General features: G+C 51.4%; 4 protein-coding genes across 6 annotated transcripts in view; 1 reads left to right on the top strand and 3 right to left on the bottom strand.

The window, feature by feature from the left end:
- The window catches only part of LOC113921570 (keratin, type II microfibrillar, component 7C), a 6,171-nt gene extending 2,383 nt beyond the window's left edge, over positions 1–3,788 (bottom strand). The window contains exons 1-5 of the mRNA XM_027592393.1: positions 3,405–3,788; positions 1,588–1,796; positions 839–899; positions 613–708; positions 1–16 (exon numbers count right to left, since the gene is read on the bottom strand). The exon at positions 1–16 is cut by the window's left edge and continues 149 nt beyond it. Of these exons, the coding sequence (XP_027448194.1) occupies positions 1–16; positions 613–708; positions 839–899; positions 1,588–1,796; positions 3,405–3,788 (766 nt within the window). The remainder of the gene's footprint in view (positions 17–612; positions 709–838; positions 900–1,587; positions 1,797–3,404) is intronic.
- A 13,900-nt stretch (positions 3,789–17,688) lies between these two features.
- On the top strand, positions 17,689–27,817 carry LOC113922343 (keratin, type II cuticular Hb5-like). The gene is made up of 7 exons (XM_035729240.1): positions 17,689–18,111; positions 20,790–20,998; positions 22,394–22,454; positions 23,051–23,146; positions 23,824–23,988; positions 24,228–24,353; positions 27,593–27,817. Exons 1-7 carry the CDS (start codon positions 17,689–17,691, stop codon positions 27,815–27,817), a joined length of 1,305 nt encoding a protein of 434 aa, XP_035585133.1.
- A 9,621-nt stretch (positions 27,818–37,438) lies between these two features.
- On the bottom strand, positions 37,439–44,142 carry LOC113921569 (keratin, type II cuticular Hb5). Of its 3 annotated transcripts, none has more exons than XM_027592391.1 (9): positions 43,723–44,142; positions 41,542–41,750; positions 40,889–40,949; positions 40,658–40,753; positions 39,828–39,992; positions 39,441–39,566; positions 38,828–39,048; positions 38,047–38,082; positions 37,439–37,625 (listed from the first exon to the last, which is right to left on the bottom strand). In XM_027592391.1, the coding sequence occupies exons 1-9, from the start codon at positions 44,140–44,142 to the stop codon at positions 37,439–37,441; spliced, it is 1,521 nt and encodes a 506-aa protein (XP_027448192.1). The 3 variants fall into 3 exon arrangements, with proteins under 3 accessions (XP_027448192.1, XP_027448191.1, XP_027448193.1); XM_027592390.1 differs by having other exon boundaries at positions 37,439–37,632; positions 38,051–38,082; XM_027592392.1 differs by lacking the exons at positions 40,889–40,949; positions 41,542–41,750; positions 43,723–44,142 and adding an exon at positions 40,950–41,003 and having other exon boundaries at positions 37,439–37,632; positions 38,051–38,082.
- A 15,264-nt stretch (positions 44,143–59,406) lies between these two features.
- On the bottom strand, positions 59,407–66,622 carry KRT84 (keratin 84). The gene is made up of 9 exons (XM_027592376.2): positions 66,092–66,622; positions 64,667–64,875; positions 64,003–64,063; positions 63,382–63,477; positions 62,298–62,462; positions 62,002–62,127; positions 61,664–61,884; positions 61,181–61,212; positions 59,407–59,750 (listed from the first exon to the last, which is right to left on the bottom strand). The coding sequence occupies exons 1-9, from the start codon at positions 66,620–66,622 to the stop codon at positions 59,407–59,409; spliced, it is 1,785 nt and encodes a 594-aa protein (XP_027448177.1).
- Between the last annotated feature and the right edge of the window lie 2,042 nt (positions 66,623–68,664).

The raw sequence follows: 68,664 nt of genomic DNA, 5'->3' as shown, positions 1-68,664 counted from the left end.
TGAGAACTCGGATCTCCTGTGGGGGTGGGAGTAGGGGAAGAAGAAACAGCACATTAACTGGGCTTTTCCTCACGTGCAGATGCTGATGCCTATAATCTCTGTAGCCTATTTGGAGCCGAAGTCTCATGTGTGGAGCAGATAATTCTCTGATGAAATTGTATGACCTTATGTACAGATAAGATTAATTCCTTTTACAGGGAGACACAACCACTTTTCAAATGCTTGCTTCTGGGATATTTAGGCCCAGGGGAGCCTAGGCTGCGTCCCCCTACCAGTATGCTGTGGGTGCTTCCCAGGGGCCCAGACTCTGCATCAGGCCCGGTTCACATTCTCCTGGCCCGACCCCAGGAAGGAAGTCTATTGGCTGCCAGAGAAAGCGGTTTGAGGCTGTGTGATGCTTTGTGTGGGCTTTGCTTTGCTTTCCCAAGGCACAGCTGTCCTGGGGATTGTGCTCTCTTTCCCCTTTTGGTTCTCTGCTCCTCTGCCTCCCTTCTTCTCTCTCCTTGCTCCCCTGTAACCCTCCAGCCTCAAGCCCGGGTCCCCATGTCAGCAGGCTTCCGGGGGCCTGGGCAGGGGGTTGGGGATGCCCACCATGGCTGAGAGCCCCCTCACCTCCTCATACAGGCGCCGCAGGAAGTCGATCTCCTCGGTCAGGGCCTCGGCGTTGGCCTCTAGGTCTGACTTGCGGAGGTAGGCGCAGTCCACCTCCTGTGTGGGGTTCAAGGGGCTGTGAGGCCAGCTGTCCTCAGGGCACTGTGAGGGCTTGGCTGCAGTGTGGCGGGGCAGTGAGGATGGGGTGGCCAGGGACACGGGGTGGGGCTGGGCCTCGGGCACTCACCTTCTTTAGAGCCACAAACTCGTTCTCTGCTGTGGCCCGAAGTGCGACTTCTTCTTCATACCTGAAGTGGGCAGGAAGGACAAGACCCTGCCTGAGCAGCTCTCCACTTGGCCCCGAAGCATGTATGCAAATGAGCTTGATCCCTAGACCCTCTCCCTGCTCGTCCCCTTGCCTCCAAAAGAAGTGGGGCAGGACCAAATCAGGCTGCCTGTCCAGGCCTGCTGAGATACCCTGGAGAGCTGAAGTACCCACTCTTACATCACTCCTGAGCTTCTCAGTGGGGATGGGAAGGCAGGATCTGGAAGTTTGGCATGTGCATGCGTGTGTGTGTGTGTGCATGTGCGGAGGGTGGGGGAATGAGAGGTGCCTGTTTTTCTCACCCAGGTCTGCATTTTCCTTTCTTCTGACCCCTGCCCCTTGCCCCTGACTTTGCTATAGGTAGTGGGTTCCCCTCTCTGTCATTCCCCTCCTGGGCTCAGCCAACAGGAGTCAAGCCTGCCACTTCCCCTTGCTCCGTGGGCAGGCCAGCTCAGAGCCAGAGGCAGGGAGTATGGTGGCCTGGGAAGTTCATGGTTGAGAGTGTTATTGAAAGAAGCTGGCCACCTGGGGGGCTGTGGGCCTTGAGGAAGGTAAGAGAGTGCAGGTTCTTCCCCATCCTCAGGCAGAGTCCCAGCCACAGACCCAGACATGCCCCTGTGCTGGGAGCTTCCTTCAAGCCCTTTCCTGAGCCAGTGCCTTCTAGCACTCACTTCTTCTTGTAGCCCTCCATCACTTCCTGCACGTGGTTGAGCTCCGAGGCCAGCCTCCCGCTGTCGGCCTCCACGCACTCGGCCTCCCGCCTCAGCGTCTCGATGTAGCCCTCGAACAGGGGCTCCAGGTTGCTCTCGCAGCACTTGCGGTTCTGGTAGAACTGCCACTTGGTCTCCAGCAGCTTGTTCTGCTGCTCCAGGAAGCGCACCTGCCGCCCAGAGGCAGAGCCTGAGAATCTCTTATAGGATCAGGGGCAAGAGGTGGGGGGAAGGTGGGGGCATCCCTGCACCAGGACCTGCAGGTCCCCAACTCTCAGACCCAGAGTCCTCCCTGGCAGGTGTTCTGTCAAAACCACACCAGGGCTTAATCGGGTCATCTGGAAGTCCTTCCCGAGAGCTCATTACAGTCTTGTCTAGGCAATTATCTGGTGCCACAGAAAGGGCTAAACTACGCTGAGTCCAGATTCTGCTGCTGCTTGTTAATAACACGTCCCTGGGCACAGTGTGTCACCCCCTTGCGAAGTGGGAGGTTAGTGCTCGTCTCACTAAGAGGGTTTAATGAGCCCTGGCATGAAAGGGCGCCCGTGTGCTGGACAGCTACTGTACCAAGTCAGGTGTGATTGTCAGCGTGCAGATGAGTGGGCCGACCTTTTTAGAAAGGCAGACTGCAAAAGGTGAAAAATGAAGTCTGTGCCAATTAATAAACCTTACAACAACAAAGCAATTAGAATAATAGTCACCTTTTGTGCAGGCATGCTCTATGCTCCAGCCCTTTCATTTTATGGATGTGGAATTGAAGGCCCAGGGATGTTACCTGACTGCCTGAGAGCTCACAGTGGCAGAGCAAAGACTCAAACTCTGACCTTCTGCTCCACAGGGGCTCTTCTCTCGCTGTAATAATGATAGACTAGTGGGCCCCGGGAAAATTGCATGTCCATCTCCCTGCCACAAGGCTGGCCCATTCAGATCCCTATGTCTAGAAACTTTGCCTCAACCCTGGTAAATCCTTTCCTAGACTATCCTTGGTGTTTCATGTTGTTAAGAGTTCCAGACTTTTTTGGTCCTTCCTCGTGAATATCTCTCTAGTGTAACTTCTTTCAAGGTTGGCTCTGGAGAAAGAGAGAACCCTTGCCAGCCCCCGAACCGCTTCCTAGTTGAAGTCTTCTCCCTGCTCCCCTCGTGCCACTGCCACTGAATTCAGTGGGGAAATGGCTGCAGACTTGAACTGGACCCTGGCAAGGGCAGATGGCTTACACTGTGTCTAGAGCATATGCTGCCTGCCTCCTCGCAAGGCCCAGAGAGTGGGGACTGTAGACATTGTTCATCCCTGGATCCCGAGCCCCAGACTTGGACCAAGTGCTCTGGCCTCTGCTCAGAAGCCAAGGAACCATCTGGCAGAGACACAGCTCTTTGTGATCTATGGCATTCCAGGCAGTCTTCCAGTATTACACCCACAGGCCTGCCCTTTACACAGAGAGCACCACCTTCACATGTCAACAGCTATTTGACTTCAAATGCATTGACTACCCACACGGCAGCCCTGTGCTCATGAAGGGATGTTAGCTCTCAGCACCAAAGTTTCTGCCTCTACTTCCTGCTTAATGGGCTTTCAGTTTGTCTTCCCCATCAGATTGGCAGCTCCTGATTGTATTCTTGTCTTTCTGTCTGTGGTCCTAGAGGTATGAATGCTTCTCCTTTTGGACTGGACTGGGCGCTTCTGTGGGCAAGTAAATGCCGGCCTCTGACTCCCTCCTCTGAGCCCAGCCTGAGTCCTAAGCATGGAAGGATTCAGGAAGGGTGTGATCAAGGACACCCACCTTGTCGATGAAGGCAGCGAACCTGCTGTTGAGGCACTTGATCTGCTCCTTCTCCTCGTGCTTCACGCACTGCACATTGGGGTCGATCTCCAGGTTGAGGGGCGTGAGGAGGCTCTCATTGACCGACACGGTGGTGATGCAGGGCGGGCTGGGCCCGCACACGCCGCCGGAGCGGTAGCCGAAGCTGCGGCCGCAGGAGCCGGCGCGGAAGCCGCCGCAAACGCTGTGGCTGCCAAAGCCCCCGGTGAGGCCGCGGTAGCAGGAGACGCCGCGGTAGGGGGCGGCCGTGATGCAGCAGCGGCCGGGCCGGGGCCCGCAGGCCGACATGCAGCTGAAGTTCCTGGGGCCGAATCCACAGCCCATGGAGCTGAAGCCACAGGTCATGTTGGAGGTAGGAAGGTGTCTGGACAGTGGTGAAGCTGGCTGAGGACGGAGTCCGAGGCTTGTGCTCCCTGGGCTGTGGCAGGCCCTTTTATGCAGCAGGGGCGGCCGGCATTAAAAGGCGCAGCAGAGTGACAACAGATGCATTTTATTGGCTTGGCATCATCCAGGCCTCTTAAGAGCCAACCCAGCTTGCCTCTTCAGGGTAGCTGTGTCAACAATCCGCAGCCACAGGCCTGTTTCATCTTCAAAGCTATTAACAAGCTTCCTTATTGCCTCTCCTCCTCCCATCGCTGCTGGAAGCCGAGAAAGGGAAGGGGTCCTGGAAGCATCAGTGGCCTCCACGTTCCAACTGATGCGAATATGGATGTAGCGACCTGGGGTGGAGCCTGCTCTCGGAATCCTTTTCTGGAAGGGGCATCACCGAGCTATGAACCCCGGACCCGTGGCCTGGCCTCAGGGTGGATGTCTAGCTGGTCCCAACCAGCGGGCTGTGTCCCAAAAAAACCTGTTGTTCTAGGAGGCTTGTCTGCCTTCCTCTGTCTCTCTAAAGCATGCCCCTTTCCCCACTGTCAGTGTCAGCTTCTCCTGGCCTGTTCCTACCCAGAGCCTAGTCAGGGATGCCAGTGGGGGTAGAGATTTGGGAGGGAGCCTAGTCTCTTTGGGTATTCCTAGGAAGACTAGCCACGGGATGCTCGATGGGGCAGGGGAGAAACTGAGTCAGAGAGTTCACGAGAGAACCAGGGCTATTCTGCAGAGTTCTGGGCCTCATTGCTGGGAGACTGGGGGGGGGGGGGCAGGATCGGGAGTGTGGAATAACCCAGGGCTACAGAGATGAATCAGGGAACACTACTTGGAGGTGGGTTGAAGCAGGACTGGGGTGGGGTGGGGGTAGGGTTGGGAGGAGGTGAGAAAGGAGTCTGGCTCTGATTTGGAGGCTAGACTGTGTAATCATGCCTTCTCTCATTCATTCAGAAAATTCTTACCATGTGCCAACTGTGCACGGCTGGGTTCTGGGAATCCAGCCGAGACCTGAGGTGTTTGGAGGTAGGAGAGGGTGGCATGCACGTAGGGGCACCAACATTTGGCCAGTGGGCAAGGGGGAGAAGCCACAGGTGGAGAGAAGGTCTCAAGATGCCTAGGCTGAGTCGGGATCTGATATGGGGATGTGCGGGTCCCTTAGTTTCCCAGCAGGGAAGCTGAATGAAGAATACTGGTGTGTACGCACCCACCAGGAAGGGTGAAAGGTGCTGGAGATGAGGGGAGGGAGGTCACCGGTGTTTGAAATGACATCGCTTCCTCCCCTCTGAGGATCCATGCTGTGAGAACAGGTGGGGAGCTCGTGTGGTTGTCCTGACAGCCAAGTTCCCATGATTTTCCCCCCATCCCTTTGGGTTAGGACCAGTGATGGCTTTGTGGGGTGGACAATGGGACCTAGTCAGGAGGTGTCTTGAACCCGTGGATCTAAGCCAGTAAACCCTTCCAAGAGCAAGTCTCTTGACTGCCTTTGTACTTAAGGATGACTCCTTCGACGGACCTGTTTACTAACCAGCCACAAGCAGATGCTGACCCAATCTGGGCTAAAAATAGCCCTCCATACACCCTCCCGGGGCTTCACCTTTTGCCCTCTTTACTCCTCTCAGGGTGAGTGAGCCACTTACATCCCAGGGTGAGGGAGGGTCTGTCCTTTCTGCGAGGGCAGGGGATACTTTCAGCCCCTCCACTTGGGCCCTATGAATAAATTTTCACAGATTCTTATGTGTGGAGTGGGAACTCTGTGGGTATGGGCTGTGGGATAGGGACTTCCGGGGTGGGAGACACCCAAGAACGCAAGGCCGGGGGGTGAGGGAGGGGCTAATTCCTGCTGAGTGGCTGGTGGGATTTTGGAGCACTTCTGCGGGAGGCATGGCTGAGTGTTTGCTGGGTCACACATCTGCCAGACATCCAAGAAAGCACCAGTTCTTTCTCTCCTTTTGTCTCAGCTGGGACTGCTGAGCACCTGGAAGGTTCTCAATGCGTGTCCAAGGATTTTGTGGGATTTGTTTCTTGGTAAAATGCTGAGGGATGCAAGGTGGTGAATCTTCCAGGAAAGATTTCTGTTACCCTGCTGGTCATTGCACCTCTGTCCTCTGACCCTGCTCATCTGTCACAACCCAGTGGGCTCAGTATCGAGTTGCATGCTTCACTGAGGGTCTCTGTGTAGACATAGCCACTTCCCTGGGTTGGGGGCACCATGAGCATGCCCAGGGCCCCATCCTGATTGGGAGATGATGGTAGTGTGGACTCTAGAGATAGAAAGGTGTGGCTTGAAACCCGGCTCTGACACTGACTAGCTTTGTCACCCCGGGCAAGTCCTGTTTCCTCAGTCTCCTTACCTGTACAATATGCATGGCCATCCATGCCCTGCTGGGCTGTTGGGAGGATTCAGTGGGTGCCTAGAGGGGCAGGTGCCACCCTCACCTTCACCCCATACTAACAAGGTGACTGGTCTTGGATCCTCAGGGCCTTGCAAAGCGACGGTGTGCACGGGCTGGGCAGCGCCATTCTTGGTAAGCAGAAAACAGCTCAGCAGCTTTACAAGGCAATCATGGCCACATCAGAAAGCATTAATTAGAGCACCTATTTGTAAGTGGCTGAGAACAAAGAGAATGGCAAACTGGGTGAGCCCTTGAAAACTGACTTAGACAGGAAGCTGACAAAGGGACTGCAGCCCAATAGGCTGCTTCCTTCCACCTGGGCTCCAGGCTGGATTGGTTTCCACCCCAACCGTGGGCTATAAAGGCTCTGGTCGAGCCCCGGGCTGGTTCGGTCGTCTAGGCCTATGCCCTGAGCCTGCCTTTCACACAGCTGCTCTGGGTCGGCCTAGGGACTGCCTCGTCCCTGTTGCCTGGAGTGACTGCTTGCCCTATGGTTCTGGTCCTTAGCTTTTTGCCTGCCTCCCTGGGTTTGCAAGTGCCACTTGGCCTTATTCGTAATGGTGGTTTTCTGGTGGGCACCTGCCTGTCCACCGGGCTGCTGACCCACTGATGCTCTTGCCATTTCTTTTTGCCTTCATATTGATGGAACTTTTAATTTTTGTCGCTTCTTAATGGATTTTTAAAAAGATTTATTTATTTTATATATAGAGAGAGTGAGCACGACAGGAGGGAGATGGAGAGAGAGAATCCTCAGGCAGACTCCCCACTGAGCGTGGAGTCCGACACGGGGCTTGATCCCAGGACCCTGAGATCATGACCTGAGCCGACACCCAGAGTCAAGACTTGGATGTTCAACGGACTGAGCCACTTGGGTGCCCTGTCCCTTCTTAATGGAGTTTTGATAAACAGCTCTGTGATGAACATTTGTAAGATATATCTCGGCGCACATCTCCACTAATTTCTTTAACATGAATTCCTGGAGGTGGGATTCGTGGGTCCAGGGGGACTATCCTGGCCTGGGTTGTGCCTGGCTGTTGCTTGCCTGGCTGTGGAAGTAGAATTTCTGTGGGGAGGCTGCTTCTGTGAACTAGTAGGACTTGGAAGTCAGGAAGTGTGGACACAAATGACATCCACTAGCTGTGTGACAAGTTAGTTCATTTCTGCTCACCTTGTCTTGTCATCTGAAAAGTGAGTATTGAAATATCAGCCTCCTGGGGCCCCATGAAGATGCAGCGAGTTGGGGGACGTGAAAGCACAGGGGAAGCTGAGGCTGAGTGCGCGCCGGCCTCCTTCCCGGGGTGGGGCATCCCCTGGGCCTTTGTTTGCCTTTGTTCTCCAACCTTCCTGCCTCCAGCTGTGCCTTCTGGCCTTGAACTCACAGCACACAGGCCTGTGAGCTGGAGCTGACGAAACATGGCAGCTTCGTGGGCTCCAGAACCATTTACTACACAAGTACTCTGTACCTCCGGGTCTAAAGATTTTAATAGACATCCCTGTCCTCAGGGAGCTGACTGCTTAGTTGGGTAGATCAGTAAGTAGGCACAAGTCCAATGGATAGTAGAGTAGTTTTTCGGGGCAGTTCATGAAGGACTGTCAATGGACAGAGTGTGTCTTGTCTTGGGGGCTCAGGGAGGAGCTCTCTGTGAGCCGGTGCAACCTAGGGGACTGTGGGAAAGGCCAGCCTTGAGCTGGGCTTTGAAAGACGGAAAGGGCTTGGGGGAAGTGAGAAAGGTGGAGGCAGTGCCAGGCTGAGGACGGCAGAAGAACCCAGGAATATTCAAAGGGCAGAGGATGAGCACCGAGGGAGCTTGGGGGGTGTCCCACCTAAAGGATGAGCTTTGGGTACACTCTCATAAAGCTGAAAGAAGGACAAGGATGCCCACTGTCAATGCCGTGCTTAACATACTAGAATTCCTGGCTCAGAAGATAAATATGCGTAAGTATGAGACAAGAACTCTTGTTTGCACAGCTGCATAGAAGACCAAACAAAATCAACTGATATGCTATGGAAATAACAAGATGAGATGAGCAGCCGGTTACAAGGTCAACCTACAGCAATCCCAAGTGTTTTTCTGGATCAGTGACAATCACTTAGAAAAGAAACAGAAAAATGAAGATACCATTCCCAAGAGTGATAAAAACAATGAAGTATTTATGGTATAACAACAAAGTATTCACAAGATCCTTGTGGAGAGCAATGTAAGACTCTATTATGAGGAAAACATACAAGAACATCTGATTAAGTGGAATTATATCATATTCAGGAATAATTTGACCTGATCTTCCAAAGATACAAATTCCCTCTAAATTAATTTATAAGTACAAGGCAAACCTAATAAAAATCCGAGCTGGATTTCTTTTGAGGGACTTGATAAAGTCAGTCTACAATTTATATGAAAGAATAAAATCCACTTATCCTAAAGTCCGTTGTGAGAAAGGCAATCGAAGAGACTGTCTGAGGATCAGCGAGCCACAGTAATAAAAAAGTGTAGCACTTACGCCTGAATGAGTAAATGGGCCCCTGGGACAGGGTAGAGAGCTCAAAACAGCCCCTTTAGTAAAAGGTAAATTTGGTATTTGATAGAGGTCGTGACAACAAGCAAAGGGCCATTTATTCAGTTGGCGAGATTGGTAAAAGCAGACTCACTGCATGAAAAGTGGAGAGCTGGAGTCCAGTCTGTACCATATCCCATGGGCGATCCCCCGATGAACGGAAGGCCTGGACAGGAACCAAAAAACTAGAACGCAAACTTCGTTGTAACTTAGGGCCGGGGAAAGAATTCTCAAGCAAATGCTACAAGCCAAAACGACAAGGTAAAAAAGAAAATGGATTGACACGAACACATCAAAGTGAAGTATTCCAGTTCACTGAAAGAGAAGACAGGAACGGACAGTTGACAGCCCGGGAAAAGCGCAGCGTCTACCATATGTGAGGAACTCCTATAGCGCAGCAAGAGAATTGCAGGAGACCCAGCGGAAAGCTGGCTGAAGTCTGCACAACCAGCTCTGCCAAGGGAAAGACCAAGTGGCCGACAAATACGTGAAGTGGGGATGAGTCCCACCAGTTCTTAGAAGCTGCAGACTAGAACCGTGAGGTGTCTTTCTATCATTGGAATGGCGAAGATCAGACCGTGGGTGCTACCGACTGTGGGTGAGCAGCTGGGGGGATGGGGACCCCTTCCACGGGGGGTGGGAAGGTGGGGTCCCGTGCATGGGGGGTGGGGTCTTGTTCATGGGGGGTGGGGGGTGGGGGGTGAGGGGTGGGAAGGTGTTCTGGAATGCAGCACAGCGTTATGCATTGTATTTAGGCAGGTGGAAACCCTGTGAGCCCCCAGCCCCCCTCCTGAAAGCCGTTCTCCCACAAGGATGAGACAATTCATGGTGGCCTTGTGTGCAGCAGGAGGAAGCTGGGGCAAACCAGGTGACAGACTGGACAGAGACAGGGAGAAGAGGGTGAACGCAGATCAAGGCAGTTAGAAGGCACACAGCCGATGTCATACTTACAGACGACACAGTGTCGAGTGAGAACCTGTGGACACCATACCGTGTCGGGAGATAAAACAGACGCACTCCCCAAACACTGCTGTGTCCTTTCCAGGCGTGAGCGCGTACGTGAGGACATCACAAGCATTGCCTGTGCTGGGGGGAGGGGCGGGAGGGGTACGAAATGAAGGGAACAGAGGAGCAAAACAGAGAGTAGCTTCTGTGGGCTCATGAGGACACTGTGCCAAGAACTGGAGCATGTGACAGCCTCACCTCTCTGCCCAAGGGGTGGAAAAGGAAAACAGAAGATATAATAAACAAAGTGGGAGGGGCCTAGGAGATGAGCTAGAGGGGTTTCACTGAGGAGCCTTCAGATGCTTGGTGACTGGGTAGATGTGTCTTGGAAGCAGATTTTTAGGGAGCTAAGACTGTCAAGGCATACGATAAATTGCGGGAGGGAAGCCTGGTCCCCAGATCTGTTAGGAAGTTAACACACGGGGGGTGGTGGCTGCCGGCCGCCCAGGGAGGGTACAGTGTGGTGTGCTGAGCACTCGCTGGGGAGCTGCTGGGAGAGTGAAAAATCCAGGCAGGGAAGAGCCAGTGAAGCCACACTTTGTGTCAATCAACCTGGGAAAGCTTCCTGGAGGAAAAGGGCTTTCCACATGGTGGCTTGAGGTGCTTTCTGCAGCCCGGCTAGGGTGCCCTCCAGTGGAGCAGCATGGCAGTTCTAGCAGTCCGGGGGTGTCTTTTCTGAGGCGCCTCTGCAGCAGAGGGGTGACTCACACCAGCCCCATGGGCTTCTCTGAGCCTCAGAGCTCAGGGCTTCGGTTTGTGAAGCGGGTTACACGTCATGCAGGTGTGATGCCGCTGGGTAAGCCCCTGGAAGAGGACAGGAAAGGAGTAATTATAAATGTTTGTGGGCCAAGTTTCCTTCTTGTTTGAAAGTCCCTCTCTGGTAAGGCTTCTGAGCTGCCTGAGTTGGAGGATTCTGGAGGGCAGTCTGTCCCACTGCACCCTCCAGGCAGGTAGCTGCTTCCCTGTCCCGTGGACCGCCTTGGGAAGCCCTGGAAATGGCCCTTAAATAGAGCCCAAAGCTGAGTCCCCCGTCACTGCAGCCCACTGACTGCCGTCTTTGGGCACCCCGTGACATCAGCCCTGTCTCCTGGCAGCCTTACTTGGTGCCTGTGGGTACAGCTGCTTCACATGTGCCCTCTGCTCTTCCCACCACTCCAAGACAGACAACCTCCTCTCCTTCAAGACCCCTCACAGGGCTGGGTCTCAGAACCCTGGCAGCCCTAACACCCCCGGGTGTGTCTTGGCCAGCACTGTGAGGGGGCTCTGGAAGCGGTGAGGAGGCTCAGACTGCTCCGTCTCCCGCTTAGGTGGTCTGAGCTGCAGAGGGCTGGAGCGGCCACTGCTCTGGACACCGTGTGTCTGTAGGTGACGCCTGACAGTGCAGGAGCTCCTTGGGACAGAAAAATGAGCCGTCCCTGCGGAGCACTGCCCAGACTGCAGATTCTTGCGTTTTCAAAGCTGCTAAGTTTCAGGGTGGTTTATGACCCAACCGTAGTTACTGGAATGGACATCTTGGCTACATTTTTCATAGTTTACAACCACTTCTGTTTATTGGAGTCATCTTATTCCAGAAGTGAAGACATTCTGAGTTCACGATACAATTTCAGTTTTAAAGTCTGCTCAAACCTCTTCTTTCTCTTTCCGTCCCTAAACCACCTGCCCCCAGCCCTGGCTTGCGTGTATATGGCTCTCATGGCTTGGTTCGTGGGGCATGGTCTTTTCATCACCTCCTTCTTTTTGGAGATTTCCAACATGTGTTGTGTCAGAGGTGGCACCATCAAGCAGGGCTCTGCCTGGGTGACAGCTGGTGGGGGCGGGGGGCTCCATGGCCACCATGGGGGTGGTGGCTCCGCGTGCCCATTTGTTCAAGGGTTGGTTCCCGCAATGTCCCCCCACACGGTGCTGCCTTGTTACGTTTGGCCACACGTTGTCTTCCCTGCTGCTGGATGCTGGCAAGGCAGACCCTTCCATCTCAGCCCTCCTCCCACCAAAGCTGGTGACCATGCGGGGTGGTGGCCGGGTCCAGTGTGTCACTTCTTAGAACTTGGAGGACTGATGCCCTTTTGCGCTTAGCTTTGGGACTTGGCTGCCATTCTGGGACCACCAGAAAAATCCGCTGGATTTCCATTCACCACAATGAATATCTTAGTTTATTGTACATCTGCCTCATAGCTTTTTAGAGGCTACTTCACCCTGGAAATCAGAAGAGCTGGTGTCTCCCTCCCCTGTTAGATGCAGGAGACCCAAACCTGTTCTCCCCAAATCCCCCTCCATCTTCCTTGATGATGCACATGCTCTTCTGATGACCTCACGCCCCAGAAATCCTGCTCCTTCCTCCCCTGTGCCTGGGTATAACCACGTCCCTGCCCTTCTTGTCCTGTTCCAGGTTCTTATTCTACACTGGGCTGTCTGTCTTCTTCCCTCACTTAGCCCGAGAGCACCTTAGAAGCAGGGATCTAATCCAGGGGCAGGAAGCTTCTGCTGATCTGGAATCAGGAGGGAAAGAGGTGTTACTCTTAGTAAAATTTTAAATACTTGAGGGGCGCCTGGGTGGCTCAGTCGTTAAGCGTCTGCCTTCGGCTCGGGTCATGGTCCCGGGGTCCTGGGATCGAGCCCCGCATTGGGCTCCCTGCTCGGCGGGAAGCCTGCCTCTCCCTCTCCCACTCCCCCTGCTTGTGTTCCCTCTCTCGCTGTGTCTCTCTCTCAAATAAATAAATAAATAAAATCTTAAAAAAAATTTAAATGCTTGAAGTTTGACCCTAAACTTCTACGTGTACGGAAATATTTGTAGAGTCTGTTACTGACATTCCTGCTGTAGTAAAAGTGCGTCAGACGTGATGTGAAACTGACTCAGGGGCTCAGGGTTATAGGAACAGCCCCTCCTATCCTCGTGCCCCACGGCCAGCTCAAGGGGAAGCCCCCCTCCTGGCCGTGAGGCTGGCCCTCTGTCCTTGATATGTCCCTGTCTCAGGTTCACAGCCACCAGCCGGATAGCGACCGCGCCCTCGGGGCAGCGCTTCATGGAGCACGATGTGGACTCACACCCATATTTAATGTGACCTGCACAACGACTCCAAGTTTGTGCTGCCCAGTGGACACAGTGTGACATGCAGGATAGTCTGTCCCCACGCTGACGGGCCCCAGGGGCTGTGCTATTTTCTAGCACACACTGGCTTGGGACCTCAAGGAGGATGAAGAGCAAGAGTGACCACTGGCTGAGTGTTCAGTGTGCTAAGTGCTCTGCGCGACTGTCTCAGTTAATTTTCTCCACACACTCAGGCAGGTCTGTGATCGGGCGTCTTGATACAGGGCTGGGGGGGGCGGTGGTAGGGCTCAGGGAAGGGCAGTTGCCTTGTTCTTGGCTATTCTGTCTTCTGTTTTGCTTATCCCACATCCAACCAGCTGCCAAGCCCTGCTGACACCTCGCGGTCCTTCCATTTCTTCTCCATCCCCTCCAACACGTTCGTAGCTCAGGCCGTGTTATTTCTCATCTTGTTTCATGTGATAGCTTGCCAGCTGGATTTGCTGCCTTTTATCATGTTCTCACAATCTGTTCTTCGCCCTGCTTCTTAGTTGATCCAGTTGTACATCCAGTCACCTCCCACCCACCCACCCACCCATCCATCCATCACCGCATAACCCTACCCGTCTGCCCCTCTAAGACAGATGACACTCTCTGCTGCTGACAGGATGAGGGGAAACTCCTGGGCCCTGCCTGTGCTCCTTCCTGCCTCCCTCCTCATCACTCCGCAGGGGAAGCCCTGCCCTCCAGCCACACTCAGCCGGCTGGGCGCCCCTTCATACCTTTGCACACACTGTCCCACGGTTTTGGGCACCTCCAGACTTGGTTCAGGGGCCATTTCTTTTAAAAGGAGTTTGGCATCTTTGCACATGTCTGTCACCACACTGTTCCATAGATGTTGGGTTTCCCACTGTGACCAGTAGGCTGTGAGCCACTGGAGGGCAGGGCCTGGCTTTTGCCCAGCTCGGTGTCACCAGCATCTAGCGCAATGCATGACCCTCAGGCGCTTGATAAGCAATTGCTGAACGAGTGAATGAGCAGATGTGCTGGGCCAGGGCCTCACAGAGAGGGCGGGGTGGGGGAGAGATGGGTATTCAGTGGCCACCTTGCTCTCCCACCCCCTAGTCCCTAGAGCCTCAGTTAGCGTGGTTATGATGCCCTTGCCAGACGCATGCAGGTGCTCGGGAAAGGCTTGCGGCCAAAGACGGATGGAGGCAGGGCAGCCTGGGCTGGCTGTGAGCAGGGTTCCCTCTATAGCTGTGTTCTCTGTTTTCAGGGGTCTCCCTACACACCCAGCCCTGGTGGTTTTCCAGCTGAAGATTCTGACCAGGAACTGCCAACTCTCCTTCAGGAGCTGGGCACAGCCGAAGATTCAAGCTGAGATCCTCCCTTCTGGATTTTTTTTGGACACCCTCATAATGTTGGTGATATCAGTAAGAAAAACGAGTGTCCTTAAGCTGGAGGCAAACCAGAAAGACCATGTAGTACATCCCCCTACTCTCCAGGCCCCATAACAGGAGATCCCCAGTTTTCCTTTGGTGATTCCTCTAGCATCCTAGAGGCTAGCTCTACATATGCTAAGTGGGGTGGGGGATCAGAGTATTTATCGGAACCTTGGTCCCTGAGTAACTAATCTGCACCCTCAGTAGTGTTCCATGAGCAGGGAATAACCTTCGGCTGTATTTGAGCCATTCAGTGATGTATGGGAAGGGGTGGGGGTACAGTAGGACCAGTCTGCCCTGGGTGGAGGCCATAGGGGTGCGTTTTTTTTGGTAGAGAATTTAAAAACAACAATAAAACTGCCTAAAAATCAGCTTGTTTTTATGATTGCCTAGCAGGAGCAGTTCTAAACAATGTCAGTGATAAAGTCCTCTTCCCCATCAGCTCCCCCAGCCCGCTCGGTGCCCCCGTCTCACTAGAGCCGTTACATTTTCTTTTCACACCGTTAGCGTTCTTTACGATACCAGAATACAGGGATGCAGTTAGTAAGCCTGGAAGGTCTGCCTGCCCAGAACTTAGGCCCTTCCGGGGTAAGAGGTCCCAGGTGCTTGTCTTTGTGCCCTGTGACCCTGGCCACAAGATTAGCGAGATTAGGCCAGATATTTATATTTGAGCCAAAGGTACCCAGGGCCAGTCCGGATATTGGGGAGCAAGGCAGCCTTGATGAGAACCTGCCCAACAGGGGTGCTCTGAATGGGGTGCTGATGAATGAGCCTAACCCAGTTCTCCGTCTTGGGGAATATCCGTGTGAGGCCCCCTTAGAGAAGGCAGCAGGAACTGCTCCGGAGGTGACATCACGCCTGGGTCACCAGAGATGCTGCCGGTCCTGGACAGTGGGAAGCCTTCTGCCATGAGTTCCTGCAGGCTCTGGAGTGACCCGGTGTGAAGGTGGGCCACATAATTTCAATTCCAAAGGCACTGAAGTAGGTTTGCTTTTATTTTCCCCATGCAATGCTTGGGACCGGAAGCAGCTCAGGCGCACACAGGTAAGCAACAGGGCACAGTGAGGAACAGGCCAGGTCCCACAGGGCCCACTGGCGCGCTCTCCCCTCCCTCTCTGTATCTCCCTGAACTCACCATATTTGGGGCCCCTCTCACTCTCTCTGCTCAAACCACACAGGCCTCCTCACTCAGACCCGACCTGTCCCCACCTCAGGCTTGTGCACTGGCTCATTCCCTTACCTCCTCAAAACCTTTTCTCCACGTCCCCTTCTCGGGGCAGCCAATGCAGACCACCCTGTTTAGAATTGGACCCCATCTTCCTCCCGCCTCTCCTGAGTCCCCCTTCCTTGTTTTATTTCTTCTTCTTAACACACATATCACCATCAAATATATAATCGACTCATTTCTTAAGTTTATTGTCGGTCTCGCCCACTGGAATGGGAGCCCATTCCACCTCTGTGTGTTTTATTTCCTGATGTCTCCCAAGCTCATGGAAGGACGCCGGGCACATAGTAAGTGCTCCATAAGTACTTGTTGAATGAAGAAAAAGAAACAAATAGAGCCCAGCGTGAGGCAGGCCCTTCCAGGGCATCGGTTTTGAGTTCTGGTTTCTAATTTGCTTCTCTTGTTCTGCCTGCCCACCATGGAGGGGCTGTCTCAGCTTCCGGCACAACCAGCTCCCCTTCCCGCCAGTTAGGGTTAGTGTGGGATTTGTGCTTCTGTGGCCACAGGAACAAAAGGCTGGGGCAAGTTGGTTCTGCGGGAAGTCAGCTGATGCGGTGTCTCCCCAGCCCATCCTGTGACTTGGTTCAGCCTCGGAGCTCTGTCCTCCAGGTGTGGGAACAGGGGCCTCTTCTCAGACCGGTGCTCCTGGGGCGGGTCCTGCTCCCTCTGCATCCATCTTTATGCTCCCCACATAGAGTGCGATTCTATCCTCTGTGTTCTCCTGCTGTGAGGTGTGCATGCGTGCATGAGAGAGAGAGAGAGAGCGAGTGAGTGAGCAGAAAAACCCTCCCCATTCTCTCTTGTTCTGTGTGGCTCTTTCTTACGCCCCCTCCCCAAGCCTGTTCCCCCAAGAGGGACTTCTGGAAGACCATTCCTTGTTCTTGTCTTCATAGGCGCAGATTCTCTGTAACGACAGCTCTACTCAGAGGACTGGATTGCTGGAGGCTTAGGCATCATTATAGTCGGGGCTGCAGGCAGTGGTTTTCTCCCCCCGGGGCCCATCTTCATCCTGCCCTTCCCGGGTGTGACATCAGGGTGGGAGGCTGAGGGTGAGGCACCCTGGCCGAGAGCTTGGTTTGGCAGAGGATCTCAGGAACCAGGCAATCTCTCTGGCTGCCAGGCCTGCGCACTGGCTGTCCTGGTACCCCCGCTTCTATTCTCTCTGCCATGTCCCATCATCTTCTAGGCCCTGCCTCAGGGCTCACCTCCTTTGCGACATTCCACCTGCCATGAGTGGCCCTCCTGGGAAAGCCAAGAGCATCCCCTTTACCTGATCAGTCGTCTTTCTTTCTCTTGCCCTGGATCTTTCCTGCCTCTGTCTGGTGTCCCCAGGAGACCCACGTTCTTCAAGGGCAAGCTCTGCCCAGCTCTGTTTCCCTCGGCATCTAGATTAGGGCCTTGTTCCGGTGGGACCTCAGCACTTGACTGTGAATGAAGGCACCTGCTCGGGGGCACAGCTCCTGGGCCTGACACACAGTGGAGGGGTCAATCAGTATCTGTGGCCTAGATGAAGACGCTCTCCAGATACTGGTCCTTCCTTCCTGTGCCCAGTCTATTCAATTCCAGCAATGCTTCCTGCAGACCTAATATGTGTTGGTTGCCGTGAAGGCTACGAAAGTAGACAAGGTGTGCTTTCTGCACCAAGGGGCCTGTACCATCCCCAGTGACTTGACTCTGAGACAGAATGTAGGAAATGCAGTAACAGGGGAGGCTGGAAGAGTTCACCCTGCATGTGCTCACCCTGGAAAGATGAGCCAGGCATCCTTGTGGCCTTGCGGCCTCACAGAGGGAAACGTGTAATCTGCCTGGGAGGACAGGCCCGTCGACCTTATGGGACATGGGACCCTTGGCATCTCAGGGATGGGCCGGCCCAAGCCCCCACTTGCCCGTGTGGGATAATGATGGCAGGTGGACTCACAGGGTGGGAGGGGAATTAGGGGCTGAAGAGCCGTGTCTAGGCCTGTGGGACCGAAAAGACAGCAGGGGACAGGTTTATTGTGATGTGGGGTCTCCTCCACATGCTTATTAAAGGAGACAAGTTTCAGCTTTGCTTCTCGGTCTGCCTAGCGGGAGATTCCCACGCTCATAAATGGCATTAATAACTTTCTCCTGCCTTTTATGTTGTTGGGAGGCCTGTTGTCTGCCCCATAAAAGGCAGGGGCACTGACAGGTCTCCAGCCTGAGAGCTGCACGCTTCCGGCCTCTCCACCTTGCCCACGCTGCCCTGCACGGCTGAGGCATGGCCAGCCGTTCCTACCGCTTCGGCTCCGGCGTCGGAGTCAGGAACTTCAGCTCCTGCTCTGCGGTTCTGCCCAAGCCCTCGGCCCATAGCTGTGTCGGTGCCCTGAGCTCCCGCGGGGGCAATCCTGGGGGGCCCGGCCACAGGCACCTTGGGGGCTTCGGCAGCCGGAGCCTGTGTGCTGTGGGGTCCCCGCGCATGGCGGTGAGTTGTGGATGGCCCCTGCGCAGCGGGGGCAGCTTTGGCTACCGCTCCGGCGGCGTGTGCGGGCCCAGCCCGCCCTGCATCACCAGCGTGTCGGTCAACGAGAGCCTCCTCACGCCCCTCAACCTGGAGATCGACCCCAATGCGCAGTGCGTGAAGCACGAGGAGAAGGAGCAGATCAAGTGCCTGAACAATAAGTTCGCTGCCTTCATCGACAAGGTGGGTCTGCGGGCTGCTCCCTAGGGCTGTGGCCACAGGAACGGGCCAGGGACTTGGGAACCAGTGACGAGCTGGGTTCATGTTCTCTGAGTCCCAGGCCTGCTACTCATCAGCACATGGCCTTGAGAACATGACTGAATTGGGCTCTTGGTTTTCAGGTGTTACCAGCAGAGTCAAATGCAATCAGCAATGGGTGTGAAGCCACCAGACAGAACAGGGCGTTGATTGCTGCTTCTTCCCTGCCCAGCAAGAGCTGAGAGCGTGTCCGTGGCCCCATCTTCTGGATCTCAGCCACCACACAGTGGCAGGGGCAGGGGAATGGGCATGTCTGCTAGGCTGGTGTCTGACCCCACTCCTAGAGGAGATGCCACCACCATCCCCAGGGTGGAGAGGGGAACCAGGATGAGGAAGGGCCAGACGCTCCTCTCTTGCTCCTTCCACTGGGGACAGAGTGTGAGTTCCCAGGACTTCCGCTGGGGGCGCCCTCCCCACCCAATACTGACACAGATTAAAGACAGTGACTGGAGAAACTCCAGGGGAAGGCCCAAGAGGGGCTGTTGAATTGTACTTTGCTGATGTTGCAGTCTCTAAACCCGCCTTCTGGTTGGATGCAGAGCTCTGCTTTTCTCTGACTCAGTGGTGCCCCATCTGAGAGCCTTTCTGAGGGAGGACAGCCACTGAAGTCCAGGGGAGGAAAGGCTCATCTTCCAGGGCTGAATGGTATGCATATCTACACCCAGGGACTTTGGATGCACACAGGGTCACGGTGTGTGGGAGCTTTGCTCTCAGACAAATGCCACCATCAGGAATAAGCATCTCTGCAAGCGACGGTGCCATACATCTATTCTTAACATGCTGCTGGCTCTTCCCTGCCATCAGCTCATTGTGCAAGCTGTTCATTTCACAAGGACATGCACCAAGTGGGGGGGTTGAAATCCAGCCCATGCTCTGTTCACCCGGCTGTGCGCCCCAGCAGGAGCCTGTGTCTGCCTGGAGCGGTCCCTTTGTCTAATTTGCTCGAAAGCACAGTGAGGGCCCTGAACGTGCAAGGACCTTTGCACGCAGCCTTCTGGGCAGCACCCAGCTATGCAGTCTCTGTTGTGGGCGGTCAGTTCCGGTCTGAGGAGCGAGACTCAGACTGCCACCCCAGGCTGGCTTTCCCTCCCTTGGGGTGGCCGGCAGCACCCCCACCTCCTTGGAATCAGCTCCGGGTGTGCAAAGTGTATTGCCCAGGTGGGTTTAAGCCAGCATAGTGGGCAAGCCCGAGAGTGGGCCTGCATGGGGCAACCCAGGGCAGATGCCTTTGGTTAATTAGGGTTTGGTTTCTTTTCCCACAATGGTGGCCAATTGAGGGCTGCTTTCTACCAGGCTTGTGCTCCCAGAAGATTAGGGCTTGGGAGGAGATCACCTAGTGCAGGGCTGGCAAGGGCACGGGGCCTGGCAGGACCCGAATGAAGCTAAGCTGAGACACATGCCGGTTGGAGGGGCAGCTGCTGTGACTCACCACCAGACCCAGGCCCGGCATCGCCCAAGCCTCTTGTTTGTCAAGGTCACAGAGATCCAGATTCTTGCCTGAAATTACTCAATTACTAAATGTTGGCAATGAATTTGATTTCTGTAAAACAGTTTGCTGGCCAAATAAAACCTGCCCACCGGGCAGAAAGAGCCTGGGGCCTGCCCGTGTACACTTGCTGAGGTTCTGCCGCTGCCTCAGTTTATCGTGAGGCTCAGAGAGAAGGAGGCACTGGGGCCTGGTTAGCGGCAGGGTCAGGGAGTGGGAAGTCTCCTAACTCCTGGTCTAGGGCCTCCGAGCTGGGCTCTCACGCCCCAGGATCAGAGGGAGGGAGAGCATGGTGGGTGCATTTTTAAATCACTGCCATAAAAATGCCCGCAAGCCAAGTGGCTTAAAAGAACACGAATTTATTATCTCGTGAGGCCAACATCAAGGTGTCCGCCCTAGGGGAGGCCTGTTTTCAGGGACTTGCAGGGTTTTGGCAGAATTGAGTTCCGTGGGATTGTAGGACCGAGGTCCCTGTTCCCTTGCTGGTTCACTGCCAGAGCTTGTTCTCAGTTTCTAGAGGCCACTGGCATTCCTAGACTCAGGCCCTTCCTCCCTCCACCTCCAAAGCCGGTGATCGTGGTGCAGGCCGTGTCAGGTTCTGAGTGTCCTCCACCTCCTCCTTCTGTGCCCCTCTCCACTCTTCTGCCTTCCTCATCCATTTTAAAGGGCCCATTTGATCCCATGGCGCCATCTGGATAATTCCAGATCTCCTGGTCTTCAGTGCCATGAGCTAAATTCCACCTGCAGGGGCCCTTTTGCCATGTAACACAACCTATTCCCAGGTTCCAAAGATTAGGATGTGACCGTCTTTGGGGGGCCACTTTTGCACCCCCCCCACATGGCCTGGGGTGTTTTTGTAGGATGGATGTTATTTCATTCTTGCAGAGTAAACACATCACAAATATTGTGCTCTACGGGGAGGTGGGGATAGGGTGAGGGAACACGACTGGGGGAACATTTGTGACCTGCACTTTCAGGCTTTGCCAAATGATTTGGCCTTTGGGGGAAGGTCAAGCTGTTGTAGGTCAGGGGCCCTCCCCAAGGGCAGAGAAGGCTCTGGGTTCCTGGGCTCCTCTCTGGGCTCCCCCTGAGTCTTTTCCCTCCCCCTGGGCGGCAGGTGCGCTTCCTGGAGCAGCAGAACAAGCTGCTGGAGACCAAGTGGCAGTTCTACCAGAAACGCAAGTGCTGCGAGAGCAACCTGGAGCCCCTGTTCCAAGGCTACCTTGAGACGCTGAGGCGGGAGGCCGAGTGCGTGGAGGCCGACAGCGGGAGGCTGGCCTCGGAGCTCAACCACGTGCAGGAAGTGATGGAAGGCTACAAGAAGAAGTGAGTGCGGTCCGGCCAGGAGGTAGTTATGGGTGTGGGGCAGGTCTTGGCTGGGTCTACCCAACTCTCCAGGAGGCGGAGATCCATGAAGGTCAGGGTCATTCCAGGCTATTGCTCAGATGGTTCTGTTTTCTCAGCCTGCTCCATCTGGTCTCAGCTCCCAGCTCTTGTGGGCCCCATCCTGGGGAGATGGAGAGGAATGATGAAACAGGAGGGTAGAGATCACTGGGCTGGAGGGAAGAACTTGGGAGCAGTCAGCGCTAGGATGGGCGGAAAGGAAAGGTCCCTGGGGAGATATCTCAAAGATGATCCGGCCGATCCCCTTCAAGGTATCTGATGAGTTCGGATAATTCTTTTATTTACTCTGTAGATAAATCGCCAGGCTCTTGTTCTGCAAGGCTCTGCAATTCAAAGACCCATGTAAATCTTTCCTTTTAACCTGACTTGTTTGGTTTGGCCATTACCTAGTTTAAACTCACCAGGTCACTGCTAATTTGCTCCTCTTCACCCGGTAGATATGGACAGAGAGAAGGGCGATTCTGACATAATCAGTCCTGGTAATATTAACTGGAAGTAACTGGAGTTCTGATCTTGGAAGATCAGGTTTTCCCATCCAGATGGGCCCAGTGATGGGCTTACACTTTCCTTGAGGGGATGCAAATGCCGACACAATTCTGTTTGCAGGCGGCAAGGTCTGTCTCCCAGTGTAGGAGGTGTGAGGGCCAGTAATTACACAGCCCAGAGTTTATAGCAGCCCAAATTACTCTGTCATTAAAAAGTTGTGGAAAGTGTGCTTTGAGAACTCTGGTTCTCCCGCCGGATGGGCAGGGCCGCTTCAGGAATGACCTCATGCGCAGGAGTAAGAGAATGTGCAGGGTCGTGGAGGAGGGGGGTGGAAATGTCCCCCAGCAGTCTGGGCACAGTGTGGGGTGCTTCCAGGATGTCAAGTCCTTGGATGTTGGGGGAGGGGAAGAGAACGTCATGGGGATGGCTTCATGGAGCTTTATGTTTTGTACAATTTTCGGGTTGAAAGGCTCCCCCCCACCCCCCAGCGGAGCATCTGTCTTTCATTCATCCCACAAATATGTCCAGAGAAACTTCCTGCACACCAAGCAATTTAACCCAAGATGCAGAGAGGTGCAATGACTTGCCTGAGTTTTGCAGCAGTTTTAGTCCAAGCTTAGATCAGAAACCAGGGACTTGAGCTCCATGACCAGTGTCCTTTTGGTGGGTTCTTTGGGACTGAAAAATAGAAGTCCAAAGAGGCCAAGCCTCTTCTCCCAAGGCATGCAGCAAATGAAGGATAGAACCAAGGAGTCTTGAAAACCTAGGGCTCTCTGGCCGGCCCAAAGCCCTCCTCCTCAAGGGCCTCTCCACCTGTGTGTCTCTCCTCAGGTATGAAGAGGAGGTGGCCCTCAGGACCACAGCCGAGAATGAGTTTGTGGTGCTGAAGAAGGTGAGTGACTCTTCCCACATGGGAGGAATGAAATCTTGGCTGCTGGGGGCCTCTGAGACTCGCCAAGATGTGTCTAGTCGTGGTGGCCAGGCGCTCGAGTCCACTGACAGATGGAGGCCAGTTGGTCAGCAGTGTCCCTATGAGAGTGAAATTGATTTCCAAGTGGCCATGGGAGTTAAGCAGGGAGTCTACAGAGAGCTGGACAGCAGCACCATGAGGTCTCACGCCTGAGAGTCAGCTGCTTGGGTGGTGCCTGACCTGTGTGCCAAGGACGACCTGCTGGGGCATGCACTCATGGTTCTGTGGCCACCACATGGTCACGCTCCATGGGCCAGTCTGGCTCAGTGGTAGCAGTCTGCCATTTTAGGCTGTGATTTTAGGCTACCCTCTTCAGAAAGATCTCCAATTCTGGAGGAATCAGAAAAAAGTCTGTAAGGGGTCAGAATTCTCTTAACTCCCTATTCCTAGGTGGTCCCACAGATGTTTCTGTGATAGAGAAGAGTGGGCCAGAACATGGCCTCAGGGCCCCCTATAGAGTGCAGAGGTCCAGGGGCACTGAGTGACCCTGTTATCCCTTCCTCGTGTGCGTTCACCAGGACATAGACTGTGCCTACCTGCGCAAGGCTGACTTGGAGGCGAATGTGGAGGCGCTGAGGGAGGAGATGTGTTTCCTGCAGGCCCTCTACGAGGAGGTGAGTTTCTTCCCATCTCCAGAAGAGCAAGTGACGGAGGGGAGGGCGGAAGCTTTTTGGATTGTGGCTTGTCTTGGGCCCTTGGCTCTGGAGAGGGTTGTCCATCCCTAACTCTTCTAGGGCCTAAACACCTCTCCTTCTGTGACCAGAGGAGATTTTCTCTTGCTCAGGCCTCCTTGCAAAATGGAAATGGGTGATGTCCTTCCTTTAAAATGATTTGAAAGACTAGGATTCATTGCCTGTCTACACAGTATAACATGAAGTGGAGATTTGCGAATATAGGTATGGCTATATAGAGATAATAATATCTTATTAATTCCGGTAGTGTGAAAACTTAATTAGAAAAGCCAGGAATGTGAATCTGTCCATTATCTGGTTGATTACATTTATACAGATAGCTAGAGCTGGTCTGGATTGTTGGGGCCCCAGGTGGAGTGATCCCCTTTGTCTCTATCCCTAGAAATCTGCTTCTGTTGATCCAGGCTTTAATGGAATTCCACCTTACTCACTGCCTTGAGGCCATGGTCCAAATTCCAGCCCTTTTCTCTTAAAATTCCCCTCTGAAATTTTCCAGTTTATTTCCTGAAGCTACAGGTGGGGACTGTTTTTTTTTACCCATAGCGATGGGAATCGGAGAGGGATTTGGAGCTGAGGGCCCTGGTTGCTGTCTCCTACAGGAAATCTACCTTCTTCAGTCACAAATCTCGGACACCTCGGTGGTGGTCAAGATGGACAATAGCCGGGAACTCAACATGGACTCGGTTGTGGCCGAGATCAAGGCTCAGTATGACGATGTTGCCAGCCGCAGCCGGGCCGAGGCTGAGTCCTGGTACCAAACCAAGGTGAACCGGAGGGCCGGGCTGCACACTGGGCGGGGAGGATAGCCAGAACCCAGAGCTTCCCTGGGACAGGTGCCCCTGCACTGAGAGGGGCTACAGCACAGGCCCAAGCAGAGCAGGTGTAGGAAGTGGGACCGTGGCTGAAGAACAGTGGGCTGGCTCTCTACAGTGACAACCCAGAACCCCCTCCAACAATGTCACAACCACTGGCTGTTTCTCAATGTTGGTCCCCCAACCCACAGTGCGAGGAGATGAAAGCCACAGTGAGCCAGCAGGGTGAGAACCTTCGCAGAACCAAGGATGTGCTCAACGAGCTGAACCGCCTGATCCAGAGGCTGACAGCGGAAATGGAGAATGCCAAGCAGCAGGTCAGGGGGCGCTGAGACCTCACCCGGTGCACCTGCCGCTTCTGATCTGCTCTCTGCTTTCCTCCTACCTGGACGGGCAGCTGCTATCTTTGGAGAGGCTTAGATTTTAACCACCTGCACCTGAAGTTTGCACAAAACATTTTAGGGGGAGGATAGGTCTGTCTACCTTCTCTGAATTCTGCTGTTATTTCCCTTCCTATCCCTTCACTGTTTCTCTCCTTCTAACATACCTTAGGTAACGTGGTCTAGGGCAGGTTGTGTCCTGCTGTCTCTCTCCCCGCCTCTCTGGATGGACTTGAGGTGCACAGACCTGAACTGATCCCACGGCACTCTGTTCAAAGTGCACACTACCACCGTCTGTGCATCTCTGCAATTGAGCGTGTTCTTCCCTTCATCTTTATTCCGTTCTCCTCCATCCCCAGACTTATTCTCATGCAGCTAATATACGTCCCTCTTCCATACATATATTTGCATACATACATACATATGTATCCTTTAAAATAAATTTATATAAACTTCTTAGTGTTTTAAATTTACATAATGACATTACACCATAACTCTCATCTGATTCTTCCCATAGCCCGTTCAAAGTCTTTGAAATCCATGCATGTTGCTCTAAATGATCTGTTTCATCTTTTCTATGCTATCGAATGCATTAATATTCATAAACCAGAGTTTCCTGTCCATTTCCCTATGGATGGCCACTCCGTTTGCCTCCAAGTCTTTGCTACTACAACCAGCTGTATCATGAACATTTTTAATATATTTTTACACATGTATACATGTTTCCATGTATATCTACATGAGCGATGTCTTGAAGGTATAAAGCAAGAAATGGAAATGTTGAGTTGTAGGATATTCACTGAATTACTTCCCATAAGAACCCTCAGAACTCTGTGCCGGCACACAGTCCCACCATAGACAGGTGGGGGCTTCTGCTTAAACTCACTTACTATCAGACTCCAGTACTTGTGGTTTTAGTAGGTGTGAACCAGCAACAAGTTGTTTTTTAAATTTTCATTTCTCTGGTTAACTAGTGATGTCGAATGTCTCCTCATAGGCTTACTTACTCATCTGCATTTCCCATTCTAAGCACTGCCTATTCCTATCATCTGCCCATTTTTGTATGGTGATTCCTGTCTTTTTTCTTGACTATTTGCAGGAGATCTTTGTCCATTCTGTCTAGACTGTAATCCTTTGTCAGTTCTGCATGTTGTAGTTCATCTCCTCTCAGGCTGTCACTGGTCTGTTTGCTTTCCTGAACAGAAATCTTTAACCTGGATGTGGCCACACCCATCAGCTCGTCCCTTAATGGTTTATACTTACGAAGGTTTGAGGTCACAGAGGTATCCTCTTGCATTCTTGTCTTCGACTAGTTTTATAGTTTTACCTCTCACATTTAGGTCTTTAACCTGTCTGAACTTTATTTTTTGTATATACAAAGAGTAAGGTTTAAGCTAATTTGTTTCTACAGATAGTAAGAAAATATATCATGTAATGCGTTCCTTACCCACTGGTTTGTGATACGACCTCTGTCCTGATAGTGAGTTCTCACACACCCGCGGCTCAATTTCTATCCTCTCCCTTCTGTGTCGTGGTTCTCAAACACTGTGTAAGATGTATCCCAATCAACTTATTGCTATTCATAGCTGAGGTGATAAAATATGGGTATGGTCCTGGAAGTGAAATTAGAGAAGATTGGAAGTTATCCTCGCTTGCATGCTAATACGCTTTTAAAAATATTTATTTCATTGTGGTAAGAACTGTTAATATGAGATCTACCCTCATAATGCATTTTTTTAAGGGTACAAGACATGGTTGTTGACAGTGTGGTACAGTGGATCTCTAGAGCTTATTCATCTTACTTGACTGAGTCTTTATGACTATTGATTAGTAACTCCATATTTTCCCTCCTTCCGGCCCCTGGCAGCCACTGTCCCACTGTTTGATTCTATAAATTTGACTCTTTTATTTTAATTTTAAATTTTTAAAAATTTGACTATTTCAGGTATTTCATATAAGTGGACTCAGGTAGTTTGTCTTTCTGTATCTGGCTTATTACACTTAGCAAAATGTATTCAAGATTCATCCATGTTGTGGTATATTGCAGAATTTCCTTTTTTTTTTTTTAGAAGTCTGAATAGCATTCCACTGTATGTTTATACCATGTTTTCTTTATCTGTTCATCTGTAGATAGACACTTAGGTTGTTTCCATGTCTTGGCTGGGGTGAATAGTGCTGCAATGAACATGGGAGTGTTAATATCTCTTTGAGATCCTGATTTTAATTTTTTTGGATAAATACTCAGAAGTGGGATTGCCGGATCATAGGGTAGTTCTATTTTTAATTTTTTGAGGACCCTCCACACTGTTTTCCATAGCAGCTGCACCGTTTTATATTCCCACCAACAGTTTGCAGGGGGTTCAATTTCTCCACATCCTTGCTAACACTTAGCTTGTTTTTTTGATAATAGCCAACCAGGCAGGTGTGAGGTGATTCTCATTGTGGTGTTGATTTTCATTTCCTTGGAGATGAGTGATGCTGAGTATCTTCGCATGTACCTGTGGGCCATTTATATGTCTTCTTCGGAGAAATATCTCTTTAAGTTCTTAGCCCATTTTGAAAATCAGATTATTAAGGGTTTTGTTTTTGCTATTGAGTTGTAGGAGTTCCTTCTGCTTTAAGTGGGGCAGAAGGGAGGAGCTACAGTTAGTATGTTGGGTGTTTACGTGGGGAATTCTTCCAGTATGCTGATCTCAGTGGGTCAGAGAATGGAACCCTCTACAGTGGCCTATGAAAACCTGGGCTTGGCACTAATTACTGGTAGCTTAGGGCAAGTCACAGCTTCTCTGAGTCTCATTTTCTTCATCTGCATAATGGGAATAACCATGCCTGTTCTCACAAGCTCACAGAGTAACCGGAGGCAGATAAGGTAGCATCTGTGAAAGTGTCTTGTAAACTAACAACGGTAAACAAACGTAAGATAATATCACTACTTATTACCCGCCCTGTCCCAGTGCTAACATTCCCTCCCTCTAACGGCTCACCAGGGACTTGGGTTTTACAATAAAGTGGTACAAAAATGGAGGAAGAAAGCTCCAAAGGGCCATTGTATCCCGGCTTAGTTCATTTGCAAGTTGACCATTTTGAATGGGGTTGATCGAGGCCATGGGGGACCCACCAGCGTTCCCGCAGCCTGCACCCCCCTCAAACTCCTTTCTTCCTCTCCTCTCTGACAGCGCTGCAAGCTGGAGGGTGCCGTGGCAGAGGCGGAACAGCAGGGCGAGGCGGCCCTCAGGGACGCCAAGTGCAAGCTGGCGGGGCTGGAGGAGGCCCTGCAGAAGGCCAAGCAGGACATGGCCTGCCTGCTCAGGGAGTACCAGGAGGTGATGAACTCCAAGCTGGGCCTGGACGTGGAGATCGCCACTTACCGCAAGCTGCTGGAGGGCGAGGAGAGCCGGTGAGGATGGGGCTCAGGGTCACTTCACATCCCTACCCAGGGCTTGAAGACTGTCTCGCTTGACTATAATCCTCCAGGCAGAGAGCATTCAAACCCAGAAAGACTCCAGAGAGACTCTAGAAATCATGGAGTCCAACCATTTCCCCATTTTCAGACAGGGAAACTGAGGCCTAGAGAGGGGAAGGAACTTGTTCAAGGTCACAGCTACACTTACATCACACCAATCTCCTGGTTAGGGTTCCAGTGATCTTTGCCCTCCTACACTGCCCCTCTGGTGGCACCTCAGGCTTGTTCCAGGACAACTGCTTTACCCCGTTGGCTGAAAGGATGTTTCTGCAATCACATCTCAGTGGGTTGCAAAAGCTGGAATCATTCAGAAGATTTGTAAAAGGCCATTTGATTTGGAGTGCACAGACAAGGAGCCCCGTAGTTCCATGTTGAGGACCAGCAAATGGAGATGAGCTGCTCAGCGTCCTTGCTTAGCAGGGAAAGACAGGGCTGGACATAAATCCATCCTCCAGGGGACCAGGGTTAGTGTCCCAGGGAGGCTGTTGGGGGCTTCTCAGAGGAGGAGGTAGAAGAGCTGAGGGGGTGGGAAAGGGACAGGAGACATCAGGCTCTGCTGATAGTTTGAGCCAAGAATCGGGGCAGTGAAGTCAGCAAGGGAAGGAGCAATGTGGATTTACACCTGGGGTAGTGGTGGGGCCCCTAGCCTAGAGGTGGCCGCATCATTACTGCCTCCTAGCTGGGTCCTGTCACAGAGGAGCAGGCTAGAGTGGGGGGAGTAGAATATAAAGGTTAATTAAGATCACAGGCTGGGAGCCAAACCACCTGGGCTCAAATCCCAGCTTTACCACTTTCAACTCTGAAACCTGATGCCGCAGCCTCCTAATCTGTAAAACAGATAATCATAAAACCCACCACTTTAGGCTGTTGCAAGGATTAAGTGAGTTAATGTGCATAGTAAGCACAAGTAGGAGCAGGTTACAATCAGAGTAAGAATCTGTCTATCCAGGGTGGCCAGGCAGGGCTGTACTGCGGAGAGGCTCCTTATTAACCAGGTTAGCTTTAGAAATCTGACGTGTGTGGCACCCAAGGCAGCCGGCCATGCTGCTGGATTTGTGCTGTGCTTGACCAAAGCAGGTAAACTTTTCTGTCCATGTCCTCAGGCCACCAGAGTCTACCTCCTTCTTTGTACACTTAGCCTCAACCCGCCCATCTACCCATCTACATTCAGTGAGGCACTGGGCATTTGCGCCATGAAACTTACTTTCATTGTAATCATTATCATCATTAGCGTATTAATAACTCCACCATATAATGAATGAGGCACTGTCTCCAACACAGGAGATTTTATTTTATTTTTTAAAGATTTAATTTATTTATTTGACAGAGAGAGACACAATGAGAGAGGGAACACAAGCAGGGGGGAGTGGGAGAGGGAGAAGCAGGCTTCCCGCAGAGGAGGGAGCCCGATGCGGGGCTCGATCCCAGGAGCCTGGGATCATGACCCGAGCAGAAGGCAGACATTTAACGACAGCCATCCAGGCGCCCCAACACATGAGATTTTAAAAGATGGTTTAGTGTATGGCATCTTGCATATTGTGTCCATTGACCTTTTAACAGATTTTCCCTTCTTGGCACTTAATAAGTTCAATTGGACTACGCAAGTAATTCTCATTGCAGAAAATAAGAAAATAAAAGCAGCCATCATCACTCGACTTGGAGACAGCTGCCACTAGCATTGTGACTCCACAGGGAGGATGATGGCTAGAATCTTCTGGAAGGGCACAGTTCCAAGGCTGTGGTAGCGTCAGATTCTCGTGGCAGGGAAGTGAGCCCAAAGCATAGATCCTCACTGAAAAGCTGTAGTGTGTAGAGGTGCTCTGCATCGGGCAGAAGGAATCAGACTAGAGCTTTCCTGGAGGGTCGGGTTTGAAGCTGGGGGTTAACAAAGAGGGAGACATAGAACTGAGAGTTCAGGTGGGTGTGAGGGGGGAGGGGGCCCACTGCAGTGATATACATATCCCACCATCAACGAGATGTTTCTAATGTTAATAGCAAGCACAGTGGATTTACTGTGTGCTGGGCTCTATTTGTAGGCACTTGGCAATGTAGAGCTTACCACAATCCTGGAAGGTGGTATGATCATCCCCGTTTCAGAAATGACAAGACTGAGGCATGGAAAGCCTAGGTGACTTGTCCAAGGTCAAGTGGCTAGTAAGTGGCTCAGCCAGATTTGTGCCCAGGAGGCTTGGCTCCAGAGTTCAGGCTCTTAACCACCATACTCTCCTGCCTCCCTCTGCATTATCAAGTCAGGTGGATATCTGGGGTAGCATGTAAACTCATGGGATAAAAATGGATCGATTAGAATGAGAGGCAAGTATTTTCCTACCTACAGGTGTCCAGTTAGGCAGTGGCTGATCCCATCCTCTATTGGGCTGTGCTGGAATTTGCAGCCAGGGGTCAAGGAGGATAACCCCCACTGTAACCATGTCCACCTTCAGTACACCAACTTTGCATGGTCGAGAAGCAAACAAGGCACAAAGTGGCCCTTTGGGTCCTGCGATCTAACATTCCCCTGTTCTTTCAGGATCCCTGGGAGCAGGGGCAGCGCTGATGCTCTCTGCAGTGGGTAGGCAGCATGCCCCCAGCCCCACAGCTCTGCTCCCCTCACTCAGGGTGGAGCAGAATAGGCCCAGTCGAGCAGGAGCAGAGGAACTCCGTTCTGAATGTTTGCTCTCTCTCTCTCTCTCTCTCTCTCTCTCTCTCTCCCCTGCAGCTTGTGTGAAGGCGTGGGCTCCGTCAATATCTGTAAGTTGGGTGTATATCATGGGCATCGTTCTTTTGAGTGTTAATACTGGGTTGCATCTAATGGGTGACTCTGTCTGCGGGGCACTGGGTGCGGGATAAAGGGGCTGAGGTCTCTGGGACCTGCACAAATGGTTGGTCCAAAATATTTGGCCCCTCTGCGGGTCCATCTGGAACATGCGTGAAACCGAAGCTAGTGATGGTGGCAAGTTCTGCCCCCCTAACTGGTTCTGCGAAAACAGCCCAAGTCTTTCAGTTACGCAAAGAATACTCCTCAACTGGCACAATGTTTTGATAAGAAACACGAGATGTTTATTCTGATCATTTGGGGCCACTGCAGGCAACTCTTAAATCTTTATCTTTAATAATCCAACATGTATGCAGTCCCTAGGCTAAGTGTCTATCCGTACTTCTCATCCTTGTAGCAACCGTATTTCTAGATGATTCCACCACTGTGACCATCAGTTTTTGCTCAAAGATTGTATAAACACATCTCAACACTAGTCTGGTTCAAGTAGAGTTAGGTATCCCGTTGGCTAAACACACTCCTTCCAGAAACAGATGGCAATGGGTTTGGATTTGCCCGGAGTTGTAAAGATTCATGTTGCTGGTCGCGCCGAATGTGAAGAAAGCAAATCATTGGTTCCAAAAAATTCTGGGTCATGTCATGTCGGGGATGGAAGAGAATTCTGACTCAGTGTCTCCTTCCACAGGTGTGAGCCGTTCCCAGGGCGGTGTGGTCTGCGGGGACCTCAGTGCCACTATCCCCCGTGGCCTGGGGGGCGTGGCAACCAGCAGTGGCATCCTCTGCTCCCCCTCTGTAGTGGGTACCTGCTCCAGTGTCAGATCGGTGCGGTTTGTGTAGGGGGTGTGGGTCTGACGGGGGCAGGGGTGGGGAGCAGGAGGGAAAATCATTGCTCTCTGAGACCCTAAGGTCAGTGTAGGAGTTTCCCCTGGCTGGGAACCCAGACAGACTCTCCAGTTTCCTTCTTACTGCAGTTAGGACTTAGCCTTCGAGTGCATGACTGCCACCTCCATTGAGTCTCCCTTCCGGGCCGTCCAGCTTTTTGATAGAAGCTGCTCAGCCACTTCCTTCCCCAACTACCTTCAGGTTAGCAGACATTTAGTAAGTAAGTACTGACTACGTGCCAGACCCTCTGGGAAGGGAGCCGTGTCGGGGAACGGCGATGCGTGGGCACACCTCTGCTTTGCCCTCAGAGGAGCGGCGGGGCGTGTCGCTTCAGCACTGAGGGGGAGCAGGGCAAGTGGACTGGGGGTCTGGGAGGCCCCTCACTGATCTGAGAGATTGTGCATTCCCAGGGTGTCCCCCAACTCTTCACGTGTCAGGATGGAAAGGTTGACTGAAGCTAATGGCTGAGGTGTTTTGGTTGGTGGTTGGTTGGGATTTTTTTTTTTTTTTTTTTTGTATTTGGACAATTCCTGTTATGGCTCCTTCTCTCTTTGAATTTGCGTGATTAAATATTGACGGTAAAAAGTTTTCTCCTAGTGTAAATGAATGCCTGCTTCCTTTGTGGTTTTCCCCAGCTCCACCCCCCCTCAATCCCTGACCATCTCAGTGCTTCTGCAAGTGTGGTCCACGGACCACCACCACCAAGTCAGGGTCCCCAGAGATGGGAGGTGGAGGGGACTTCTTCAATTAGTAGATCCTGGGCTCCATCCAGAACTACTGAAGCAGAAGTTGCATGGATGAGCTCGGGGATCTGAGTTTAAACAAGCTCCCAGGTGATGCCTAGAGGAACTAAGGCAGACAACCACTGGTTTATGTGGGCAGAGGGGATTAGGAGGGTCGGGCGATTCTGACCGCGGAGCTGACTTCCTCTCTGACTCTCACAGGATCAGCTTCATCTCTTTGCATTTCTCCTTTGACTTTGCCGAAAGGTCAGAGCCAGTCTGGGGCCCCCACGCCTGGGTGGGGTGGAGGCGAAGGGAGCCCCTGCTAAGTGTCAGGCACATTGCATGTGTATTTCATTCATTGCTCACAGCAGCGGCATTATTATTCTTGATTTTATAGATAAGGAAGTCCAGGCCCAAAGAAGTTAAGTACCTTTCCTGAGGTCACGTAGCTAGGCCAGCGTTCAGACTGAGGTTTAGGGAATGCTCAAGTTCATACACTTTCCATTGTCTTGCCCCAGTTGTACCTTCAGACTAAACATCCTGGCTCATCAGACTGCTTCTGGACGAGGCGTTCTAACTGACCCTGCTTGCTAGTCAGACACTTCAGAAATAAGACACAGAAGATCACACAAAGGAAACTCCTCGAACTGTGGTAGAAACAACTCCCATAGTCTCTGCTCTCCAAGAATCTTGCTTGGGCAGATCTTCCTATGGGGCAGTTAATACAGGTCAATTATGTGAGGACCTAGAAGCAAAACCCAGACTTCTGGTTGGAGGACATTTTCCCTGACGGCCTGGATGGGGCAATTGATTGGGGAAATCTGCTTCTGGCCTATTCCTGAACTGACAGTCCCCAAGAAGTCGCACTGGGGAAGTCTGTTTGGAGTCCCCGGTGAGGCAAGTGGTGTCCCCCTGCTGAAGTGGAGAGAGGGGTTTCTGATGGACAAGTTTCTTTCATTTGCTTTTAGGAAGAATTCCACATCTTCCACTTTATTTTATTTGGGATTAAAACAAAAGATTCAAAAACAACTTGACCAGGTAGAAGATATTTTGCCATGAGAATTCATACTTGATCTCAAGACATAGAAAAACCTATGAGCAGTTCTTTGGGCAATGCAGTCCTTCTGATGCTTTCAGAATGTGTCCTCAGGGGGCACATTGTTCCCCTGTACCCCTGGGAGGACCAAGATCTTTCTTAGTGTATTACTCCCCTAGTCTCTGCCTCCTGGCCTTAGAGGGTCCTGCAGGGGCTACATGCTGGGCACACCACGGTCTGGATCCCACCAAGTTTGAGTGGAGGTAAAATCAGGTCCAAGGGCCACCAGATCTGCTCCGAGGAGGAAAGGGAGTCCCACTGGGCACCTCCTGCCCTGGGGCAGAACAGGGGATAGAATGGGGGAGGGCCTGCCTTTCCTTTCTGGTGGCGATGGTGGAGGGTGTGTATACACATTTTTGTGTCTCATTTTTAATGCAAAAGCTCATCCTTGGGGTGCTCAGTCGGTTGGGCATCCAACTCTTGATTTCGGCTCAGGTCTTGATCTCAGGGTCATGAGATCAAGGCCCGCATTGGGCTCTGTGCTGAGCACGGAGCCTGCTTGGGATTCTCTCTCTCCCTCTGCCCCTCCCTGCCTCCTGCTGTTTGCTCTTTCTCTTTCTCTCTCTCAAAAAAAAAAAAGCTCATCCTTCGTGTGCTACCTCCACCCCACTCATTCCCTGGCTACCCACTCTCACCACTCCTGTCCAATAGCACCAAGAGAATAAGAGTGGGCACTTTGGAGGACCCTTTGTTTTTGAACTAAGTGGAAGTGGGCAGGGATTTCCAGGGGGCACAAAGGGGGTCTGGTAAGGGTCGGGGGAGGGGCAGGAGAGTGGTGTGAGGCATCTGTGAACTCAGCCATTCCCCAGTGCAAGTCCCCCCCCCCGCAAAAAAGAGAGCAGAACCTTGTTCATGTGTCCTCACTGCTCTACTTTTCAATGAACAAAACACTCAATAAATACAGACTCTTCTTAATATCCACATTCCCAGAGAGTGTCAGTGGCTTGCATATGCGGACAGAGGGTAAGCCCAGATAGCCATTTCCAGTGTCCCTGTCCGTTCCAAAGAGCGATATACTTTGTGATTTCCTTGCTCATGTGGTTAGTTTATATTTCTCACTATGCTTGGTTCAGGTGAGTAATGGCAGCGATCTGTGTTTCCTGAGATCCCAAAGACTAAAGCAGGGACATTGGAGACGCTGGGCTGGTTGAAGGAGCCGAACTGGGAGTGGGTGTTTGTGAGGATGGTCCAAGGGGAGGGTATTTGAAACTCGGTGGAGGAGAGCTTGTGGCCTCAGGGAGGAAAGAGAAGAGGAAAGCCTAACCTGACCTGATTTTTTTGAAAGGACTGTAATCCATACTTCCCTCATCCTTGTATTTTGGGGGGACATTGACTATTTGAATAAGGGGAGACTACAAACAGAAGGTCTGATTTTCTCTGATGGAGGTCTTATTTGGTTTGTGGAGTTTTGAGGGAAAGGGAGCCCAGGAAAGAGCTCTGGAATCACCCACATGGGCCAACTTTATTGTTTGGGCCACTTGCTCTGGAATTTACCTGGTCTCTTGATTTCAGACCACTAGGTTTCTCCTTAAAAATTTTTTTCTAATAAAACTTTAATCCCTCATTGTCCTTGGAGCATATCCTTTGCTTTGTGTGAGGAATAGTTCTTTTATCGGGAGGAGGGCCGTGGGAGCCCCAGGATCCTTTGCCTCTGCATTTTTGCTGTTGGCTGCAGGGAGGGCTGGGGTGGAGGTTTCATCCTTATAAGACGATGGCACCTCTGCCTGGCCCAGTCAGGTGACTGGTCTTTGCACACAAAGCATGGAAACTCATTAAAAAACTTATTACTATCTCCCAGCTTGTGGCTGTTTGACTTTTCAATGCATCATGTCCTATTTTGGGGGTACCAGATTTGGTATCTTAGTTATGTGTGACCCAGACCTATGGGAACATCCTGGTGTTTTCCCCCCACAGACTCATTCCAGAAACCCAGAACCACGGGAGGTAGCAGGGCTGAGGAGGGCTCAGCTCACAGAGCCCCAGGCTGATGTAAAAAGTGTGAAGGCCACCTCCTGCTCCATGTCTCACTGAGACATGGCAGAGTTCATGCTCAGGTTTTGATTTTCAGCCCCTGACTTTTAACCTTTCCTGTGGATGAGTGTTGTGCCCTAAAGTGAACCTTTTCCTATTGTGATTAGGACCATGCCCTTGAGTCCCGGAGAAGTGAGCGAAAGGAGGGTGGCAGGTGGGAAATTTAGAGCAGGCCTGCCTAGTGGCAGCCGGAAAACCTCAAACAGCAGTAGCTGAAGCACTCAGAAGAGGCCAGCCACCGCTCCCCACCCCAAGGGAGCTGCAACCCTTTGGGCCTGAAGTGAGGATTCATCAGAACACAGAGAACCTTAACTTCTCCTCTCAGGGAAAGGCTGGGGGATGGGGCAGCACAGGGGGCGGGCAGGTGGATGTCCACCTAGAATGGTGATAGCAGGTCTGTTCTCCTAATGGAGAAATGGAGGGGAGCCCAACAGGGCTGATGTCTACTTCTCCTGCTCTACTGCTGTCTGAGCTCACCCAACCATCCCAGGCCTGATATGGCCTGGAGCCCCATCCTGGGTGTTGGCGGCGGCGGGGGGGGGTGGGGGTGGGGGTGGTCAGAGCCAGGAGGAGATATTTCCTGCGCTCAAGGAATTTCCAGCTTGATCCAGGCTCCAGACACACCCGGTGACATCCCTGGCCCTGAGCCACCAAGTCAGAAGCAGAGATCCTCAGGGTTGGAGACAGTGTGGGGCAGGGGTAGGGGGACTGTGCATGTGGGAGGGAGGGTAGGTAGGGAGAGCAGAGAGAGCACTGGGTAAAGGCAAATGGGAGGAGAGGCGTGGGATGGCTTATGTGTCTGTGTGGGATGGTCCTGGGTGGCTTAGAGGGTGGGGTTGTCTCCATGGGGTGGAGCCCGCATCTTGGAAGATCGGCACTGGGTAGGGAGTGGTTGCACAGGGCAAGGAGCTGGTAGGGAAAGGGGAGACGGAGGGAGCCGGTGCTTGGCATCAGGAGCACAGGCACATGCTGGGAACTGGTTTGAACCAGGGGGTAGCAGGTGAGAGCGATGAATTTGGGGTGGGATTTTTGGCTGCTGGGGGCGGGTGGGGGCGGGGAGCAAAGTATCATGGGCAGGGAGCTGGAGCTGTGGTCTAGGCCTAACTGGACTGAGGAGGGCTGAGCTGGAATCAGGCTATGGCAGTGGACGAGAAGAGGCACAATCCCTGGAGGGTTAGGGAAACACCGCCAGGGTCTAGAAAGTGTTGGCCAGCAGGGAATGGGGCCGAGGGTCATGCCCCTCAGGCATGTGGGAAGGGGTGGAGACACGGTCATTCACAAGACCACATACCCTTGCATCGAAGCAGCATTTATTGAAACACAGACAGACAACCCAGAAGGCAAGGCACCCACAGACAGTCATAACAAGAGGGAGACTCAGGAAGTGGCCTAGCCTTCTCCATCCCACCGGCTCGCATTGGACACACCCCTCCTGCACCCGCAGGGGGAGATCTGGAGCAACCTTGGAGTTTCCTTTGAAATGTATAAAGGTGCAATGAATAGCAAGACCTGTCCCAAGTCAAAAGGATTCCCCCCTATAATGGGCCCCTCGACTGGGAGGTCACATGAGGAGTTTGGCTGGGACAGGTTAACCCAAAGAAGGCAGTCAGTCAGAGAGAGAGAAGCAAAACACAAACAAGAAGAACCCTGGGGCCAGTGCTTCCTGCAGAACTCCCAGCCAGAAGGGAAGGAGGAGGACTTCCTTTCAGACTCTCAGTCTGTGGGAGACCTGGCCGGAGATCAGGCTCACTCCTTGTCTTGGGGAAGGCCAAGCTCCCGTGATGTCCAGCCACCCTGGGTGACCGGTAGTGTCCCAGAGAGCTTGGAGAATGATACGAACTGGCCACGGGTCTCTTGGAGTCAAGCCGGAGTTAGGGGGAGGGCTGGGAATGCCTCTCTAACTGAAGCCCAGAGGAGAACCAGGAAACAACTCCCTAGAATGAGAAGGTGCAAGAGTACGGCCGAGGGTCTTTCCCTCTGTAGGAACACATGGAAGATTCCAGAAGCAAGCACACGATTTCCATTCACACACCCTTCCGTGCTCTGGGGATTCTAGGCGAAGCGGACGGACCGGCTGCTCCCGCAGCTGAAGCTGGACGAGCGGGGCTGGCAGGGGCCACAGGAGTCAGGGGCCATCACTGTGATGCTGCCTCCCGTGGCCACGGGGCCAGAGGCAATCTGGCGCCCTGGGGTGGTGCTGCACGTGAGGCCCCCACAGGCGACTCCGCCGCGGGAGCTGCTGACACCTACAGGGGGAGAGAGGGGACACAGGGTGGGTGGCCTGCCCTGATCTCCCCAACGTTGTGATAGGCCCCAAGGGGCTTTCCCCTAGCAGGAGCTTCCTCCTCCGGAAAGGGGTTTAGTGGTTAAAAACTCAGGCTCCATTCCTCCCAGCATCTCAGACCTCTAGGGGACTGGGATAGGAAGGAAGTGAGGACCCTCCCCCCCCCCAGAGGCAAATCGCTGGCCCCCTTTTCTTGGCATGCAGTTCCCGTTGCCACCAGTGGAGGGCGCTCAACACCGCTGTCCCTAACCCCATCAATGCTCCCCAGTGAGGAGCCAGGGGAGGAGGAAAGGCCCCCTCGCGATGGGAAGCATTCTGGGTTTAGCTTTGCCCATCAACAAAGCCATTTTTTGGGGGGTGTTGTTTAAGCAGACACTTACAGACATTCACGGAGCCCACACCTTCACACAGCCTGTGGGGAAAGAAAGATCCGTTAGCTCTGGACAGGGAGCCGGGTTCCTTGAAGCAGGTGGTTGCTTAGGGACAGAGAGGGCCCTTCCTTGTAGAGCTCCTCGCCCCGAGATGCGGGTGGGGGGGCGCCCCAAGGTCTGTGTTGCACGATCACCTTCTTTTTCTAACCGTTCTCTGACCATGGAGAGAAAGCCTCCTGATTTTAAGCCGAGGTGGCGTGCTGCTGAACTCCAGCCAATCTGAGTTACCCCGCTCCCTGGGTAGCACCGGTCAGGCTCAGGGAAAGGAGAGTCAGCAGTGTGCAGCTGTGTGTGTGGAGGGGCTCCGTGCCAGGGAGGAGCCAGTGCATACGGAGCGCACTGTCCTTATGGGGCACGAGCCAGTGTGGCAGGCCAAGCCTCCCCGAGGGAGCTACTGAAAGAAAGTGCGTTCGAGAGGCACGTCGCTGGGGCACACGTTGAGCCTCTTGCACTTATTAACTGAGGCCACGAGAAAGTCACCGCACGCTGAGCCGTATTTCCTCATGTTTGGGTGTGAAAAATGAGACTTACCTCACTGGATTGTGAGGATTAATAGTGAGCACTCAGCACAGGCCAAACACACAAGTATTTGATAAATTATGACTATCATTGAAGCTTAGCCTGTGCTAGCAGTGCGTAGAGATGTAGCTCACACTTGGGCTCAGGGAAACACACTCCCAGGGGACCAGGGCCTCCTAAACCTAGAGAGATGCTCCTTAGCCCCACCTGTGCTCCTCGCCCTCCAGCAGCCGCCTGTAGGTGGCGATCTCGATGTCCAGGCCCAGCTTGGAGTTCATCACCTCCTGGTACTCCTTCAGCAGGCAAGCCATGTCCTGCTTGGCCTTCTGCAGGGCGGCCTCCAGCTCCGCCAGCTTGCAGCGGGCATCAGTCAGGGCCGCCTCGCCCTGCTGCTCAGCCTCGGCCACAGCGGCCTCCAGCTTGGCCCGCTATGAGGAAGGGGATGTGAGAGCGAGGATGAGAAGGAGAAGGCACAGCTTGGCTCACCTGAGCTCCTGGAACTGGGCCAGCAAGAGGGGGCTCCAGAGAGAAGCTAGGTCAACTAAATAGGACCAGGTATTTAATGAGACCTTGAATATGAGGGAGGAGATGGGGGCTTTCACCATCTCTCCTTGCTGGTTGCTGCAGGGTGGCCAAGAAGACTGACATCGGTGATATGGTACATCCCACTTCGAGGGCTGTGTGATTTGGTTGGGTCCCTGCTTCCCCACAGGCACACTCTGAAGACTGATTGGGGCCAGGCCTTTGCCCTCCTGGGGGCAAAGTCCCTGGTGCTGCAGTCTGCCTGAGCTGGGCATTCAAACTCCTCCTTCTACCCTACCTGACACTTGGCATTCTCGATCTCAGCGGTCAGTCTCTGGATCATGCGGTTGAGCTCATTGATCTCCTCCTTGGTGCGGCGCAGGGTCTCCCCGTGCCGGATCACCGTGGCCTTCATCTCCTCACACTGGGGGGAAGCAGAGATGCTCCTGAGGCTCAGATTGCAGTTTCCCACCCACTCAGACACCACAGATGATTGGTAGGTTGTACAGTGCTCAGCCTGTGCAACTATAAATGGCAGCCCTGCTCTACCACCCAAACTGAGAGATGTCTGTCCTCTTACCATCCTTAATAATCAAAATCCCCAGACAAAAGAGGCTTTCTTAAATATATACCTGGCTTCCCTCCCACTGCCATGTTTAGGAGGCAGGTGTCCTATGCCCCTCACCTTGCTGCGGTACCAGGACTCAGCCTCAGCCCGGCTGCGGCTGGCGATGTCGTCGTACTGAGCCTTGATCTCAGCCACAACACAGTCCATGTTCAGGTCCCGGCTGTTGTCCATCTTGACGATGACTGAGGTGTCTGAGATGTGGGCGTGGAGGACCTGGAGCTCCTGGGGGCCAACAGCCAATGCATTTGGGTCTGGTGCCTGATCTGGGCACCCTTAGGGGCAGTGTCCCCTCCCTGGAGGGGGCGCTGGTCATCATATTACATGACCCCGGCTCCACCTGCTCCCCTTCCCCCTTCGCTCACACACAGGTACATCATAATACAAGAAAGCCGGAAGGGGCCCCTGACTGAACAGGCGGGAAGACTGAAAGCCATGCTGGGTTTTCTCCAAGTCACCTAGCCAGGGAGCTGGGGTTTGAATGCCGGGACTAGTGATTTGTCCATTAATTGAGACCCCCCCCCCTCTAACCAGAGACTCCCCTTGACCTGCACCCTCAGATACACACTCTCATACCCAGGTACAGACTAACACGCCCCCAGACCAGAACACGCACACACTGCAACACGCACAGGCACTCACAGACGTGGAGAACCACACCCACGCTCCACAGTCCTCAGACACACACTCCAGGCTCTCCCCGGGCACATACGTATGTGTGTCTATCACAGTCATGGCACATGGCCCTCTTGCAGGTGTGTGCATGTTCTCTCATGCTTACATCACACACACGGGGCAAACATGTACACATAGCGCACTCCCTCCCCTCTTGCTCAGGTCCTCCCGCCTCCCCTCTCCCTGCCCTGGCTGGCCAGCAGGGGGCCCCTCACCTCATCATAGAGGCGCTTCAGGAAGCTAGACTCCTCCACCAGCGCCTCCACATTGGCCTCCAGGTCTGATTTCCGCAGGTAGGCGCAGTCTACGTCCTGGCGGTAAGGGAAGAGGAGGGCGTGTGTGTGTGTGGGGGGGGAGGCGTCTGTGGTCAGCGTGGTGACTGTGCCCCCACTGAAGGTGTCCGGATGGGTGCCCCTCCCTTCCTGCCCCATGAGCAGCCCCCTCACCTTCTTCAGAACCACGAACTCGTTCTCTGCCGTGGCTCTCAGAGCTACCTCCTCTTCATACCTGGGTTGGGGGGAGAGAGGGGCCGCAGCTGAGGGGTGGGAGCTTGGACACCATCCCAGCTTCTGGGCCAGATCTCCCAGCGGTCCAAAGGGACGGAGTCCCTGCGATTCTTAACTTATCCTCTCCATGGTCTAGTTTGTACGCTATTCTTGGGCTAGCGCTTGTCCCAGCCTGGCTTAGGCCACCCCAGTCCTGCTGCTGCCTCTGGGCTGAGTTAAGCGAATGCACACTCCGTTCCCCAAAACGAAATTCCTCTGTGCATCCCAGATCCAAAGAGAACCAGTGCCCTGGGCAGCAAGAACACAGAGCGAGCATCATAAAGTGAGCTGAGATGGGTAGGACCACAGAGAGCTATAGAACTCTACTGGGTTTTCTCTCCTCACTCCCCGTGAAAGCAGCTCTAAGACCCGCTGGGGCTCCAAGGGAGAGAGCGGGGCCAAAGAATCTAAGACACTTAGGCCCGGCCCTAGACAACCCTTCGGGTTCCAGGCAGCCCCTGCTCCTAGACAGGCAGGAATCTTCAGCTGCTTCAAGAAGGTTGAGGGCGGTGCCTTCCCATGCTCCCGTGTGCCCCCAGTCTGGCCGCACTCACTTCTTCTTGTAGCCCTCCAGCACCTCCTGCACGTGGTTGAGCTCCGAGGCCAGCCTCCCGCTGTCGGCCTCCACGCACTCGGCCTCCCGCCTCAGCGTCTCGATGTAGCCATTGAACAGGGGCTCCATGTTGCTCTCACAGCAGCGCTGGTTCTGGTAGAACTGCCACTTGGTCTCCAGCAGCTTGTTCTGCTGCTCCAGGAAGCGCACCTGCGTTCAGGGTGTGAGGATGAGACTTGGGGGTGGGGGGATCCCTGGAGGTGCCTGGTCCCCCAGAGCCCTCTCCACCCTGGATGCTCACTGAGCAGCCAGGGCCCACCGAGGGCCGAGCATGGGGCTGAGGGTCTGTGATGTGAGAGGCCTTGCTCCCAGCCCCCCAGGAGGCAGTGTGGCTGTGGGGGAAGTGCCCCGAGCTTGAGGCCAGAGGTCTGGTTCAAGTCCAGTTCTGCCACTCGGAGCGGGCAAGTTGTCTAACCTTTGGATGCTTGGTCTTCTCATTTCTAAACTGGAGATGAAAATAGTGCCTCCCTTAGAGTTTTAAAGATTGAACAATACATGGAAAATGCTTAGAGCATCCCTGACACATGGTCAATGCTCAACTAATTTGTGACTATAATTAGCAGTTCCTCATTTATTAATCCATGGGACACTTACTGAAACCTTACTGTGTGGTACGAGGGCCCCATGCTAAGATACATACACATCTATCTATTTCTACAGCTGACTCTTGAACAATGCGGGTGTGAGGGGCACTGATGCTTCCTCCCATCCCCACCCCCACCCCGTGCAGTTGAAAATGGGCTTATTAACTTTGGACTCCCCCAAAACTTAACTGCTAATAGCCTATTGTTGACCAGAAGCCTCATTGATACATACATTTTGTATGTTCTACGTATTAAATATTGTATTTGTACAACAAAGTAGGCGAGAGAAAATATGTTAATAAGAAAATCATAAGGAAGAGAAAATACATTTATAGTACTATATTCATCACAAAAAATACTTGTAGATGTGGATTTGCTCATCTCCAGCCCATGTTGTTCAAGGGTCAACTGTGTATCTCTACCTCTGTCCATCTGTCTCTGCTCACGTATCAGTCCCATTCAGTTCTCACAGCCCTCCGGGTCGGGGGCAGTATCATTCCCCTCATAGTACAGATGGGGAAACTGAGATGACTAGCTCATTGTCACACAAATGGTGAGAGTTGGGGTCTGATGTCCCCTGAGTCCCCTTCACCTGCCCACCATGGTATGTCTAAGCAGCTCATCTAAACTCAGCTTCAATTTGATAGTGAAAAAATGGAAATACTAATGTCTCCCCCATCGGGTCATTTTGAGGATGAACCAAGCTCACTAAAGAGAAAATGGTAACAAAACTCCTGACCCCAAACCCAGAGCCCAGTCCTATCTGTTCTGCCAGCGTGAGGCCTCGTGGACCCACAGGGAGGGCAGTGGGGGCTTGGGAGGCAGCCCCACAGTGTGGGGGTCTCCATACTCTGCATCCGTGGGCTTCCTTCCCCCAGCCTGGCTGCCCCTCTTCCCCATTCCCAGCCCTCTGTCCACGAAGGTGGTTGTGCTAGTCCTGGTTGGTTTACTGTCACACCTCCTGTCACACTATTGTCCTGGGAGAATCATGCTGACAGCCAGCATTCATTGAGCATTTACTGTGTGCAGCAGTTTTCAAGCATGAATCCATCCATGCTCGCAACATGCATACAAGGCGGGTTCTGTTCTCCAGACAAGTGACATGCCCAAGGTGTCACGGTGCCCAGGGGCAGAGCAAAGATAGGGAGGCAGCGTGGCTCCGAGCCGAGCCCGCCCACTTCCCTGAGCTGCCTGGCTCGGAGCCGTGTGCCTTTTACTCGCCCCATTATCTCCCACTCTCGTAGCTCCCAGTGCCCAATCCAGTTTTCCAGGGGCACCTCTGATATTCCTGTGTTGTCTTGTCTCCTGAAGCACACACACCCTTTAGACCAACGGACTCCATTTCTGGACCACATGGGGCCCTCTGTGCACTTGGCTGGAATTAAAAGATGGACACTGATCCTCTGCCTATGTTGGCCTGCGTTTCTCTCCCTCTGCTGTCTCAAACCTGGCTCCATGCTGTCTCCCCAACACACCGGAACCTTCCCGAGGGGAGGGCCAGCCGGGGCCTTCTCTGGACCATCCCAGGCTTCACTGACCTTGTCGATGAAGGCAGCGAACCTGTTGTTCAGGCACTTGATCTGCTCCTTCTCCTCGTGCTTCACGCACTGCGCATTGGGGTCGATCTCCAGGTTGAGGGGCGTGAGGAGGCTCTCGTTGACCGACACGCTGGTGATGCAGGGCGGGCTGGGCCCGCACACGCCGCCGGAGCGGTAGCCGAAGCTGCGGCCGCAGGAGCCGGCGCGGAAGCCGCCCACGGCCATGCGAGGCCCGCAGGAGCCCAGGTTGGAGAGGCTCCGGCTGCCGAAGCCGGTCAGCCCCCGGTAGCAGGACACCCCTCGGTAGGGGGCGGCGCTGATGCAGCAGCGGTTGCCAGTTTTGGGGGCCACAGCCGAGCAGGAGCTGAAGGTCCTGGTGACCCCACATCCTGAGCTGATCCTGTAGGAGCGGCAGGACATCGTGCGGGTCTGAGCAGAGGCTGAGCGCGGCGGGAGTAAGTTCGGGCTTCAGGTGCGCTGCTTAGGATCCTCTGGCCTCTCTGATCCTCCCTGGTCCTTTTATTGCTGGGGAGAGCTGGGGTTGGCTGCATTAAAGGAGTGAAAAGCCATTTTATGTTGTTTATTGGCTTGGGGAGTTTGCCAGCAACTCCCCCAAGACTCGTCTTAAAGGTGAGCTCAGCGGCGACTTAGGGCCTCCGTAAAAGTATTGAAGATGTTATTAGGGACACTGTGTTTGCACTTTTCATCTTCAAAGCTCGTTTACATACATTAAGCAATTAATTTTCTCGCAGTCTCCCTGTAAGGATGGCCCCAACCCACACCCGGAGACGGATTTGAACTCCACAACAGTCTGAGGTGGCTGGGGTTGGGGTAGAGGCTGGGTTGCTGTCTCAAGCGGGAAGGTCTAGGGTCCCAGGTTGGGCAAGACCCTGGGAGCACATTATCTCTGACCTCCCGGCTCCATACAGGACATACTCTCAAGTAAGTCATTGTGTTTCAGGGGCTGATGGATCGGGCAAGTCCAAACCCACCCAGGCACCATGGCCTGGAAGGTGGTTCAGGTCCGTGGGAACATTTTGACCATGCTTCCTGCAGGACAGAGGGCTGGAGCACATGGGCTCTTAGAACCTTCTGGCTACCAGCCCAGAGGTTCTGTTTCAGAGCTTCCATTTCTCATCCAGCAAAATTGCAAACCACTCAACTCTCAGTGGCCACAATAATGGCTTTACTTGTGGGTAATGGGGAGCCTCCCCTTTAGCCACTTTCTCCCACTGGGCTGCAAGGATGGAAGAACCCAATCCTGGGATAACCTGGCTGTTGTGAACTTGCTCTGGGCATTTTCTCTGGGCTTTTTAAGAAGAAACAGGTTGTTTGTCTCTCTTCCTTCCAAGATCACCAACCAGAGGAGGGGCGCATCCTATTCACCAGCCCCAAAACTGCCACCCCTAGAGGAACATTTAGAGACGGGGGCAGGAAAGTGGCTTTTTCTTGTCTGAGGATGCTGTGATTTCTGGCTCTGGGGGCTCTGGGAGCCTGGCTCCTTGTAATGTCCCTGCTTCCCTATGTATCCTGGAGCCACTTATTAGGATAATGATTGCTGTTCTTTTAATGGTCGTTGCGCACAAAGCTGGGGGATGTGGTCTCTGCCCCCAGGGAGGCTAACCAGGCACCTGAGGTATTAGGAACTTCGACAAGGGAAGAAGAGCAGATGAGCGGCCTCTGAGGGTGACAACCCCTTTGGGGAGCCTCCCAGAACCAAGCACTGGTGCTGTGGGGCCGCGGCCTGATGTTCTGCCCTGGTTCTGCCCTCACCTCTATGGCTGGGCCCCCTGCAGCTCTTCACCAAGTACCAGGCTGATTGGTTTCTATCTCCACACTCCACACGTGTTCTTCCAAGGGGGGCAGAGAGACTTTGGGCGGCTGACGGGGAGGAGCAGGAGGCCTCACCAGCTGGCCCCGCATGATCTTCAGATCACAGCCAAGCTGGGCAGTGGAATCGAAGTTGGAGGACCTGGTTCAAGGGCCCGCTTGGATGCTTCCTGGCTGTGTGGCTCTGGGGACGCTCTTAGCTCTCTGAACTTTTGTACGCTTGTGTGGAATTCATCCTTACCTTCCAGGGTTGTTGGGAGGATTATGTGGATAATACAGAAGCGTGTGCTTTGGGGACCAGAACACTCTGTGTAAAGGAAAGGGATTCTTGCTTCCTGTCAGAAACACCTCTACCACACCCTGCACCCCTCACCCAGCAGGGAGTGGGTGTACTCCCTGCCCCACCCTGGTCTTCACATCCTCTGCACATTTATGACTTCTTTACCCTTTCAAGGCTGCTTTTAATGTTTCCTTTAACCTGATTTCACTAGTATAAAAATTTGGGGTGGAGTCTGGGGGTGGAGAGAGGAGGCTAGGGAGTGCAGGGGCTGGTTTCCCAGCACCCACTCTTTAGAGGGGGTCTTGTTGGCCTGGTGCCTTGGACGGTGAGCTCCTGACTGCCTGTTGTGTGGACCTGGTGCTGGTGTGTGGGGGACCAAAAAGGATTTGGGCCCTTTGAACATGGCAGGGGGAGGGGAACGGGTGAGCATGGGAGGTAGATGGGTGGGCCCTCTGCTCAGCCAGCTGGGAAAGCCCACACACCTCCTCTTCTCAGCTCCCATCAGACTCTGCTCTTCTTCAGCTTGTTGAAAAGGATGGAGCTAGATCTGTTTCTGCCTCTCCTTGGGGGCAGGAGGGAGTGGAGGCTTTTTCCCAGAGAGAGGCTCCTGAGTCAGTTCCCCATGCCTCCAACACACACACACACACACACACACACACACACACACCCTCCCAAAACTTTACCTTGAATTGGGCTTGGGCTTGGGCACTGAGGGTGGGGAAGAGGGTGCTGGGGGACTCAGGAGACTTGGGGGAACAAGGGCTTGAGTGGGCAGGAGTGAGGCCCCCAGCCTGGCACGGGGGTGTGCTCATGGGTGCTGGGTGAAGTTTGCATCACTGCAGATGGCAGCTGAGCCCAGGGCTAGTGGTGACTGCTCAGGAAGCCTGTCTGCATGGTGCTTTGGATCGGAGGGGCTGGGCTGGAGAGGGAGGCTAAGTCTTCATGAGGTTGTTCCCAGGTTGTGCAGGACAAGTGAGAAACTTAAAGACCGGGCCAGTCTGACACAGCTGCTCTGGAGGGTCTGTGTAGACACATGGGAACTGGGCCTTTGCTGTCTAGTTCTACCCAAGAAAGGGACAGAGAGCCCATAGCCCCATGCCTGGCTCTACTCCTTACCCACCATCTCTGCTCATGGGACCAACTCTCAGGTGGGAGACTGACCTCCCTTCACCGGCCTCCTCCTCATTTACTGCCTCTGTGCCCTACAGGTTCCCTGCACCGCTCTCCCTACGCCCAAGCCTCCTGTCTGGGCACACCTTTGCCTGGAATGTTCCTGAATGGCTGGCCACCTCCTCCAGGAAGGCTTTGTGAACTAGTCAGAGGGAGGCTGTGATTTCTCCTCCTTTGTGTCAGCTGCTCAAGCAGCTCATAAAATACCCTTTCCGGGGCTTCCCAGGTAACTCCAATGACCTCCTTCCACACCCTCTTGTCTCGGGTGCTGTCATCCATCACCCCCTTTGGTCCTGTGCCCTCCTGCCCCCAGATCTTTTGAAGGCCACACCCAGTGTTGGGAACATGCGCTTAAGAACCCACGTCCCTCTTGCAATGATGTACAATGCTCCCAAGAGGGCACTTCGTCCAGGAAGCCTTCAAGAGCTGATTGAATGAGAGAGACTCTTTTTTTTTCTTTTTTAAGATTTATTTATTTATTTGAGAGAGAGCGAGCAAGCAGGAGGAGGGGCAGAGGGAGAGGGGGAGAGAGAATCCCAAGCAGACTCCGTGCTCAACGTGGAGCCCTATGTGGGACTCCATCTCATGACCTGAGATGAAATCAAGAGTTGGATGCTTAACCCACTGAGCCCCCCAGGTGCCCCAGAGTGAGAGAGAATCTTTACCCCACCGTGGAGACCCAGGCAACTGCCATGGCTCCATCTGACTCTGCCCCAGTCCTGGTTGCCATCTCCTGGGGTTTCCCCAGGGACCTATCACCCACACACCTCCCCACAGATGGGCCATCCTCCCCCAATGTGCTACCCATGGGACGCTTGCTGGGGCACAGCTGCTCTTCCCCCAGCCCAGGGCTCACTATCTCCCTTCCCTTCTGATCTCTCTACTCTGCTTAAAATCCCCCTTCCTTAAAAAAGGAAGCCTTTCTGGATTTGTCCAGAGATAAAGGAGTGCTCACCACCTTCCCATCCTCCTCTGTCTGCTCTTACAGCTGCCTGCTGGCTCTTGCAGTTTTTTATTTGTATCTGTCTGGGCTCTCGTGGACTGTCTCTCTATCCTTCCTGGCTGGCTGGTTCTCCGGAATCAACCCTGATGGACTCCGCGTGGACAAGCCCCGTCCTGAGCAGGGCCTTGGGGGCTGCCCAAACCCAGCTCACTCAAGTTGGGCAGTGCCCAAGATCAGAAGATCTGCTGATCTTCTCCACGCTTCTTAATTTTTGAATCTACACCACCTCCTGGTGCTGGGACACAGCTCTTTAAGGGTCTCCTAGCCCTGTGACACTTTCTTTGGCTTTCATAAAACTTGGGCATGACTCATGACCCTGTGTGAGAGGAGTGAGGTCTGAGCAACAGGGAGGAGCTGGGTGAGCCACTGGGCTATCCCCCAGTGCATCTAGGGCAGGGCCCCTTTGCAGTCAGCCAAGCTGCTCCCTGGCCCGCCCACCTCTCCTCTCACGGGCTGCCCCACCAGCAACTGCAAGAGGCTCTAGGGTTTCTCCCTGAACCTACCCACGCACCTTCCTGCAAGCAGCTTCCCCTGGTGGCTTTGCTGTTGTCTGTGGGCGCTCTGGGTCCAAGCAGTGGATCAGTTAATACAGGGCCTCCAATTTCAGAACTGTACCTTAGTAATGTTTTGGAAGCTTTTAGTTCCTATCTTTTTTAGCACTAGGACCGTTTCCCTGAATCTCAGGAGGAAAACGGCTACCTAAACTGGCCTCCCACTGCGCTTTGGACACACCTGCAACACTCCTAACTCAGGGCCTTTGCACTGGCTGTCCCTTTTGCTAGAATGCTCTTCCCTCCCCCACCCGGCTGGCTCCATTGCTGCCTGTGGATCTTTTCTCACCTTCAAATAGGCTCCCTGACTCTTCTTTTTAAAATGGCAATCTGGCCTCCCATTCCCAGGGCATTCTTCAATGGATCTATCTTGCTCTGATCTTTTTCTTTTCTAATACACTCTATAATTGACTTATTTCTTTATTGATTATTGTCAGTCTTTCCTCTTTCCCCCATGAAACCAAACCAAAAGGAAACAAAACTCCATGGGGGCAGGGATTCTGTCTGTCTTGTTCATTGATGGTTCCCAAGCACTTAGGACAGCACTGGGAATATAGGAAGTGCTTAGTAAATATTTGTTTGTGACTGCATGTGAAAGTGAATGGAAATCTTGGACAGTTTCGATATTCGATGTTGGCAGAAAATGGCAACTTGTGGGAAGACCTGGCCCAGGCCCCGAGGAGCACACCCAGTTTGGAGCCCTGGGGACTCAGGGCCCACCACAGCTTTTTCCTGTGTGAGGGTGGGGGTTTGCTGAGCACCTGTGGGACCAAAGCCTGACAGAAACCCAGAACGGTGGAAACAGGGCTATGTTGGGCCTGGTGAGACAGAGCGTTTCTCTTTCAAAATTGCTATTCATTGTTACAGTGTTTGTGTCCTAATCACAGTTTTGGAGGGAAAAAATTGTTTTAGGGGCGCCTGGGTGGCTCAGTGGGTTAAGCGCTGCCTTCAGCTCAGGTCGTGATCCCAGGGTCCTGGGATCGAGCCCTGCATCGGGCTCCCTGCTCAGCGGAGAGCCTGCTGCTCCCTCTCGCTCTGCCTGCCACTCTGCTTACTTGTGCTCTCTCTCTCTGTCAAATAAATAAATGAAAGCTTTAAAAAAATTGTTTTAAAAGACTCATCAGTCCGAGTACTTTGAAAATCCCATGTAGGACCTCCTGGGAAGCTGGCGGCCAGCAGAGGGCAGCAGATCCCCACCGCTGGCCAGGGAGGCCGAGCCCCCGGGTGCAAGAGCCCCAGACGCCAGGAGCTGCCTGCCTGCCTACCTGCCTGTGGCTCAGAGCTCGGGACTCTGGAGGAAGATGCCAGAAACAGTCTGCTGACACTTCAGCATCCACCCGTGTTTGCTACTGGACGGGCTGAGCTGCCGAACACAGCTTCTCTCCATTAGCCATAAAACGAGAACCACGGCTGCCACCATGACCAAAACAATAGCAGACATTTGCTATGCCCCCAACTGTGCCCCGGGCTGGGTGCTGAGCACCTCGGTTGTGTCCCTGTGTGTCATCTCCACAGCGACTCCTTGAAGTAGGGATGATTTTCCCACTTGACAGGCAAGAAGCTTATTGAGATGAAGAGACATAAGAACACGGGGGTGACCAACATGGGTTCTGGAGTCCGGATGCCGCTGCTTCCACCACTCAGCCTCTCTGGGCCTTGGTTTTGTCACCTGTCAAGTAATAATAAAGGAGGCTTAAGAGGGAATAATAATAAAAGTACCTACCACATACGGTCATTGAGAGAAGCAAGTGAGCTAAAGCATGAAACATCGCTGCCTGACTGCTGACCTCCCGTCGCACGGCTAGTAAGTTTAGGCCCTGGGATCTGACGGGGCTCTGCCCACACTGGAGCCCATGGGTTTGAACCCCGTGTCGTTGCTGGGGGTGGGTCTCTGGGGGGACTATCGACCTCTTAACAATATAGAATCTTCCAGTTCCGGAAGAGAGTCTTCTCTGTTTGTCTTCTTTGATTTCTTTCATTGTTGTTTGTGGTTTTCAGCTCCTGGATCCTTCCCATACTTTGTGAAGGCTTACACCGAAGCATTTCATTTTTGGGGTGTTACTGTAAATGATATGTAGAGCATGTTATTTATTTATTTATTTTAAAGATTTATTTATTTATTATTTGACAGGGAGAGAGAACAAGCAGGGGAGGAGCAGGCAGAGGGAGAGGGAGAAGCAGGTTCCCCACTGAGCAGGGCCTGACGTGGGGCTCGATCCCAGCACCCTGGAATCATGACCTGAGCCTAAGACAGACGCCCAACTGACTGAGCCACCCAGGTGCCCCGGGCCTGACTTTTTTTTTTTTTTTTTTTTTGCTGTTGTTGTGAGATTTAAAACTACACATTCAATTCCTTTAGTAGACCTACAGCCGTTCGGGTAGGACTGGTTACACAATTTATGGGGCTCAGTGTGAAACAAAAATGCAGGGCCTGTTGTTTAAAATTAAGAATTTCAAGAATTTTCAAAAATTTCACATTTCAAGATTTTAATGACAGTAGTCAGTGAACCACGTGTGGGGCATTCTTTGGTGTTGGACCCTGTGTGATTTTGCACAGGACACACACTAAGAGTTCTGGTCACAATTCTGATGTGTGTGTGGGGGGGAGCAATTTCCCACACCAACAAGCAATTCTTGGATAGCTGCTGGATGTCCGGCAATTCGGTTCAATTCTGACATTATCTGCCTGGAGATAGCATCAGATTCCATGAATTAAGGCTTCAGTCCTATAGCACCCCTCCGTGTCACCCCTATTCCCACTTTAGATGCCAGATGGACTTCTGAGCAACAGCTATAGATTAGAGCTTCCAGCGACCCTCTCTCTGGATCCTATCTGTTGGCTACAGCAGCTTACAGAACTCAGAGAAACGTTTTACTTACTAGATTACTGGTTTATTATAAAAGGATGTAACCCAGGAACAGCCAGATGGAAAAGATGCATGAGGCCAGGTGTGGGGAAGGGTGCGGAGCTTCCAGGCCCTCCCTAGACACACCACTCTCCTCACATGTCCGTGTGTTCACTAGCCCGGAAGCTCTCTGAGCCCAGTCTTTTTTTTTAAATATTTTTTATTAATTTATTTGACACAGAAGGAGAGAGAGAGACAGAGAGCAAGCACAAGCAGGGGGAATGGCAGGCAGGGGAGAAGCAGGCTCCCTGCTGAGCAGGGAGCCCGATGTGGGGCTGGAGCCCGATGTGGGGCTGGAGCCCGATGTGGGGCTGGAGCCCGATGTGGGGCTCGATCCCAGGACCCTGGGATCAGGGCCTGAGCCTAAGGCAGCCACTTAACTGTCTGAGCCACCCAGGCGCCCCTCCTTTTAGGTTTTGCTGGAGGCTTCAGTATGTAGTCATGATTGATCCATTCAACCTCCAGCACCAGCCACCCCCCCCAGGGGAGGTTCCAACCCTCTAATCACTGGTTGGGTCCCTGGGCATCTAGCCTCTCTCTTTAGGTACAGTCTAAAAGTCAACTTATTAACATAACAAAAGACAACTTTATCATTCTCCTCCCTTAGGAAATTCCAAGGCTTTTAGAACCCTCGTGCCTGGAAGGGGATGAAAACTACGTATCTATTTCTGATTACAAATCACAATATCACACATGCCCATGAAGCCGGCCCTGTATTTGGGTTATTTTTTCTTGAATGAGCTTTGGTAATTTGTGGTTTTCAAGGAATTAGTCCATTTCCTCTAAGTTCCCAGATTTCTCGGCATAAAGCCGTTTGTAATATTCCTTTATTAACCTTTCAATATCTGCAGTGTCTGTAGAGATGTCCCTCTTTCACCCCCGCTGGTGCTAATTTTTGCCTTCTCTTTCCCCGCCCCTTGTTCAGTTTGTCTAGAGGTTTACCCATTTTATCATTCTTCTGAAAGAACCAGTTTTCAGTTGTATTACTTTGTCTTTCTGTTTTTCAATTCCATTGTTTTCTGCTCTTTTCTTTACCATCTCCTTTCTTCTCTTTACTTTGTGTTTACTTTGCTATTCTTTTCCTAGTTTCTTTCTTCTTTTTTTGAGAGAGAGAGAGGTTGGAGGGGGAGGGGCAGAAGGAGAGAGAGAGAATCCCAAGTAGGCTCCATGCCCAGAGAGGATCCTGACGCTGAGCTTAATCTCACAACCCTGAGATCAATACCTGAGCCGAAACGAAGAGTCAGACACTTAATCAACTGAGACACCCAGGCACCCCTGTTTTCCTGGTGTCTTAAGAGGGAAGCTTAAATAATTGATTTGAGACCTTCCTTCTATTCTAACTTAAGTATTCAATGTGATAAATTTCCCTCTAAGCACTGCATTAGCTGCATCCTAAAATTTTGATATGCTGTGTTCTCATTTTCACTCAGTTAAAATATTTTCTAACTTTTCTTGTGACTTCCTCTTTGATCTGTTTGTTATTTAGAAGTATGTTGCTTGGGATATTCGCCAGATATTGTTCTGATACTGAGTTATAACTTAATAACACTATGGTCAGAGAACATGCTTTGTATGGGGTTGAGTTTTTTAAACTTGTTGAGGTTTGTTTTATGGCCCCAAAATGGCCTGTTTTGGTGAATGTTCCCTGTTGTCACTTGAGAAGAACATGTATTTTTCTGTTTTATGGGTGGAATGTTCTACAAATGTCATTTGTCAGGCTGAGTGATAGTGTTGTTTAGGTCTTCTGTATTCCTATTGATTTTCTGTCTACTTGTTCTGTTGATTACTGAGAAAGAAGTGTTTAAATCAAGTATGATTGTGGATTTGCCCATGTTGCCTTTCAGTTCTATCACTTTGTGCTTCATGTATTTTGAAGCTCTGTTGTTAGGTGCATACATATGTAGAATTGTTATGTCTTCTTGTTGAATTGACCCTTTTAACCATATAATATCTCTTTACTGCTGGCAGTATTCCTTGTTCTTAAATCTAATTTGTCTAATATTAATACAATCATTCCAACTTTCTTTTGATTATAGTTTTTATGATATACCTGTTTCTATCATTTTGACTTATCTATATCTTTATATCTAAAGTGGATATTTTGTAGACAATGTATATTTGAGTTTTTTAAATCTAATCTGACAATCTCTGCCATTTAATTTGGACCATTTACATTATGTGTGATTATTAATATGGTTTTATTTAGAGCTACCATCTTATTATTTGTTTTGTTTTTGTTCCTTCTGATTTTTGTTTCTTTGGTACCCCTTTCCTGTCTTTTTTGGATTATTTGAACATTAAAAAATATTCCTTTCAATTTATTTATTAACTTTTGATTATATCTCTTTGTATTATGTTTTTAGTGGCTATGCTAGAGATTACAGTGTACATAATCTAATATTTCACAGTCTACCTAGTAGAGTTAATATTTTGTCACTTCATGTAAAATGTTATAGTTGTCGTAGATACTCATCTACATACATTGAAACCCTGCCAGACAATGTTATAATTTTTGTTTTTAATAGTCAGCTACATGCTTTAAAGAATATGAGAGAAGGAAAATAGTCTTATATTTATTCAGTATTTACCATTTCTGTTGCTCTTCCTTTATTCCTGAAGTTCTATGTTTCTTTCTGGTATCACTTTCTTTCATTCTGAAGAACTTCTGCCTTAATTTTAGAGTAGGTCTGCAGATGGCGAATTCCCTTAGTTTTCTTTCATTTGTCTCGTCCCCCCCCCCCCCAATTCTTAAGGATACTTTTGCTGGCTATAGAATTCTGGATTGACAATCCTCCCCTTCCCCCCAGTACTTTAAAGAGGTTGTTCACTTTCTTCAGCCTTTTATAGTTTCTTCTTTTTAATGATTTTATTTATTTATCTGAGAGAGAAAGAGTGCATGAGCATGAGTGGGTGGGGGGCAGAGGGAGAGGGAGAAGCAGGCCCCCTGCTGAGCAGGGAGCCCAATGCAGGGCCTGATCCCAGGACCCTAAGATCATGACCTGAGCCAAAGGCAGATGCTTAACTGACTGAGCCACCCAGGTGCCCCCAGCCTTTTATAATTTCTGATGAGAAATCTGTGGTATACGTATACATAATGTGCCATTTTTTCTCTAGCTATACATAATGTATCATTTTTCTCTAAAGTATTTTTTCAATATTTTCTTTTCTCTTTATTCTTCAGATTGCATAATTTCCATTGATCTATCTTCAAGTTATTGACTTTCTTTTGTCCCTTCCTTTTTGCTATGGAGCCCATCAATTACTTTTAAATTTTAAATGTAGTATTTTTTTAGTTCTAAAATTTCTATTTCGTTCTGTTTTTATAGTTTCTGTTATCTGCTGAGAATTCCTACCTTTTAATTCACTTCAAATGCGTTTACCTTTATCTTATGGAACATCATTATAATAGTGATTTAAAATCTTTGTGTGATAATTCCAACATCTGTATCATCTTGAGATTAGCATCTGTTGATTTTCTTTACCTTTGAAAATTGGTCACATTTTCCTGGTTTCTTGATGTCAAAATAATTTTAGATTGTATCTTGGACATTTTAAATATTATGATGTGTAGACTCTTGGTCCTACTAAAATCTTCTGAAGAATTTTCTGTTTTGTTTTGTTTGTTTAATAGGGAATCTGCCTAATTAGGTTCAGACTGAAAGTTCTTCATCTGTGGGAAACTTAGTTCAATTGCAATTTTCAAGCCTTCTTTGCTTGCTGATTTGTGTCTGTCCTGTGTCTATCCACTTAGGGTGTGTCTGAAATGTGGGCAATGACTTAAATGTTACTTCAGTTCTCAAAGCTTTGGCATGCTATTTGGGTCTGTCATGCATGTGTAGCTCAAGGGAGAGCCCAGGACTTGTACATGTGTGGATTTACACACAGAGGAATCTGCTCCTCCAGTTTTTCTCTCTCACCCTTTCCCCCGTAGAAGGGGTCTCTTTTCCTGTCTCCTCCTGCCGGAAAGATCAGGTTTGTCTTGGAATTTCTGCTGCCATGCCATGGCTGCTGCATAGCTTCATGACTGGGATCTGCTCTCAGGGCAAAGCCATGAAAGAAAAGAGAAAAACACGAGGACTCCCCCTCCATATTTTCCTGCCCACAGGGGCCCCCTTCCTCTGGTTAGAAAGATGGGATTTCTATTAGAGTTCTAGTTGATCATGTTGATGGCTCACAGCCTTACCATGGGGACCTGCCATGTGAGCAGAGGGAAAAGAAATACATGGTTGCTTCTTCAAGCTTTGTCTTCCTCCCATGATCTACCAGCTTTTATTTACTTTTTAGAGTCCTCTAATTGTTGTGCTGGATTTTATCCAGAGTTTTTAGTTTAGTTGTAACCAGTGGGAGAGACAGGCCATAATAGGTTTACTCCATCATGGATGCAACTGGGAGTCAACTTAGTCTTAACAGGATCACCCTGGCTGCTTTTTGGAAATATGCTGAGGGAGGGTGAGAGGAGAAGTAGACGGTCCAGATAGGAGGCTATTGCAGTAATCCAGGCAAGAGTGGTGGGTGGTTTGGACCTCAGTGGTAGTCAGAGAGGTGGTGAGAGGTGGTTGGATTCTAGATATTATTTGAAGGTCAAGCTGACAAGATTACTGATGGATTAAATATGGGGCTATGAGATAGAGAGAGGGTTTGAAGATGATTCTAAAGTGTTTTTTGGCTTAAGCGACTGAATGGATATGCCCTTAATATGGAAGAAGCAGCATGGAGAGGGAAGAAGGAAGGTGAAGAGTTTGTTTCTGGACATGTTTAGTTTGAGATGCCCATTAGCTACACAAATGGAGACGTCAATGATTTGTGTCTGTATATATGTGCCTGTAGTTAATGGAAGGTCTGGGCTGGAGATACAAACTCAGGAGTCATTGACATATGGATGACTTTTAAAGCCATAACACTGATTGGTTGAGATCACCTATGGGGTAAGACAGAGAGAGAAGAGAAGAAACTAGTGACTGGAGCCTGAGGAGTCCCAGTATTGGCTTGCTGTCTCACCCTAGAGGTTGGAAGCGATGCTGTCCAAGTGGCATGTGTCAGTTAAGGTCCAGTCAGGGGATAATAGAACGCAGCAAATGAACAGGGGAAGTTTAATATAGATAACACTGGGGATGGAGTCATGAAAGATTGACTAGTAAGAAGTCCAGAGAACTCTAAAGAGTACGGAATGACAGATATAAGGGACAGTCCTTACCTCTAGGGCTCCAAGGAAAAGCCATGACTGAGGCCCCAGTCTCACTCACTGGACAAGGCACAGCACTGCTCACTGGATTCCAGAGAAGTCACTGTGGTGCTGCACCAATGGAACTTGCTGGAAATCTCCCATCCAGAGCTTACCAGAAATCCACCCTCTAGTGTGCTGGGGAAAACTTTTCATGAAGAGGTGTCTGCTGGAGGCACTTGCTATGAGATTGCCCAGGAAGGATGCTGGGAAGCTCCTGGCTGCTGGGTGCTGCTGCGAGCGTTGTGGGGGCCTGATATTATAGAAGTTGTCTGTGCTGCAGGAATCTGATGGCAGAGAAGCTGCTGAGAGAACTCAATGGAAGGAAAGTCCTACTCGTGCAATGTCTCTCCATCGTCCCTGGAAATGCCTGCTGATGAGGCTTAATTAGCACCGTGCCAGCTAGCAAAGGAAAATATCCAGAGGATCAGATCCGTTTTCACAGGGGAGGCAATAAGGGTGAATTTGGAACTAAGGCAATAAATTAATAACCAGCACAGGGTAGATGTAAGTCTGGCTGAGGAGAGGCACCAAGGCCAGACGGGGCTGCCTTGATGTTGCTGCCACCTGAGGGGTGTGTGTGACTTCACACATGGCAGATGAGGTGGCTAGTGTGGAGCTCCTGGAAGCAGGAGGGCAGGGGGCTGGTGAGTCCAGGGTCAGGCAGGCTTCATGCTGTGAGCGGAGCAACCTGTAAGTTCTCAGGTTGCTGACTGAGCAAGGCAGAATCCATAAAGATGAAAGGTGTGCTTCTTGCTCTAGGAGGAGGACTCTCGAGGTGGGGCAGAGCAGCAAACAGTCCCTGTGTGAGACGTGTGCCCTGATGGAGCGGTACCCCGGGTGCTGGTCACGAGCACACCCCTTGGCTGTCTCCTGCCCCTCTCTGAGCTATCACCTGCAGGCTATGTTATATTCAGCCCCAGCGGGATCCCCAAACTGGGCACGCTCTCTGCAACCTCTTGGTTTTTGCACACCTTGTTTCCTCTGATTGGAGCACTCCCTCCTTCTTCGTATGGCTAATTCATCACCCTTCACGTCTCTGCTGTGACATGACATCCTCCAGGAAGCTTTTGATGATGCTTCAAGTCTAGGTTGGGCCTCTCCTCTGTGCATTGTAACATCAATTCCACTCTTAACACAGCACTGAGCATATCAAGATGTAAGTGCTTGTCTACCTGTCCATTTGTCAGCCTGGGATGTAGGCTCTTGGACGGCAAGGACCAAGTCTTGTTCATTGCTGTTTTCCCAGCATCGTGCCTGGCAGGTAGTAAGCATTTCACAAGTGTCTGTTGGGTGAAGATAAAAGATGAGAGGCCAGAGTAGGGTGCACGGAGGGATGGCATGGGGTGGAAATGTATGGGCAGATCACTCAGGGCTTGTATGCCATGTTAGGAAGTTTGGGTTCTTCTGGAAGGCAGTGGAGAGCCACTGAGGTCCATAAGTAGGGGAGAGCCATGATCAGTTTTCTGTGTGAGGCCTTTCTAACAATATCATGGTGAGTGAGCTGGATGGAAACAAGTGTGAGGGCAGAGGGATGAGTATCCTGCAGTGGTCCCAGAGGAAGTGGGGCTGGGGAAGGACCTGGGGAACAGGGGCAAGAGTGTGTCTTGGTCAGGAGATGTAGGGCAACACCTGGAGAGGAGTGGGCTGCCGCGCACTTGTTCTCAGGGCCTTTGCTGCATTTCTCCTCTCCCCCACTGAGCTGCGAGCTCCTGCAGGGAAAGGCCTGAGCCCTCTTTCCCCTCTGCCTCCCCTGTGCCCAGAACAGCAGCCTCTGCCCTTGGCAGGTCCCTGGGGGGGGGGGGTTGGACTGGTGGGCTGGTGGAGTCTAGGAGGCAATCTCTCCCATTGGCAGTGTGATCCAGAAGGAGTAGCCAGAGTCCTAGTGATGTTAGCTTCGCAAGTTTATTGAAAACCCAGCAATGCAAAGAACAGTACCAAGAGGCACCCCCCCACACCCAGACCTCCCTGGAGCTTGCAGACATAAACCCCCTGCAGCGGACAGGGTTGGGTCTCCTTCACACCACCACAGGGGCAGATCCATGAAGCAGAGCAGAGCTCATGCTCCATCGGCACCCCCCCAACCTCGTGCACCCACATGCACATTAAACCAACAACATAGGAAGAGAAGCATTGAGGACATTTGCCACTTGGAGAAGAACCATCTCAGGGGACTTAGGGATCCCTTGGGCTATCAAGGACTATGGATCTTTTCAGGTGAGGAAGAGAAGGAAAGAAGCTTCTCTTGCCAGGGAAAGGAAGAAGGAAGCAAAGGGCAGTGGGCTAAAGATGCTTGCAGTGTGGACGTCAGCTCCCCATTCTCCAAATTAATCCAAAGCTATGGATGGCAATGGTGCCCAAGCACCTTCTTTTTGGCTTTCGACTGTTACTTTTCTCCCTAGTGCTCTGATTTGTGTAACTGTAAGGAATGTGCCTTTCTTCAGGCTGTTCAACCGAATGGTGAAGAGGGATCCCAAAGAGCAGAAATGTGGAGTCAGGGAGAAACCAGTCTACTGGGGCTGCAGACAGAGCATCTAGGTGGTGAAAAAAATCCCCCGAGGACAGGGGCCAGGCAGATCAATCCCTGGGAAGAGCAGAGTTGCCTTCCCGGCAGTTGGGGTAGCTGGAGCCCCCTCTGGCACAAAGTCCAGACACCTGTGGGACAGAAGCAGATGACGTCGAGATGGTTCTTCCCGGGGCGGTGGCTCACTGGCGCTGGCCTCTCAGTACTTGGTCTGATGGGAGGTGGTGGTGGACACGAAGCGGACGCTGGAGCTGCGGCTGCTTCGGCCCCCACTGCAGCTGCTGAAGCCCCCCTCGGTGGACAGCAGGCAGGGGGTGCTGGGGGCGCAAGCCTCGCCCATGAGCACCGAGCCACCTCGGGAGCCCGCGCGCAGCAGGTCCCCGCTGGCCTTGATGACCTGGGCCCCGCCCAGGCTGGAGCCACAGGTGCCGCCGGACCGGATGCCACTGCTGCCCGAGAAGGTGACTCCACTGTGGGAGAGGGCAGAGCTGGCGACCAGGGGCTCAGGCCCACACACAATACCGCCCCGGGAGCTGCTCACGGCTGCGGGAGGGAGAAGAAACTGTCAGCGACACAGGCTGCCCACGCCTGGGGGCCAACCTCCATGCTGTCTGCTGGCAGCAGGGGTGGAGGCGACAGGATGGTGGCACCGGGGGAAGTGGTCCCTATTGCCTACCCAGACAACACCCACTTTTCCCTTCTCTTGCCTGGGTGACTCAAAGGCTGTGACTCCATTAAAGTTAAACATTCAGATTAAAATGGGAGAATTCAGCCAGATCCCCAGGTCGCATATAGTCATAAGTTGACTGTCATTTATATATGGCTGAAGTCAGGCTGGGCGGTGAGCTGGATTATCCAGACAACTGGAGCAGTAGCTCCTATAAAGCCATGCGGCCTCTCTCTCCTGATTAGATCATGCTCCTTGGGGGTTCCCACATTGTCCCTCCAACAGGAGTCCCTTGCCAGTTCTCTCCTGACCCATTGATGTCTCTGCTCTGTAGCCCTCTGGTATCCACTGGGCATACCTCCATATCCCAGGATGCCAATCCCACTAAAGCTTGCTTAGACCAGCCCTATCTGTGGAGGGGCACCCCCCTCTCCTTCCCTCTCTTTTTACCGGAATCCTTCCCATCATCTGTGACCTCCACTCAAGCTTTACCTCTTGCAGAAAGCCACTCCCTGCTACCTCCCCCTCTCTGAGGGCAGGTCATCTGAGGATGAGTAGCTTAGACTGCCTGACCCACCAGTGTAGCACTCAGCCCCACCATACATCTGTGCAGATTTGTACTTTTGGATCAGAAATCTGGGTTTGAGTTCTGGCTGTGCGACTGACTAGCTTTGGGACTTCTGGTAAACCACATATTTTCTCTAAGTGAGCATAAAGGGGAGTGCTAATGCTATTCCTCTCCACAGGGCTTTGAGGGACAGGTTGACAATGGATAGGGCTCATCTCAAGATGATTTTAATTCTAGAGAGCAGGGACTGGTCTTGCCTTCTTTGTGCCTACCATCCCCTGCCCTGCAGTGCCCACCATAATCCCCTGCATGCTTTGGGCACAAACAATATTTTGCCCGGCAGTAGCAGCAGGAAGACTTCTGCTCATCCTTGTCCCATCCCCTGCCATGGGTGTGGGGGCGACTCCTTGGCACAGGTCTTTTCATTCCTTCTCTGATCTTTGTCCCTGAAGGACAAGACCACTCAAGGGAAAAAGGCTGACTTTCTTCTGGAACCCTTTCCCCCCTATTGGCCCTGCAAACCTTTGTGATTGCTTTCTCTAGGGAATGAAGGCTCTGGGGAGATCTCAGGCCTCAGCTAAGGGATAATCCTAGTCCAGGGGCTAGATGGTCCTTGCTCCCCTGACTTTCAGGGCCAGCCCAGCATGGGCTCTTAATCCCAACATGAGCCTGGGTTTGAAGGAAATTTGCAGAGCCACAGGAGAGGAATGGGAAGAGGAAAAAACTTAAATTTCTTACATATGTTTACTGGTCCAACACCTTCGCAGATCCTGGGGAGAGAAAGAAATAAGTGAGTTCACAAACAGTGTTGGTCCCTGAAAAGCTGCTTGCTATCAGAAGGGCTTTCTTGGCAGAGTGGACCGGTGGTTCTTACCCTTAGCTTACAAGCATCCCGGGAGCTTTGAAAAAACACAGGTTCCTAGACTCTGCTCCAAAACTATTGAATCAAAATATTTGAGGAAATGTGGTTTTATTATTATTTTTAAACAGATAACCAATATGCAAAACATCCTATGATTCTGGTGCAGACTGTCTAGGAACTTGCGTTTTGGAGGCAAAAAGCTAGAACCATCTTCTAATTCCCACTAATTATTTGCAGAGAAGATACTGCTACCTTTAAAGATCACTCAAACTGGCAGTTCTTCACCTGGTCCCCTCCCCCATTTAGTCATTCTAGATGCCTAAGTCTGACCTCCTTCCCGCTGCACTGAGAGCTCTCACCGGATCTCCTCGCCCTCCAGCAGGCGCCTGTAGGTGGCGATCTCAATGTCCAGGGCCAGCTTGACGTTCATCAGCTCCTGGTACTCGCGCAGCTGCCGGGCCATGTCCTGCTTGGCCTGCTGCAGGGCGCCCTCCAGATCCGCCAGCTTGCACTTGGCATCGTTGAGGGCCGCCTCGCCCTGTTGCTCTGTCTCGGCCACTGCAGCCTCCATCTTGGCTCGCTGCAGGAAGAGGCCATGCAGGTGGGCTTTGGCAGGCACTAGGGGATCCCCGGGTGGGGTTAGAAACACAGCCCCCCCTACCTCCCTCTGGGGCTTTCTCTCCTCTCCTTTGCCCACCTGAGCCTTGGCATGCTCAATCTCTGCCTTCAGTCTCTGGATCAGGCGGGTCAGCTCATTGATCTCATCCCGTGTGTTGCGCAGGTTGTCACAGTGTTGGCCAGCTGTCACCCGCATCTCCTCGTACTGTGCAGGGAGAGGGGGATGTTATGAAGGTCCAAAGTTTGAGTGAAGACCACAGCCCCAACTGAGTTGGGAAGCCTTCGACTTCGACTGGGTTCACTCTGTCGTACATGAGTCTTACTCTAGCTAGGGCTGCCCTCATCCCTTCCTCAGCCCCCCACTCCCCTTCCCACCTTGGTCTGGTACCAGGCCTCAGCATCAGCCCGACTGTGCCTGGCGACCTCTTCATACTGGGCCTTGATTTCGTCGATGATTCCATCAATGTTCAGGTCCCGGCTGTTGTCCATCTTCACGATGACCGATGTCTCTGAGATGTGTGACTGCAGCAACTGGATTTCCTGTGTTGGAGGATGAACAAGACAGTTGGGCTCAGAGTCCCATCAGGGGCCAGGACTCTGCCACAGGGGCCCCAAGAGTGGCTTCAGGAGCAGAGAGCATTGCTCATTTGTTCAGAGCAAAGTGATGGAGCTGACCATCCAAACGGAGGACAAAGAAAAAGACATGAACAGAGAACCATTTCAGTTTGAAATGTTATATACTTGTTATATACTCGAAGACACCTCTTTAACTCCTTATTCACCTAGGTGAATACATGGGGCCTAGGAATTTGGCAGAGGAGAGTGAGAGCCATGCTACTTTTGAAACTTTTCTTTGGCTTGTCCACAAAGTGACTGTGCTGGTCATGGATCATTGAGAGTTGATAATATTCTAGAACATGGTGGTCTAGGAATTCCTATATCTCAAGTCCTTAATAGAACCAGGGGCTTGGAACTGGCTTGTAAGGGCTCCAGAGGGAGCTTTCTGATGCCTTTCTGCTCAGAGCCGGACATTAGCTCTGGCTAATGTTTGATTCTGTATCAGACCAAACAGACCACTTACCAAGCAAAAGATAACTAGGTCATTTAGCCAATTAGGTCAAACACAGTTTTTCTTACATCTACTGGCAAATCAGTTTGTCAGAGTCTTCTGATTGGTCAGAGAGGAAGGGATGCTCTTAGACCCCAGTCTTAGGGTTGGCCAACGAGGAGTTGGAGCCTAGATCTAAGGAGTTTATTCAAAGACCTGCTGAGAAGCCTGCTTGCTTACCTTCCTTTCTCCACTTGTAGATAAATTGACATATAGAGGATAATAGATTGGAACAGGAGGAAGATGTACAATACTAAATGTTAGAAATTATGCTAGTCCAGACAAAGCCCCCCCAGGAGTCCAGGCTAAGCACAGATCTCCTTGTTTGGCTCAGAGGGGATGAATGCTTACCGCCATATATAGGGTTTTCAGAAAGTCAATTTCCTGAGTTAGGGTATCCGCATTGGCTTCTAGGTCAGACTTACTTAAGAAAGCTGTATCCACATCCTGCATAAAAGAGAGAAGGAGAAAATGGTCCTCACTTGTGTACTGTTTAAACTGTTTAAAGAGTCTGGAGATGGGTGGGAAGATCAGGCCAATCCCCACAGGGCCAAGCCAGGCTTTGGGATAGGTGGGAGAGCCCTTGGAATGCAGTTTAGTGACTGCTGTTCTTCTCCCTACTACCTGGGGGCTGCTGGACATTTTTGAATGTGTATTTATAGGCAAGGAGCATATGGATAATCTAAGACTCTCTCTCTCTTTTTTTCTTTTTTAAATCTAAGACTCTTATAAGGTCATCTCTTCAGACCTCTGCTCTTGTGAAGACCCAATCCTAAATAATCTGAGGCCAAATCAGAACTCTAAAGGGAACCTGTTATGACCTTAGAGGTTCTACTCTGTGTGAGTGGCCCCAGATTCCACGGGGCTGCCTGGGCCTTTTCAGGTGGGGTACGGGGGTTGGAGCAGGTTTTGTCTTGGGAATATTTTCTTGTTTGGAGGAGAAGCTTGCTTGGACCTGTTGCTCTCCCTTACCTTCTTCAGAGCCACAAACTCATTCTCAGCATTGGCCCGGAATCCTACCTCTTCTTCATACCTGGATGATAAGGAGTGAGAGGGTGAGTTCTCATCTGAACTAACAGGCAATTACTCCCAACTCTCCAGTGAGCCTCTTAAGACATCTCTACTACATCTAGGAGCATGAGTCCCTGTTGCCACCTACATATTCTCATATACTTTGTCTCATCTTTAGGACCTTTTATGAGCCTGTGGCCCTCAGATTTTCCAAATCCCTTTTACTTTCTCAAATTAGATTTGGGGTCTGAAAATGTGGACCATTGCTATGCTCCTCTGCTAGAAAAGACTTGGAATCATTGCACTTGAACATAGAGAAAGTAGAACCCAACTCATTGCTGAACGTGAGCACTATTCTCAAAACCAGAGGGCTGTTTCTGGAGTCCGCTGTCCATTCCCACAGACAAGACTAGGGACAAACCATGCCCAATTCCAAGACTCCTTTTTATTCAGGACCCACAGAAGGCCTCCTCCTCCTCCCTTACATATTGCTGCCCTCACTAGGCTGAGTATTGAAACCAGCATTGAACCCCGATCTGTCCAGCTGCTGTTAGTTGAACATGGCAGCTGCTTTGGGAACCAAAGGCTGCCTGTCCTTGGTCTATGCAGTCTAGATACCACTTACTTCTTCTTGAAACCCTCAAGGACATCCTGCATGTGGTTTCTCTCAGCCTCAAACCGGGCCCGGTCACTGTTTGCTATGTCCAGGTGCCTCTGCAGGTTGGTGATATAATTCTCGAAGAGGGGCTCCAGGTTGCTCCTGGCACATTTCTGCTCTTGGAGGAAGTTCCACTTGGTCTCTAGGAGCTTATTCTGCTGTTCCAGGAACCGCACCTAAATCCACAGGGGCAAAGAAATGGCCCCTGAAGAGCTTGATAGAGTCACCTACATGTCGACAAGTTCTTCAGGTGCCAGAGATGACTCTCAGCCCCATGTTGACATTGTCCTCTTGTCTGTTGACTTTCATTCCTCCTCTAACTCAGTAGAAACTGGAAGAGTACGTCTGTGACCCCCTCCTCATGTTCAGTCAGGCTCAGCTGCAAACAGAAGCTATTGAACCAAAGCACTTCAGTACCATTTCCCCTCTGCCCTCCAAGAAAGGTGCAAGCTGGCTCACTGGGAAGTTGGAAAATTTGATGCTACTCGAGCTGGGATTTGCCTATACCTAAAAACGGATTGGCCATCCCTCACAGGGAATGAAGAGCAGAATAAAGCATATTGGGGTGGGATAAGGCATTAGGAGGTGGGAATTCTCAGGTCATAAGTCATATCCACCATCCCAGATGCTCCATCAGCTGAGAATTGTTGAGCTGGAGGAGAACGTGGATCATTTGCTCCACCCCCTCATTTCAGAGATGAGGAACCTGAAGCTCACAGAGGTGAGTTTCCATTCTCAGATATAGAGGACTCCTGCTCCATGGAGACATGGTTTGTGGGATGTCAGTTCCACATCACTGCTTCTTTCATCAGTCTGAAGATCATGACTTCCCATGGTAGTTTCCTACTATTTCCCTCGATCTAGACAGCTCAGCTGAATCTGGGTACCCCACGTGAGGAGTATACATTCTTTCTTTTGTGCAAAAATTACTCAGTTCCATTCTCTACTTTCTTGAGCCTGAGCAGATGTGGCTACCCAGCCTCAGAGACTATGACAATCTCAAGAAGAACATGAAGATCTCAAAGGTTAAAACCCTTTAAACAGGTAGCCAACATCTGCCCAAAGTCCTAATGTTTCTAGCCTGTTTGTGAGATACTTCTAAGTGACTAGGTGCTAGGTCTTAGTTTGTCCAAATGCCCTCAGATTTGGCTGGATGTTCCTCTTTCCTCCAGAAGACAAAACCACTGTCTTAGTATATCCCACCATGCAGCATTTCCTCAGGTTTGTCCTTGTTTTGCAGCAGAATGACCCAGAAATGGTACTGCAGTGCCTGAAGGATGTGGGTCAAGACTGATGCCTCAGGCCTGGGTTCTTTCTTCTTAAGGGAGAGGACACCCCAGTGCATTTTAGCTCTTACCATCCCACACCCAGAGATTGAGCTGTCATAAGTACCTTGTCAATGAAGGAGGCAAATTTGTTGTTGAGGGTCTTGATTTGCTCCTTCTCATCCTTCTTCACCCTCTGGGCATTGGGATCAATCTCCAGGTTGAGGGGGGTCAGCAGGCTCTGGTTAACAGTCACTGCTGTGATAGATGGGGCTGCTGGAACTCCAACTCCTCCAACTCTGTAACCAAAGCCATAGCCAAGGCCACTGCCGGCTCCAAATCCCAGACCAACACAACTTCTGGCCCCAAAGCCCAGACCAGCACCGCTCCCATCACCAAAGCCAAAGGCCATCCCCCTGCCAGCACCAAAGCCAACTCCACAGCGGATGGGACGGGGGCCTACAGCTGCTCTCCGGGGTGAGCACGATCCAAAAGTGATGACGCTCCGACTACCAAAGCTGCCAAGGCCCCCGAAGCTGGGCCCACTCCTGCAGGAGACAGAGCTGGCCCGGAAGCGGTTCTGGGGGCTCACTGCGGAGTAAGAGCTGAAGTTGCCCATGTGGCACCCAGAGCTGACTCGGTAGGAGTGGCAAGACATGATGGCTTCCTGGATGAGGACAGAGCAGGGATTGCAGAGTGGGGCGAGCTGGAGCTGGGAGTCCCTCTGAGGCTAGTGGATCCCTTTCCCCTTTTATGTGTCTGGGGATCTGAGGCTTGGCCCCATAAAAATGCAAAAATATCCATTGGGATGCATTTATGAGCTTGGGTAGTTAGCAGAAACTCTTCATGCCTGTAACCTTGTTAATAATGAGCTAATCTCAGACACACCTATTCTCCTCAGGATCAGGGCTATAACACCAAACCTATAAACATTAAAAACACATAAACACATAAACATTATGGTCCTATTTTTTTCCCACAAGTCCACCACAATTGCCATTATGGGAACATAAATTTGCTTTGGTCATAAATCCAATAGACTTTTTCACTGCAAGTGTGGCTAACCACCAGAAAGTTAGGATGGTAACACCTCCAGCAAGAGGCTCAAAAGAGGTGCATCCATACAGATATAATCCCCTAAATAGGTGGGGGTGTAACGGGGGTATGCAGAAGAGACAGGGTCTGCACAGCTCTGAGTAAGAAATAATGTGGTGAGAATATGGTTTATTGCATCTCTGTAGATGGATTAAGTAGTCCAAAACCCTTTTGTACTGTCTTATTTGTCTTCCATGATCTGGTTTGGCTGCTTACATAAGAGTTGAATCTTTAGTAAAGCTCATTTGGGTTAGTATAGAAGCATGTCTGATTTGAGACACTCAGAAGAGATTAATTCATGAATTCATTACTTCTTTCCACAATTATCAGTTGCCTACTCTGTCCCAGGCAGTGTGCTTGACGCTGATGGTACAGAGATAAAAAAACTGTCTCCATGCTGGGGGAAGATTTATCTTATCCACCGGTCAATATTTTTGTGGCCTAAGTTGAGGCCAAAGCATGCCAATGGCTTGATCATGTACCTGTGTGGAAAGTTAACCACATGATTTTGAACCCTTAAAACACACATTAGGGCTGATCTATAGGCTTGTGTGCAGGTTTCCTGTGTTACTGATGAATCTTTGGTTAGGATAGAGAGACACAAAGCAATGAGCATCTGGTCTATGGCTATACCACCCTGAATGCATCTGTCTTGGAAGCTAAGCAAGGTTGGGCCTGATTAGTACTTGGATGGGAGACAGAACAATAAGCATCTGGATAGAGAAGAAAAAGTTCTAAGCAACTGGATGTTATCATTGTTATCAATATCGCAGATATTTCAGGACCCAGAGACAGGTGTTTTCTATTCTAGCATGTGACATGGTTCATCCTACTTGTCCTGTGCCTGGTGGAACTTGTACTTGACTGGATGCTTGGGATCCTGTGGAATGCTTGGGATTCTGCTTGGAAGGGGATGTGTGCTTTTGATCTGAGCTATCCAGCTCGGGTCTTTACTATTTTCTTCCTTTCCAATCTCTACGGCATTTATTTTCTTTTGTCTTATGCATTAGCTAGTACTTCCAGGATGATGTTAAAAACAGTGGTGAGAGAGGACTTCTTGGCCTTATTTTTAATTTTAGTGGGAAAACTTCAAGTTTCTCACCATTAAGTAGGATATTAGTTGTAGGTTCTTTGTTGATGTTCGTTATCAAATTCAGAATGTTTCCCTCTGTTCCTAGTTTACTACTATTTTCCATAGACCCAGTTATCAAATGTATGACTAAAGAGAAAAGCAGGAAAGTAATAATGAGAGAATCCTTCTCGGGAAGATCGCTGGTGATCTCCACGTTGCTAACTGCAGTGGTCTGTCCTTAGCCCTCACTTAGCTTCTCAGCAGTATTTGACATAGTCAATCATTCCCCTTTCCTTGAAACGCTTTCTTATTTTGGTTTCCAGACGCCATGCTCTCCTGATTTTCTTGCATATTACTGGCAGCTTCTTTTTAGTTTTCTTAGCCAGTTTCTCCTCATATCCCCAACTTCTACACACTGCAGCATCCTTGGGTCCAGTCTTTGTACCTGTTCACATCTTTACCTACACTCATTCCCTTGGTGACATCATACAGTCTCATGTCTTTAAATACCGTCTATCCACACTGATGACTGC

This window comes from Zalophus californianus, chromosome 9 (genome assembly GCF_009762305.2).
Source record: "Zalophus californianus isolate mZalCal1 chromosome 9, mZalCal1.pri.v2, whole genome shotgun sequence".
In the NCBI taxonomy this organism is placed as follows: Eukaryota; Metazoa; Chordata; class Mammalia; order Carnivora; family Otariidae; genus Zalophus; species Zalophus californianus.
This window is presented reverse-complemented; position numbering and strand designations above follow the sequence as displayed.

Coding starts and splice junctions, on each gene's coding strand:
- LOC113922343 (XM_035729240.1), top strand. CDS start 17,689: ATGGCCAGCCGTTCCTACCGCTTCGGCTCCGGCGTCGGAGTCAGGAAC. Junction 20,999..22,393: donor ATGGAAGGCTACAAGAAGAA/GTGAGTGCGGTC, acceptor GTCTCTCCTCAG/GTATGAAGAGGAGGTGGCCC. Junction 22,455..23,050: donor AGTTTGTGGTGCTGAAGAAG/GTGAGTGACTCT, acceptor TGCGTTCACCAG/GACATAGACTGTGCCTACCT.
- LOC113921569 (XM_027592390.1), bottom strand. CDS start 44,142: ATGTCCTGCCGCTCCTACAGGATCAGCTCAGGATGTGGGGTCACCAGG. Junction 39,049..39,440: donor TCGAGAATGCCAAGTGTCAG/GTAGGGTAGAAG, acceptor CCTTCCTCATAG/CGGGCCAAGCTGGAGGCCGC. Junction 37,633..38,050: donor TGTGGGCTCCGTGAATGTCT/GTAAGTGTCTGC, acceptor CTCCCCCTGTAG/GTGTCAGCAGCTCCCGCGGC.
- KRT84 (XM_027592376.2), bottom strand. CDS start 66,622: ATGTCTTGCCACTCCTACCGAGTCAGCTCTGGGTGCCACATGGGCAAC. Junction 62,128..62,297: donor AGGCCTGGTACCAGACCAAG/GTGGGAAGGGGA, acceptor CTCCCTGCACAG/TACGAGGAGATGCGGGTGAC. Junction 61,885..62,001: donor TTGAGCATGCCAAGGCTCAG/GTGGGCAAAGGA, acceptor CTCTTCCTGCAG/CGAGCCAAGATGGAGGCTGC.